A 71221-nucleotide genomic window follows, 5' to 3' on the forward strand; every position below is an offset into this window, starting at 1 on the left:
CCCAATAGGCACAGGTGTAAAGCAAGGCTGCGTTCTTGCGCCAACTCTCTTTACGATCTTCTTTAGCATGATGCTTCAAAGAGCCGCAGTAGATCTAGATGATGACGATGGTGTCTACATCCGCTATCGCACCGATGGCAGCCTGTTCAACCTGAGGCGACTAAAGGCCCACTCCAAGACGATGGAAAAACTCATCCGAGAGCTACTGTTTGCTGATGATGCTGCACTCGTCTCCCACTCGGTATCAGCTCTGCAGCATATGACGTCCTGCTTTGCAGAGGCTGCCAAGCTATTCAGCCTAGAAGTTAGTCTGAAGAAGACAGAAGTTCTCCACCAGCCTGCACCCCAGGAAGATTATCACCCTCCCTGCATCACTGTGGGTGAATCAGTTCTGAAGACAGTCCAGCAGTTCAGCTACCTGGGGTGCATCATCTCCTCAGATGCCAAGATCGACAAGGAGATTGACAACAGGCTGGCAAAGGCAAACCGTGCCTTTGGCCGACTGCACAAAAGAGTGTGGAGCAACAAGCATCTGAAAAAAGGCACAAAGATCAATGTTTACAAAGCGGTTGTGATGACAACCCTAATCTACGGCTCCAAATCATGGGTTTCATACCGTCATCACCTGCGACTCCTCGAGCGCTTTCATCAGCGCTGCCTTCACACCATCCTCAACATCCACTGGAGTGACTTTGTGACCAACACTGAAGCGGGCGGAGGTTACCAGTATCGAGGCACTGCTGCTGAAGACGCAGCTGCGCTGCGCAGGGCATATTTCTAGGATGGAAAACCACCGCCTTCCCAAGATTGCCCTGTATGGCGAACTCTCCACCGGCCATCGAAATAGAGGGGCACCAAAGAAGAGGTACAAGGACTCCTTGAAGAAATCACTTGGCACCTGTCGCATCAACCATCACCAGTGGTCTGACCTAGCCTCAGATCGCAAAGCATGGAGACACACCATCCACAAGGCTGTCTCTTCCTTTGAGGACGCACGCATAGCTGGTCTTGAGGACAAAAGGAGATTGAGGAAGAATCGCACTGCTACAGCACCAACCCTAAATCAGACTTTTCCCTGCAGCCACTGTGGCCGGACCTGCCTGTCCCGCATTGGTCTTCTCAGCCACCAGCGAGCCTGCAGCAGACGTGGACTATTGCACCCTTCTTAAATCTTCGTTCGCGAAGCCAAGCCGAGAAACACAGAGCCATTGGCAGAAGACCCTTTTCTAAAACTTAGTTATGGGACTATACAACTAGATGCCATTGGCATGTGATTCAGATGACTTAGCCATTTTAGTCTGTTGCTGCAAAAAAAAAAAATAGTAGAGTCCAGTAGCACCATTACAACTAACACATTTTATTGTAGCATAAGCTGTCGACGGATTAAGAGAGCTGTGCTTCTCAAGAGCTTGAGCTACAATAAAATTTGTTCATCTTAAAGGCGCTACTGGACTCTTTACTACATTGGCATATGACAACATCCAACCCCGAATCAGTGCATGACGTCATTCAATGTTCTATCACTGATGGGGTAAGCAGCATAAATCTCAAGCTTTTGATTGGGCATCTCCAAGAAACCACCAGAACACTGTTCTTTTCACCCCACTTGTATTTCTCAATGATCCAACCAATGATTCAACCAGTGGTCTCTGTATCATACAACGCAGTCAGAAAGCATCAAACCTCATTGAGGGCTGCAGTTCATACAGTCAGAAGGCTGGCTCTATACCAAAGCCAGCCACGAAGCCAAACAGAAATGGGTTGAGAGGTGTCTTGGTGTTTTTGTGGATGTATTTATATGACTGTGCAATAAGGTGAAGATAGCTTTGGTACCAACTTGAGAAACTAATATCTGAATTTGGAGAGGGAGATCAACCTTGAGACAATAAAAAGACAACCAGAGCAAACTAAACATTGAAATGATAATAGTACTTTTGAGGTTTTGTCTATGTGATGGTTGGACTGTAATTTGTCATCTGTAGGAGTTGCTCTGATACTTAATACTATTTTTAAAAAGTTGTTTTAAAATGTCTTTACTCTTAACTGAAGGCTATTTTAAATTGCCTTCTGTCTGACATGAAGGCTATGCCGTTCTAATGTATATTTAGAATTATTCGGGATGATGAAAGGGAAATGGTGTGTTTATCCTCATACAACTCAGTAACATGAAAGTGGATGTTTATAGAGCTCGAATTGCCTTTGAAGCAGAATATATTAAAAGTGTCATTAACTGAAATGGTGTAAAAGGATTTATTCATCTTTGAAGTATGGCCACCAAATTTTAACCAGCACCCTTGGCCGTTGCTGTTGGAAGCTAAGCAGAGTCAACTCTGGCAACGACTTGGATGGGAGGCCTCCTCGGAATACCAGGAGTCAAGAGGCAGGAGCAGGCTTTATTCAGCTACCTCTTTGAAAATCCTCCACGCCCCCAGTTGAGGTCAGTCACCAGAGTCCACCAGGCTTTCCAGGTGCACATACGCACACATATTCACTTGTGCATGCACACAAACAAAAATATAACCCTCCCCCCAATGGGGGGTTACCCAGGCAAGCCAGATCTCATCAGCTCTCAGAATCTAAGCAGGGTTGATTCTGCCAAGTAGTTAGGTGGGAGACCTCCTTGGATACCAGAAGTCAAGAGCAGGACCGGATCTACATGTTTTTGAGGGGGGTGGTGGGCAGAATTAAAAAATGACCCCCCCTTATGGGCCATTCGATCTTATGGTGCCGTAGAATACAATGGACTCTACCACTCGTGGCTTTAGCACTCTGTGCCATGGGGCTCTCACTAGGCAAAACATTACATAAGGCATTTGTGGCTACCAAACCATGGCCGAGCATGAGAAAATGGGTGGGGAAAAGAATGACCAACTCAGTCATCCTTCTTTGCTCTCTTTACCAAGGGGGTATATGTGTGTTGTGGCTTGGAACCTCTCCCCCATACCCACATTTAGACAAGAAGTCCCTGAGCACACAAATTGTAGCAGAATGTAATGAAGGGTTTGTCATCATGTTTTATATTGTTGTGGGCTACTTGGGACTTCTGTCCCTCATCTAGCCAGGAACTTGCCAGAACACTTGTAATGAGGCCAAATTCATCACCTTCAGCATGCTGATGTTTTGCAGTGTGTGGTTCTGTTTTGTTGCAACCTATCTGAGCACCAAAGGGAAATACACGGTGGCAGTGGAGATCTTCTCTATCTTGACCTCTGGTGCCGGGTTACTGGGTTGCATCTTCTCCCCTAAATGCTACATTATTCTGTTGAGACCTGACCAGAAGAAGAGAGAACAGTTATTACAAAAAGTAAAGTAATAAATGAAGGATATTTGCACTCAGTCCTTGCTTTCTGTGGCTTTTCATTGCCAGGAAATAGACAATTTTAATGGCATCAAGTTCATCTTCTTCATCATGCTTAATAATAATAATAATAAATTTTATTTCTATCCCGCCCTCCCCGCCTAGGCGGCTCAGGGCGGCTAACAACATTTCAAACAATTAACATAGATAGATAAAACTTTAAATTTAACAATTAAAATTTTTAAACAGAAAAACCAGTCAATTAAATTAAAATACATAGTTCAAATTGTATTAAATGTATCTGGCAGCAATAAAATTGTTTGGCGCTGGTTCTGCCAGTTTAAGTGGTTCCATGATCGTATTATGGATGGCGGCTCTTTATTCCAAGCAACTCAGCAGTTGGTATCAGTATAAGATTGTCTGAAAAGGGCGGTCTTGCAGGCCCTGCAGGCTTAGCAGCCTTTTAGTGTCTAATTCTAATCTACCTGCCCACCAAAAACAAATACCTGGTAATCATGGAATTCTTCTATGGTTCATCTATCAGCACTAGATTCCTGGACGTTATCTTTCCACTAAATCCGATATAATTGTGCTGAGATGTCAGCAGAGGAAAGGAAAACATCAACACATGAGGAAGAACATAGGAGTGGCAGCAGCCACCTCTGTCCTTCCAGACCTGGAATGGTGTATCTGGCATGGAGCAGCACCTTGATTCTGCCTCCATCTTTTGCCGCTGCTTGGTCCAGTGTGGCTGATAAAGAAGATTTCAATGCCTCAGTCCAGATCTGGATAGCCCAGGGAAGCCCAGTTTTATCAGATCTCAGAAGCTAAGCAGGGTCAACTCTGGCAGCTACTTGGACGGGAGACCTCCGTGGAATACCAGGAATTGTGAGGCCAGGGCAGGCTTTATTCAGCCACCTCTCTGAATTTATTTATTTTATTCAATTTATATCCCGCCCTCCCCATGAATTCAGGCTCAGGGCAGTTTACACACTCATTTAAATACATGGAAATCACATGATCTAAAAACATAAAAAATCAAACCAATTCAAGTGCTATAATAATCTTTGAATTTTCCTATTCTGTTGTTCCAGCTGGGCGTTCTATAGAAATACCAATCTTAGGTTCATGTTCAAGGTGGTCCAGTTGTTTCAGAGTCTGTTGTAGCCTGTGATCTTAATTTACAAATGCCTGGCGGAAGAGCGCTGCCTTACAGGTCCTGCGGAACTGTGCGAGCTCTGGCAGGGCCCTAACTTCTTCTGGGAGCTCATTCCACCAGCTTGGGGCTGAAACAGAAAAGGGCCTGGCTCTAGTTGTCATGAGTCTGGCCTTTTTAAGGCAAGGGATTGAAAGCAGATTTTGTGACCCTGACCGAAGTGCTCGGTATACAGGTCCCCGGCCGTATAGGGCTGCATGCTCCCCTAGTGGTCAGTCAGCAGAGGTCAACAGGATTTCCAGGTGCATTCACACACTCACTCATGATAAAGAATAAAAAATTACCCCCCCCCCCAAAAAAAAAATAACCGCCCACCCTTACCTGGATAGCCTTTGTCTCGTCAGATCTCAGAAGCTATGCAGAGTTGATTCTGGCAAGTACTTGGGATACCAAGATTTGGCTTTATTTAGCTACCTTCCTCAATATCCTCCTTGTATTACATTCAGAAATTCACGTGAATACCAAGATTCCTTTAATTAACACAGTGAGATCTCTGAACTCAGAGTGGCTAGCAGCACTTCAGTAGCACCCTAGCTGCTGCAGCACAGGCATGCCAGGGAATTGCTCTCCCCAATTAGAATATTAGTGCTGGAGCACACAGTGCTATGCTGGTCTCTCAACAGTTTGTGCATTGTTTGTGCATATTTTTATCCATTGTTTATGTCCCTTGTCAAATCTTCCTGGATAAATGTTCTTTTGATATTTTAATTGAAATCCCCTTGAGCAGGTCTCAGGAGCATGCCCGGCGCTAGGGGTTCTTGCGCCCAAGGCTGAACCCCCCCCCCCGCCCGCAATTTTTCTATTTGTACATGCCTTAATGACATCACACCCCCGACTTCGCCGAGGCTCCCCGAGCCTCAAGAAGCCTTGGCAAATTCAGAAAGACAGTGGGCACGAACTCTGCAGAGCATGCTCCCTGCCACGCCCCCAGACTTCGGGCTGGCCCTGCTCAGGAGAGATGGACTAGGAATCTTCTATATAAAATTAATGGAAATAAATTTTCAGCTGGATGATACAGGGCTGGAGGAGGGGACTTTTGCTCAAGGATGATGTAGTGAGATGTATTCCTCAACTGGGGACAAAATGGATATCAATATCCGTTCGTTCGTTTGATTTTAATATGGTCAATGAAAGAATTTGCAGAAGCTAAAAAACAAAGCTAAAATACTTACAAAATATTCAAACATTGCAGTATGAACAGTAGGAAATAAGGTATCTAAAATATCAATTAAAATTTGGCTTCGGAACATAATCTAACATTGCGAATTTTACATGCAATTGCAAAAAACCTTGCACAAGGACCTGTAATCTGTGGGTTCACTCCCATAAAAAGCTTCCTAGCAATCTCCAAATTAGAAAGACTGAAATGGCCCTGAAATCTACATGCTGAGGGACTAATTAACCTTGCCCGTATCTCCTGGTAAAATTAGCATGAGAGAACATGTTCAACAGTTTCGATGGCCCCTGTTCCACAAGGACAGAACCTCTCTTTCATAGGGATCTTTCTATATCACCCCTCTAAAACTGCTGAGGTGAGCGCATGCCATCTGGCTAAAGAAAATGTTCTACGATGAATGGAGGATTCCAGGGATGAGAGATACGGTGCTGGTGCTACAATGTATCTAGAATTATCTGGTGTCAAATAATTTGGCACTTCGCCGAGATCACGTTGCCATTTGGTATCAAGCACCCTCTGTCTGGTGATGGCTTTTGCCTGGTCTAAGCCTATATTTAGGAGAGAGTGTGGGGAAAGACCTAGGCTCATCAATTTATTGTAGACTGCTGTTTACCAAGAAGATCGAAAGCCATCTGAAGGACTAATGATGGCAATCCTTGGGGGCAATAATTTAGCATAAGCCAGAAATTAATAGAGGCTAGGGTTGCCCTGGCTTCTATTTTAATCGAGCCAAATTCCAAGCGTAAACTTGCATTGGAAACACATCTGGGGAGTCGTAAAAGTGCCCTTATAAACTTTGACTGCACTAATTCTATTGGAGTAAAGCAAGAGGATGATGGGCCTAATATTGTTCCATAGAAAAGCTGAGCTAGGCTGCAGGCTGAAGCAACCTGGGAAACGTGTTCCAGGGATACCTTACGAATATTTCCTGGGAAGAAACACCCCTAAACAGATTCAGAATACACCTAATTAGGATTCCTTCTTTAGTTCAACAGGTTTGGATTGAATATAATTCTAAGCAGTGTGATGCGGTGGCTAAAAAGGCAATTTTGGGCTGTATCAACGGAAGTATATTGTCCACATCACTTAATGTGATAGTATCACTTTACTCTGCTCTGGTAAGACCTCACCTGGAGTATTGTGTTCAGTTTTGGACAACACATTTTAAGAAGGATATAGACAAGCTGGACGGGTCCAGAGGAGGGCGACGAAGAAGGTGAGGGGTCTGGAGACCAAGTCCTAGGAGGAAAGGTTGAAGGAGCTGGGGATGTTTAGCCTAGAGAGCAGGCGGCTGAGAGGTGATGTGATCACCATCTTCAAGTACTTGAAGGGCTTTCATCTAGAGGATGGTGTGGAATTGTTTTCTGTGGCCCCAGAAGGTAGGACCAGAACCACTGGGTTGAAATTAAATCAGAAGAGTTTCCGGCTCAACATTAGGAAGAACTTCCTGACTGTTAGAGCGATTCCTCAGTGGAACAGGCTTCCTTGGGAGCTGGTGGGCTCTCCTTCCTTGGAGGTTTTTAAATAGAGGCTAGATGGCCATCTGACAGTGATGAAGATCCTGTGAATTTGGGGTAGGTATTTGTGGGTTTCCTGCATTGTGCAGGGAGTTGGGCTATATGACTCTGGAGGTCCCTTCCAACTCTATGATTCTAAGCAAACAGGAATCAGAATGCCATCCACAGGAATTAACTAAGGTCTTGTGCCTGTAATCTTCAAATGAAAGGCTTTTCTTGGACAGTAAGGCTGTGGCTATTTGCTCAGTGGGGAACTCTGAAAAACAAGTTTGATCCACTGAGGAGCAGAGAAGAGCCGCATGCTCAGATGTGTGTGTGGGGGGGGGGGGTGGAGGGAGAGAAACATGTTTGCTTCCAAAGTTACTACTAGGAACATAAACTCTGTAGGCATACTTATTCCCCACTGGAATTATTCAAATTACGATAATTAAACAATCCAGCCAATGTTGCAGAGGCAGTTTACAAACTGCAAACATAATAAAGAAGCAGTCGTAATAATAATTACTGCAATACTTGTGTTCAGTTGAATGTTGGAAGAAGAGACTCAGTCGTGTTGATCTCTGGCATTTCCTCTTCGTACGAGGCAGGCTTGAAATCAGAGTGTTGGAACTTCCAACAGCATTCTGAAAACCAGCCTTACTAAGACAAAGACATTAATGGCCAGACTCAGCAATTCTGCAAGGGAGCTTGACTGAGAGAATTGATGCAGTAAACAGAGAGAGGGGAGGCTGGGTCTAGAAACAAGGGTTGTTACTAATGGATGATGAACCTACTGGTGTGCCTGCTGCTTCTGCCTTGCATTGTGTTCAGAGTTGGTATGATGCAGTGCACCAGAAGGGAGATCCCTATTCCACATGAATGGTACCATCCAGGAGACATCCTGATTGGTGGTGTTGTTTCTCTGTTCAATTACCAATTAGATGAATTAGAGTTTAAAAAATTCGTGTCTGAAGAAATCTTTGCAGCCGCAGAGTAAGGAAATTATATTTTTCTTGAGCTTATTGTGAACCCTCAATACCAAATAATATCAAATAATGATGGTTAAATAGCATGGTTAACACTGATAATGAAATAGAGTGCTGAAGTTGTGAAGTAGAGCGGAAGGAGTTGTGCAAATCGTGGCTGTGATCACACTCACGAAATAATGCACTTTCAATCCACTTTCAATGCACTTTCCAACTGGATTTTGCCTGTTCACACAAGTAAAATCCAATTAGAAAGTGCATTGAAAGTGGATTGAAAGTGCATTATTTAGTGTGAATGATCTCAGCTGACAGTCTTAAATCATTTTTTCTTGGACAATTGTTATCTGGTCTACAGATTTCTCAGGATAGCAAAACCAACGAGAAAGTGGCCCTTTAAAATCTCAGCATTATTGTAGCATGCTTTTCATGGTTTGAAATCCATTACTGTGGGGCAAGTAGTGATGAAGTAGGTTGTTTGGAGTAGTTATAGAGAAGGAGGAGAAAAGGGGGATCAACCCTGAAAGAGACAACAATAGCAAACACTAAAATTGATTTAATCTTTGTCTATGTAGACAGCAATTTGTCATCTGGAAGAGTTGCTCTGATACTTAATACTATTTTAAAGAGATGTTTGAAACTGCCTTTACTCTGATGTGAAGGCTATTAATCTAAACTGCCTTCTGTCTGACGTGAAGGCTATGCTATTCTGATGTATAACTAGAATTATTCAGGATGAAGAAGGGGAAATTGTGTGTTTATCCTTAGATATATCAGTAACATAAAAATCTATGCTTATAGAGCTCTAATTGCCTTTGAAGCAGAATATATTAAAAGTGTCATTAACTGAAATGGTGCAAAAAGCATTTATTTCTCTTTCAATTTTTTAAATATAATTGGCTATACTAGTCCTTGACTACATCATTAAGATCTTGTATTGATTACATCATTAAAATCATTAAGAGTATTTTTCCTTCCCATTTCTGTCCTTTAGGGTGGTTATTAGTCTTCTCTCCCTTTCCAAATCCTATATGCTAACCAACTTCCTGGTTTATTTGCCCATTCGAAAAAAATTTGTCTTGCGAATTTCAACTTCTTTTCCATTTCCTCTAATTAAATGAGATTTATTTGATGCTGTAGCATTTTCATTTCATTTTTCAGTTCCAACAAACTTGGTTTCTGCTCAAGGTCCTTCTCTTTTTGACTTAGTGCAGTCATCAATTCCTTAATCTTTTTTTCCCCTCTTTCCCCTGTTCTGTGTTGCATTAAATTTTATTAGCAGACCTCTAACATAAGCTTTACTATTCTAATGTGTAACTGGAATTATTTGGGTTGAAAATAGGGAAATTATGTGGTTTCCTCAGACAATAACATGAAAGTGTATACTTCTAGAGCTCTCATTACCATTGAAGCAGAATATATTTAAAAGTGTCATTAATTGAAATGGTGTAAAAGGATTTATTTCTCTTTGAAGCATGGCAACCAAATTTTACCAGCACCTCCTGGCCTTGGCCTTTGCTGTTGATGAGATCAACATGGATCCCAAGATCTTGCCTAATGTCACTCTCGGCTTCCACATCTATGACACTTACAAAGATTATAAGATGTCCTACCGCACCACTCTGGAATTGCTTTATAAAAGCCATAGATATTTCCCAAATTTTGAATGCGACATTCAGAAGAATCTAATGGCCATCATAGGGGGACTTGGATCTGATGACTCCTTCCACATGGCAGACATTCTAGGCCTCTATAAGATTCCACAGGTAGGCTGTGTGCATGGAAGAATGAGAGATCTTGTCAAGTAAATGCCTTTCTTACTGGGACATGCTCAGAAGTAGAGAAAATTGTGAATGAAAAAATTGTCTGGGGGGGGCAAAGAATTAAAATCAAATGGAAACCTTTTTGAAAGTGAGATGTGATAGTTGTAGAAATACAATACTAGTTGCTTGTATAGATTCCCCCCCCCCCCCGCCATTAGCCATTACTTAGAAATTGCCCTTTGTGCTCGTTTTAAGAACAGTCAGCAGTAACAAGGCGCAGATGCACTTGATAACGCAGTTCAAACATTTCTCTTTGTTTCCTTTTAGCTCACATATGGATCATTTCCCCCAGTTGATAGGGTCAATGCTAAGTCCCCTTCCTTTTACCGCATGGTTCCCAATGAAGCCCATCAGTACACAGGGATTGTCCAGTTACTTCAGCACTTTGGATGGACGTGGGTTGGGCTCTTTGCTGTGACTGATGATAGCGGAGAGCATTTCATCCAGGAAATGGAGCCTTTGCTTTTCCAGCATCGAATCTGTGTGGCTTTCACAGAAATGTTTGGAGGCCAAGGTGGCTGGAATTCCTTTGAGGTTGTATATTTATTTTCAGGTGTTCATCAAGCTTTGGTAAACAGCAAAGCAAATACATTAATCATCTATGGAGAAACTATGACCATTATTGCATTGACCACATTTCTACATATAGGTTATCACAAACTACTGGAAAATACTTCATTTAGAAGGGTGTGGATTATTACTGCTCAGGTTGATTTTGCATTAACAGGCATACAAAGGTCCTGGGGTTTTGAATTCTTCCAGGGTGCAATCTTCTTCTCAATTCACTCCCAAGAGCTACCAGCATTCCAGACATTTCTTCAAAATATAAAACCATATCGGATAGCAGAAAATAGTTTCCTCAAGGATTTCTGGGAACAAGCATTTGACTGTCTACTTCCCGATTCCCAAGAATCATCTCAGAGTGATGGAACCTGTACTGGGGAGGAGAAGCTGGAGAGCCTTCCTGCACCTCTTTTTGAAATGCAGATGACTGGCCATAGCTACAGCATCTATAATGCAGTCTATGCCATAGCACATGGTCTGCATGACATGCATCTATCTCGCTCCAACCACAGATCAGTGGTGGGTGGTGGCAAAAGAGATGGCCTTCATGATCTCCAGTCTTGGCAGGTAATACCTTGCCCATGAATATGTCAGTGCAGGAAACTTTGTACAATGCAAACTGATGTCGAAAATGTGTAATTTTGCACATTTTCTTGGTGGCGGTGGTGGGGATAGGGATGGTCGCTTCATGCTTATCTTCCTTTCTTATCTAATTGTGAGACCTCGGTATGAATCTTCATTCTGCAATGCAAACTTGCTAGGTGATCTTCGGCCAGTCATACTATCTCAAGGGATTGTTCTGAGGATAAAATAGGAGAGGGAACAATTATATAAACCACCATGATTCCCTGTTGGGGTGAAAGACATGGTGTACTTTGGGCCAAAGTTAGAATTTGTACGGTCGAGGTTGCCAAAGCTTTATGTCCAAATCTCAGAAAATATTTTAAAAATGTGGTTCATGGCCTGAAACCAGAAAGATTGGGGGGGGGGGCAGAAGGATGTTCAGAGTTCAAAATCTTTAAAATAAATATGGGAGTTGATAGTGCAAAAACTCAAAAATGAGAAAATGTGGGACATGCGGCAAAGAAGTCAACAAAATGGGAATATTTGATGGGTTTTGTCCCTCAAAACAATGGTCTCTCTCTCTCTCTCTCTCTCTCTCCAATATTGGGTGGTTGTGGTCCCATACTTTATGAGGGCATCTCTTCCACTCCGACCACAGATTACTGGTGGGTGGCTGCCAAGGAGATGACCTTTGTGATCTCTAGCCTTGGCTAGAGTATGAATCTATTAACTTTCCAAAGGGATGTCTTAGTAGTCTCTCTCTCTGTTTACTAAATCCAAGCCTCTTGCCAGTCTTCACCAACCAATAAAAAATCTGAGGAGAATTGAGGGTCTTCGGAATAGTGCTGGGCTTCAAATCCTTCAATGTTTTCACATTTTTTTCCCTATCCAGCTTCACCAATGTCTTCAGCATATTTCCTTTAACAACTCAGCAGAAGAAACAGTGTCTTTCAGTGGTAAGAAGGAAACAGGAGGTGGATTTGATGTCATGAACTTGGTGGTATTCCCAAACAAGTCTTATGCTAAAGTGAGAATTGGAAAAGTGGATCCTGACGCTATTGAAGGAAAGGAACTGATCATTGATGAGGACAAAATTTTGTGGCAGAGCCGCTTCAACCAGGTATGCGTTCTGGGATGTTTGTAGAGATGCCTCTGTTACCGGGTCAGGTGTCTAAGTTTGGAGGGCTGCCTTTCCTGTATCCCAGGAATCACATACCAGAGATCTCATTTATGTTTTCAATATTATATGAATTTAACAAAAGCTTGAGGCTATAAGTCAGCTGCCCAGTAGTTTAAGAACCAGCCCAGAAGTTAGCGTTGAGTATTTGCTTGCTCTTTTCCGCCCTCTATAAGCCACTTTGGGCCTTCACTGGAATAGAAACTTTATCAGCCTAGGTGGGATGAGTCATTGAGCTGAGTAGTCAATCGTATATTCAGAAATCAGACTCGAGTCTTGAAATAACATATGCTAAACAAATTAAAGATAGAAGGGGATGGAAATGGAGGACGAGGCATGGCTCACTGGAAGAGTTTCCCTTTGCACACGGAAAGTCCTACATTCAGTCCTTAACATCTCTAGTTGAAGAGCTAGAAAGGAGGTGATGGGGCAAACATCTGCCTGAGATCCTGAAGACCACCACCACTAGACAATAACCACCCTGGTAGACTAATAGTCTGATTCAGGATAAAGCAGCTTCATATGTTCTCATGGATGTGTTCAGGAGGTTCTATGAGATCTCAGACTTTCATTTTGTGGATGCCGGAGATGGGCAATGTATTCCACATCTTCCTGCCTTCGTCCAAGGAACTTAGTGATGTGTCACATTGAAAAAAATACATGGATTGAAGTTGCAAACAGAAAAATGGGGAGGGATGGTGGCTCAGTGGTAGAGCATCTGCTTGGTAGGCAGAAGGTCCCAGGTTCAATCCCTGGCATCTCCAACTAAAAAGGTTCCAGGCAAGTAGGCGTGAAAAACCTCAGCTTGAGACCGTAGAGAGCTGCTGCCAGTCTGAGTAGCCAATACTGACTTTGATGGACTGAGGGTCCGATTCAGTATAAGGCAGCTTCATATGTTCAAAATGGTGATATAACAGGAAAGTATAAAGAAACATGAAAGAAAAAATGAATTTAAATAGTTACTTATCATTCATCTCTCTTATTCCATCCCTTATACCAAAAGACCCATGATCACTAAAAGGGAAAGTTTTGCCACATTTGTTCTAAAGTCCCATTGTTCCTTTTGCATAGGTGGTGCCCATTTCACACTGCAACGAATATTGCCTTCCTGGTTCTCGGAAGCAAAAGAAAGAAGGAGAGCAATTTTGCTGTTATGACTGTGTTCCTTGCCCTGATGGAAAGATTTCAAACCAGAAAGGTAAAACACCCTACTTATTTCAGTACATGAATTCAATGCATATGTACTAACTGCTGGAAATGTGCAAACCACAATGGACAGTCTCATTCTGTCCAAAGATCTGGGATATTTCTCAACACAGTCAAAAATTTGGGAAATTCCATGTTTTCATGGGAATTCCATGGAAAATTTCATTTTTTCTTTCATGTTTCTTTATACTTTCCTGTTATATCACCATTTTGAAAATAGGAAGCTGCCTTATACTGAATCAGAGCCTCAGTCCATCTAAGTCAGTATTGTCTTCTTTTCTTCAACTGAAGGTTCATGAACAGTAAGGACTCAAGCGAAGTTCATGCATGTGTGAATCACACTTTAGCTAGCAATAGATAAGGTTGGGAAAAAAATTCACGAACTCATTCTTGATGAAGCCTCACTTCATTTTGGGCATTGCTCTGGACATTCCCAGATGTTTCCCTGATATGTAGTGCAGTTGGTGGGATGAGGTCAAATGAAGAGAAGGCCAAAACAGAATTCTGATAAGATAAAACCCAAGGTAAAATGGACTCTCTTGATGATGGAAAGAATGGAATATGACCAGGGGTCGTTTTGTAGAAAAATAGGTGGTGGAGCTCATCCAGGGATTGTTATGCAGCTATTCAATTGACAGTATAGATAGGTGGGGAGGAGGAGGGGGAGCTGTCAGAAAGGTTCAGGAGCTGTGCTCCTGTGAGCTCCTACTGAATTCAAGGCCTGAATATGAGCATCCAAATAGCCAGTTTGGTGTAGTGGTTAAGTGTGCGGACTCTTATCTGGGAGAACTGGGTTTTATTCCCCACTCCTCCACTTGCACCTGCTGGCATGGCCTTGGGTTAGCTGTAGCTCTGGCAGAGGTTGCCCTTGAAAGGGCAGCTGCTGTGAGAGCCCTCTCCAGCCCCACCCACCTCACAGGGTGTCTGTTGTGGCGGAGGAAGGTAAAGGAGATTGTGAGCCACTATGTGACTCTTTGGAGTGGAGGGCGGGATATAAATCCAATATCATCATCATCATCATCTTCTTCTTCTTCTTCTTCTTCTTCAAATTTCATAAGGTGAGCTTGGGGTTGAAAGAAGGTCATCCACACACATTTGACATTGTCCTTGGTGATCCATGTTTCTCAGATAAGATACGTATCTTAGAATGACCTGCATAACCAACAGATTCAGAAGCATTTGAGTGCAACCTGACTGTGTCATGGTTTTCCAGCCCCTTCCCGGCCACGCCGCTACTGCGGCTGAGGCCGGGGGCTGCATTTGCCTCCTCAAAGAATGGGAAGCTAACGTGTCTTCCCACCCATCCAGGGATCAGGGGTGAGTGGGATGCTGGGGCTTTATAAGCCCCAGCCTTGCCCAAGAGCACGCAGTTGGTCTTTCTTCTTGTCCACCCTCCTGCCCAGCAATAGTGCAGGATTAGCTGGTCGCTGGTTTTCAGGGCCAGGTAGGAATTTTTTCATCCCAATTAATTGACCTGGATTGTGGTGTTTTCGCCTACCTTGCACTGTTTGTTTAGGGTCAATTTGGGATCCCTGTTATAGGTTGAGTTTTAAGCTGGTCACTGGCTGGAGTTAGGTGGGGCATATACTGCTGATGCAGCAAGCACTCTGACACCTTCCTATTTTGCACATCTGGTCGGTTTGATTGGCAGCTGGGCTGTATGGCTCTCTGTCAGGATGGCTGGCCAGCGGTTGCCCTCACCTTGAAAGGCTCCTTAGTTGGAAAGGCTGGAAGAGGGGGGGCAACCCGGATCCAGCCGCCTGGTAGCAACCGCAGGGATGGCTCACGCCAGGGGCAGGTGGCTCACCCTATCCAGGACAAGGCAGGGTAGGGTCGTACCCTGGGCTCGTCTGGTCTTGTTTTTCCCCACCACTTTGATATGTTAATAAAGTGGCCCTGATTTTCACCCAACATACGTGTCTGCCTCATTATTCCGACCGGGCGAGGGGAATGCATTTATGGGGTGGGGGTCTTGTTTTTCTCCCCGTAATTTACTTATAAGTGTCATATGTAAATCTTTAACTATAAATGACTAATAAAGCACTGAGCACAACAAGTAAGTAGCATGTACACAATATGTGTCTGAGATGCCATCGGATTGCAGCTGACCTATGGAGACCTAAGCAAGACCTCAGTTTGAAGGCAAATGAGAAGCAGAGGTGGTTTGCCATGGCCTTCCACTGTAGAGTCTTCTCTGTTGATCTCCCCTTTCAAGTATGGGTCCTGCTTAGTTTTCAATAACTGACGCGATCAGGCTAGACCATGCTGCCTTGGCTCTGTATCCAATTATTATATGGGATTAGCATATACAATATATCGTATAATATACATTATAATATGTATTTGTGTTATTCATAATAACAGGAACAGCAGCAAGAATAATTCAAATGTGTATGAGAAAACAAAACATGTTGTTTTTGTGAAGACCTGCATCCTTCTCTACTATCTACGTCTATCTTTTCCTCTTTCCCACTGCCTATAGATGTAGTCGGCAGTCAGAACTGGGATTTTTTTTTTCTCAATCTGATTGTTGAAATGTCCTGTTAATGTTTTATTTGGCTGTATTTGGTTGTTGTTTCTATGGATATAGTCCATCATTCAGAGCTCTGAAGTATCGGGGATTGTTCAATTCAACAACAACAGGAAGAGCACCGCCGCAAGAATGTTATATGCAAAATATTGGCGATTAGACAAAACTCCAAATATGGAAGAATTAATAGATAAGGTTTTACAAGCTGCAGAAGCAGATATACTCACGACAATAGTTAATGGGAAATTAAAAAAAAAATTGGCAGATCAAAGATGGGAGAAATTATATGATTGGATACAAAATAGAGTTGAAGATGAGAAAAAGCAAGTAAAGGGTTAAACGTTGTAAGAAATGACTAATAGAGGATGAATATAAAAAAAAGGAATGGATGGATTGTAAGAATAGTAAGCATTGTAGGAACTTAGGAAACAACTTAGGAAATCTTTGCTCTCTGTTTTAATAATTTTGTGGATTTCGTATGTTATTGTTTTTGTTTATTTATTTGTAATTGGATTATGAAACAGGAAACAATAACAGGATGTATGGGATACATATGTAATGTAAGGTATTTGAAGAATTTATAATCAATAAAAAAAAGTAGCAGGGATTGTCCAATTCAACATCCGGAACAGCAATAATTCAATTGTTTCCAATTGTGTCTTTTTTGTCATGACCTAGAAACAACACTGAGAAATCAAAATAAAAAAGATCTCACAGAGATTCCTGAAACCACAAGAGTAACTGATCCAAATCATATGTGTTACCACTATTTTCATTCTTTCTTCCTTCTCTTTTTTAGATATGGACGATTGTATTGAATGCCCAGAAGATCAATATCCAAACAAGGACCAAGATCAATGCATTTTCAAGACAATCAGCTTCCTGTATTATGAAGAACCTTTAGGAATCAGTTTAGCTTCAGTGGCACTTTCTTTTTCCTTAATCACTGTATTCGTGTTGGGAATTTTTATTAAGCAAAGAGATACCCCCATAGTCAAAGCCAACAACCGGGATATCACCTATACTCTTCTTATCTCTCTCCTGCTCTGCTTCCTTTCTACTTTTCTCTTCCTTGGAGAACCTACCAAGGTGTCCTGTTTCCTCCGACAATCAGCTTTTGGCATCATCTTCTCAGTGGCTGTTTCTTGTGTCTTGGCCAAAACCATTACTGTGGTTGTGGCATTCATGGCCATCAAACCAGGGTCCAGCATGAGGAAGTGGGTGGGGAAAAGACTGACCAACTCTGTCATCCTTCTTTGCACTCTTATTCAAGCAGGCCTATGTGTGTTGTGGCTTGGAACCTCTCCCCCATACCCACATTTAGACAAGAAGTCCCTGAGCACACAGATTGTAGCAGAATGTAATGAAGGGTCTGCCATCATGTTTTATATTGTGTTGGGCTACTTGGGACTTCTGTCCCTCATCAGCTTGAGCATGGCTTTCCTAGCCAGGAACTTGCCAGACACGTTTAATGAGGCCAAATTCATCACCTTCAGCATGCTGATGTTTTGCAGTGTGTGGTTCTGTTTTGTTCCAACCTATCTGAGCACCAAAGGGAAATACACGGTGGCAGTGGAGATCTTCTCTATCTTGACTTCTGGTGCTGGGTTACTAGGTTGCATCTTCTCCCCTAAATGCTACATTATTCTGTTGAGGCCTGAGCTGAATAAGAGGAATCAGTTATTAGAAAGAGTAAAGTAATGAATTAAGGATATTTGCACCCTGTTCTTGCTTTCTGTGGCTTTTCATTGTCAGGAAATTGACAATTTTAAGGGCTCTGTGTTCTTCTTCATCATTTTTAGCAGTCTTTTAGTGTCTAATTCTGATCTACCTGGCCACCAAAATGAAATACCTGGTAATCATGGAGTTCTTCTGTGTTTCATCTATCAGTGCTTGGTTCCTGGACCGTATCTTTCTCATAAATCCTATATCACGTTGCTATGACCTGATCAGAGCAAGGGAGAACGTAAACACATGACGCAACCCATGAGGAGGAACGTAGGCACGACAGCACCCAGCTCTGTCCTTCCAGACCAGGCACAGTGTATCCAGCATGGAGCAGCACCTTTATTCTGCCTCTGACCTATGCTGCTGTTGGGTCCAGTGTGGCTGATCAAGAAGGTTTTAGCACCTGAGCCCTGACCTGGATTGCCCAGGAAAGCCCAAATCTCATCATATCTCAGAATCCAAGAGGTAACAAATCTGGCAACTCTAGCAAAATTAAACTTTTATCTGACATTTATGTCCCTTGTCATATTTTCATGGATTGTTTTTCTATAGATGGTTCTTTTTCCCCCTCAGTTGTAAGCCAGGTCTCAGGAGAGATGGGATAGGGATCTTCTCTATAAAATTAAATTAAAATAAATTTTCAACTGGAAGATACAGGGCTGGAAGAGGGACTTTTGCCGTCCCTCCATTCTTCCCTTCCTTCCTGACCTAAATCTTGCCCTCCCTGCTGAAGCCTTTTTTGTTTGTTTGTTTTAGCAGGAATACACAGGGACCCTTTTTGTGCAGAAATGCACAGGAATGCAGTTCTGGCTGGCTTGGTGTCAGGGGTGTGTCCTAATATGCAGATAAGTTCCTGCTGGGTTTTTAATACAAAAAAAGCCCTGTGTGAAACAATGGTGACATCGGGGGGTGGGGGGGTGGCCTAAAATGCAGATGAGTTCCTGGCAGGTTTTTCTAAAAAAAAAAAAAAAGCCCTGACAATAATTTTTCAGCTTGATCATGCTGGGCTGGAAGAGGGGACTTTTGCTCAAAGATGATGTAGTGAAACGTATTGCAGAGCTGCGGACAAGATGGATATCAATAGCAATCAAAAGGCTGGAGTCTGAAGCACCCTGCAAGCAAGTTTCAGGGCTACCCTAAGAACATTTCCTGGGAGGAAGCACCCCTAAACAGACTCACATAGGGTTCAGAATAGACCTACTTAGGATTCCTCCCTTAGTTCATAGGATTTGATTGGGTATAATTCTAAGCAAACATGATTAAGAATGCAATCCATAGAAATGAACTAGGGCTTAGTGCCTGTACTCTGTGCCAGTTTGGTGTAGTGGTTAAGTGTGTGGACTCTTATCTGGGAGAACCGGGTTTGATTCCCCACTCCTCTACTTGCACCTGCTGGCATGACCTTGGGTCAGCCATAGCTCTGGCAGAGGCTGTCCCTGAAACGGCAGCTGCTGTGAGAGCCCTCTCCAGCCCCACCCACCTCACAGGGTGTTTGTTGTGGGAGAGGAAGGGAAAGGAGATTGTGAGCCACTCTGAGACTCTTCGGAGTGGAGGGCGGTATATAAATCCAATATCTTCTTCTTCTTCTCTTCAAACAAAATACTTTTTTTCTTGGGCAGTAACTATTCCATGGTATTTGCTCAGAGGGGAACTCTGAAAGCCAGAGACAAATTTGTTCCACTGAGGAGCAGAGGACACCTGTGTGCTCAGATGTGTTGGGCCGGGGGGGGGGGGGTGCAGGGCACATCTGCTTCCAAAGTTACTACTTAGGACCTAAACTCTGTAGGCATACTTATCCCCGCTGGAATTACTCAAATTAATGTAATTAAACAATCCGGTCAATGTTGCAGTGCCACTTCAGAAAGTGCAAACATAATAATAATACTCTAATAGTTATTACTGCAATACTCATGTTCAGTTGAATGCTGGAAAAATGGGCTCAGTCTGTTGGATCTCTGACATTTTGTTTTGCTATATGGTGGACTTGAAACTAGAGCGCTGGAACTTCTATGGACATTCTGAAAATCTGCTTTACTAAGACAAATTCTTGGCTTCAGACATTCATGGCCAGACTCAGCCATTCTGAGATTTCTATCCTACCCTCTCCACGAGTGGACTCAGGGCGGCTAACAGCATTAATATTTACAATTTAAAAACCAATAAAGTACAGTTGCAATTTTAAAACCATTATGTGGTGCTGTACCACGTCAATATAAGCGACAATCTTGATGCTATAGACAGAAAGCTGAGAGGCTGGATCCAGAAACATGGTGGAACTACTAGGGTGGCTGGTGCTTCTGCCTTGCATTGCGTTCAGAGTTGGTTTGATGCCGTGCACCAGAAGGGAGATCTCTATTCCACATGAATGGTACCAGCCAGGAGATGTCCTCATTGGTGGTATAACTTCTCAGTTCACTTATCTAGTAAATGAACTCAAGTTTGAGAAATATGTGTCTGAAGAGATCTTTTCGTTTATAAAGTAAGGATATCGTATTTTTTTTTCTTGCGCTCATTGTGATCCCACAATGTCATATAATAGCAAATAAGAAAGTTAAACAAGACAGTTAACACTGATAATGAAGCAGGGTGGTGAAGTTGTGAAGGAGAGTGGACGGAGTTGTGAATAGGATCACGGTTGGTCTTGAATAATTTTCTTGGACAATTGGTATCTGCTCAAAGATCTCCAAGGACTGCAAATCAATCAACTAGAAACAGAGATAAATTCCCATTTAGACCCCATGTTGGTTGCCCTTGGAATTCAACTAGGCATGCCCACGATATGTTTCAGTTGCACAAGATGTTCCTGTCAAATGAAATGTCAATTCCTTAACTGATGGTCTAACTAACCAATCACCTTTTAAAAAATGTACTTCACTGCCTCCTTGCACACTCAATCCACACCCCTGTCCATACTTGCTTTAGCCAAGTTTATGCTGATCTGCCCAGTTTCCATTTATTCCTGCTTTCTCTCTCTCTCTCTGTATCACACATTGTTTTCTTCTCATTGTATGGTTTAGGATCAAAGTTATTTTATGTAATCTTTAAACCTATAAATGAGCATAATGAATCCAATGTATCTATTTTAAATGAAAGCTACATGTTTTTATCTTTCTGTAGTCTTGATTTTAGATATTAAAAATGTTATTGTTACCACAATAAGCAGAAAGCAATGTTTCTGGAATGTGGAGGGGGGGGGGGGACCGAGTCTGTGTTTCTAAGGATTTTATATTGTTTTATTGAAGATGATTGCTATTTATATCAATTTTACATGTTTATTTTATTTTATGTTGTGATCCACCCTGAGCCTGCTAGCGGGGAGGGCAGGATGTGCATCTGAATAAAATGAATGGATGGATGGATGGATGGATGGATGGATGGATGGATGGATGGATGGATGGATGAATGAATGAATGAATCAATGAATGAATGAATCAATGAATGAAATATGTCTCTGCCTTCTCAACATAGCAAAATCAAGAAGAAAGTAGCACCTTAAGATCTTGGCGTTGTGATGGCATCCATTTCATGATCTGAAATCCATGACTTATAGGCAAGAAGTGATGAAGTAGTCTGCTTGGGACAGTTATAGTGAATGAGGAGAAAAGTGGACTATCTTAACTGTCTTTAAGAAAATCCACTGAATTGTCACAATTCTCAATATTACACAGAGCCACTGGTAGAAGACTCATTTCAAAAGCTTAGGTATGGAACTAGTTGGTCTGTTGCTGCAAAAACAGTAGAGAGTCCAGTAACACCTTCAAGACTAACACATTTTATTGTTGCATAAGCTTATGAGAAACAAAGTTCTCTTTTGTCTTTTAAAGATACTACTGCACTCTTTGCAATATTGGCATATGGCAACATCCAAACCCTGACTCAGTGCATGATTCCATTCGCTGTTCTAACCCTGAAGTTAGCACTGATGTAAGCAAGCACAAATCTCAATCTTTTGAGTTGGTGTCTCTATGAAACCACCAAAACATCACTCCTTTAACCCAACTTGACTTTCGTAATGATTCGACCATGTCCAGTGGTCTCTGTACCATACAATGGAGTCAGAGAGTGTAAACCATCATTGAGGGTTGAAATTTACACAGCTGATTCAGAAATGCTGGCTGTGTACCAAAGCCAGTGGTTAAGAGAACTGAAATGGGTTGAGAGGTGTCTTGTGGGTGCATTTCTATGACTTTGTAATAAAATGAACACAGATTTGCTAAAAAACTAAAAAAAAAATCATATCTGAATTTGGGGAGGGATATCACCCCTGAAAAAGACAACCAGAGCAAAAACTAGCATTGAAATGACATTTAACATATTTTTAGTTTTTGTTTATGTGAAGGTTAGACTGTAGTTTGTCTTCTGTAAGAATTGCACTGATACTATTTTAAACAGAGTAAACTGTCTTTACTCTGATGTGAAGGCTATACTATTCTAATGTATAACTAGAATTATTTGAGATGAAGACATGGAAATGCTGTGGGTTTTCTTCCCCTCAGATATAAGAACATAAGAGAAGCCATGTTGGATCAGGCCAATGGCCCATCCAGTCCAACACTCTGTGTCACACAGTGACCACAAAACAAACAAAAAAAACCCCAAGTGCCATCAGGAGGTCCACAAGTGGGGCTAGAAGCCCTTCCACTGTGCCCTCCCCCCAAGAACCAAGAATACAGAGCATCACCGCCTCAGCAGAGAATTCCAACAATACACTGTGGTTAATAGTCACTGATGGACCTCTGCTCCATATGTTTATCCAATCCTCTCTTGAAGCTGGCTATGCTTGTAGCTGCCGCCACCTCCTGTGGCAGTGAATTTCATATGTTAATTACCCTTTGGGTGAAGAAGTACTTCCTTTTATCCTTTCTAATCCGACTGCTCAGCAATTTCATTGAATGCCCACAAGTTCTTGTACTGTGAGAAAAAGAGAAAAGTACTTCTTTCTCTACCTTCTCTATCCCATGCATAATCTTGTAAACCTCTATCATGTCACCCGCAGTCAACGTTTCTCCAAGCTAAAGAGCCCCAAGCATTTTAACCTTTCTTCATAGGAAAAGCGTTCCAACCCTTTAATCATTCTAGTTGTCCTTTTCTGTACTTTTCCCAATGCTATAATATCTTTTTTGAGGTGTGGTGACCAGAATTGTACACAGTATTCAAAATGAGACCACACAATCGATTTATAAAGGGGCATTATGATACTGGCTGATTTGTTTTCAATACCCTTCCTAATAATACCCAGCATGGCATTGGCCTTTTTTATTACAATGACACAATGGCTTGACATTTTCAGTGAGTTATTACCACGACCCCAAGATCTCTCTCTTGGTCAGTCTCTGCCAGTTCAGACCCCATGAACTTGTATTTATAGCTAGGATGTTTGGCCCCAATGTGCACTACTTTGCACTTGTCCACATTGAACCTCATCTGCTATGTTGATGCCCACTCACCCAGCCTCAACAGATCCCTTTGGAGTGCCTCAGAATCCTCTCTGGTTCTCACTACCCTGAACAATTTAGTGTCATCTGCAAACTTGGCCACTTCACTTCTTACTCCCAACTCCAAATCATTAATGAACAAGTTAAAGAGCATTGGACCGAGTACTGAGCCCTGCAGCACCCCACTGCTTACCATCTTCCACTGCGAAAATTGCCCATTTATACTCACTCTCCTGAGTGACTGTTAGAGCGATTCCTCAGTGGAACAGGCTTCCTTGGGAGCTGGTGGGCTCTCCTTCCTTGGAGGTTTTTAAATAGAGGCTAGATGGCCATCTGACAGTGATGAAGATCCTGTGAAATTGGGGTAGTTATTTGTGGGTTTCCTGCATTATGCAGGGAGTTGGACTATATGACTCTGGAGTTCCAACTCTATGATACTAAGCAAACAGGAATCAGAATGCGATCCACAGGAAATAACTAAGGTTTTGTGCCTGTAATCTTCAAATGAAAGGCTTTTCTTGGACAGTAAGGCTGTGGCTATTTGCTCAGTGGGGAACTCTGAAAACCAAGTTTGATCCACTGAGGAGCAGAGAAGAGCCGCGTGCTCAGATGTGTGTGGGGGGGGGGGGGCGGGGTGGAGGGAGAGAAACATGTTTGCTTCCAAACTTACTACTTGGAACATAAACTCTGTAGTCATACTTATTCCCCACTGGAATTATTCAAATTACGATAATTAAACAATCCAGCCAATGTTGCAGAGGCAGTTTACAAACTGCAAACATAATAAAGAAGCAGTCGTAATATTTATTACTGCAATACTTGTGTTCAGTTGAATGTTGGAAGAAGAGACTCAGTCGCGTTGATCTCTGGCATTTCCTTTTCGTACGAGGCAGGCTTGAAATCAGAGCGTTGGAACTTCCAACGGCATTCTGAAAACCTACCTTACTAAGACGAAGACATTGATGGCCAGACTCAGCAATTCTGCAAGGGAGCTTGACTGAGAGAACTTGATGCACTAAACAGAGAGAGGAGAGGCTGGGTCTAGAAACAAGGGTTGCTACTAATGGATGATGAACCTACTAGTGTGCCTGGTGCTTCTGCCTTGCATTGTGTTCAGAGTTGGTATGATGCAGTGCACCAGAAGGGAGATCCCTATTCCACATGAATGGTACCAGCCAGGAGACATCCTCATTGGTGGTGTTGTTTCTCTGTTCACTTACCTATTAAATGAATTAGAGTTTAATAAATACGTGTCTGAAGAAATCTTTGCAGACACAGAGTAAGGAAATCATATTTTTCTTGAGCTTATTGTGAACCCACAATACCAAATAATATCCAATAATAAGATGGTTAAATAGCATGGTTAACACTGATAATGAAATAGAGTGGTGAAGTTGTGAAGTAGAGTGGAAGGAGTTGTGCAAATCGTGGCTGTGATCACACACACTAAATAATGCACTTTCAATCCACTTTCAATGCACTTTCCAACTGGATTTTGCCAGTTCACACAAGTAAAATCCAGTTAGAAAGTGCATTGAAAGTGGATTGAAAGTGCATTATTTAGTGTGAATGATCTCAGCTGACAGTCTTAAATCATTTTTTCTTGGACAATTGTTATCTGGTCTACAGATTTCTCAGGATAGCAAAACCAACGAGAAAGTGGCCCTTTAAAATTTCAGCATTATTGTAGCATGCTTTTCATGGTTTGAAATCCATTACTGTGGGGCAAGTAGTGATGAAGTAGGTTGTTTGGAGTAATTATAGAGAAGGAGGAGAAAAGGGGGATCAACCCTGAAAGAGACAACAAGAGCAAACACTAACATTGATCTAATCTTTGTCTATGTAGACAGCAATTTGTCATCTGGAAGAGTTGCTCTGATACTTAATACTATTTTAAAGAGATGTTTGAAACGGCCTTTACTCTGATGTGAAGGCTATTAATCTAAACTGCCTTCTGTCTGACGTGAAGGCTATGCTATTCTGATGTATAACTAGAATTATTCAGGATGAAGAAAGGGAAATTGTGTGGTTATCCTTAGACATGTCAGTAATATAAAAATCTATGCTTATAGAGCTCTAATTGCCTTTGAAGCAGAATATATTAAAAGTGTCATTAACTGAAATGGAGCAAAAATCATTTATTTCTCTTTCAATTTTTTAAATATAATTGGCTATAATAGTCCTTGACTACATCATTAAGATCTTGTATTGACTACATCATTAAAATCATTAAGAGTATTTTTCCTTCCCATTTCTGTCCTTTAGGGTGGTTATTAGTCTTCTCTCCTTTTCCAAATCCTATATGCTAACCACCTTCCTGGTTTATTTGCCCATTCGAAAAAAAATTTGTCTTGCGAATTTCAACTTCTTTTCCATTTCCTCTAATTAAATGAGATTTATTTGATGCTGTAGCATTTTCATTTCATTTTTCAGTTCCAACAAACTTGGTTTCTGCTTGAGGTCCTTCTCTTTTTGACTTAATGCAGTCATCAATTCCTTAATCTTCCCCCCCCCCTTTTCCCTGTTCTGTGTTGCATTAAATTTTATTACCAGACCTCTAACATAAGCCTTACTATTCTAATGTCTAAGTAGAATTATTTGGGTTGAAAATAGGGAAATTATGTGTTTTCCTCAGACAATAACATGAAAGTGTATACTTCTAGAGCTCTAATTACCATTGAAGCAGAATATATTTAAAAGTGTCATTAATTGAAATGGTGTAAAAGGATTTATTTCTCTTTGAAGCATGGCAACCAAATTTTACCTGCACCCCTTGGCCTTGGCCTTTGCTGTTGATGAGATCAACATGGATCCCAAGATCTTGCCTAATGTCACTCTCGGTTTCCACATCTATGACACTTACAAAGATTATAAGATGTCCTACCGCACCACTCTGGAATTGCTTTATAAATGCCATAGATATTTCCCAAATTTTGAATGCGACATTCAGAAGAATCTAATGGCCATCATAGGGGGACTTGGATCTGATGTCTCCTTCCACATGGCAGACATTCTAGGCCTCTATAAGATTCCACAGGTAGGCTGTGTGCACGGAAGAATGAGAGATCTTGTCAAGTAAATGTCTTTCTTACTGGGACATGCTCAGAAGTAGAGAAAATTGTGAATGAAAAAATTGTCTGGGGGGGGGCAAAGAATTAAAAGCAAATGGAAACCTCTTTGAAAGTGAGATGTGATAGTTGTAGAAATGCAATACTAGTTGCTTGTATAGATTCTCTCCCCCCCCCCCCCCCGCAATTAGCCATTACTTAGAAATTGCCCTTTGTGCTCGTTTTAAGAACAGTCAGCAGTAACAAGGCGCAGATGCACTTGATAACGCATTTCAAACATTTCTCTTTGTTTCCTTTTAGCTCACATATGGATCATTTCCCCCAGTTGACAGGGTCAATGCTAAGTCCCCTTCCTTTTACCGCATGGTTCCCAATGAAGCCCATCAGTACACAGGGATTGTCCAGTTACTTCAGCACTTTGGATGGACGTGGGTTGGGCTCTTTGCTGTGACTGATGATAGCGGAGAGCATTTCATCCAGGAAATGGAGCTTTTGCTTTTCCAGCATCAAATCTGTGTGGCCTTCACAGAAATGTTTGGAGGGCAAGGTCATTGGGATTCCATTTTTGATGCTGCATATTTATTTTCAGGTGTTCATCAAGCTTTGATAAACAGCAAAGCCAATACATTAATCCTCTATGGAGAAACTATGACCATTATTTCATTGACCACATTTCTATACATAGGTATTAATAAATTATGGGAAAATACTTCCTTTGGAAGGGTGTGGATTGTTACTGCTCAGGTTGATTTTGCATTAACAGGCATGCAAAGGTCCTGGGGTTTTGAATTCTTCCAGGGTGCAATCTTCTTCTCAATTCACTCACAAGAGCTGCCAGCATTCCAGACATTTCTTCAAAATATAAAACCATATCGGATAGTAGAAAATAGTTTCCTCAAGGATTTCTGGGAACAAGCATTTGACTGTCTACTTCCCGATTCCCAAGAATCATATCAGAGTGATGGAACCTGTACTGGGGAGGAGAAGCTGGAGAGCCTTCCTGCACCTCTTTTTGAAATGCAGATGACTGGCCATAGCTACAGCATCTATAATGCAGTCTATGCCATAGCACATGTTCTGCATGACATGCATCTATCTCTCTCCAACCACAGATCCGTGGTGGGTGTTGACACAAGAGATGGCCTTCATGATCTCCAGTCTTGGCAGGTAATACCTTCCCCATGAATATGTCAGTGCAGGAAACTTTGTACAATGCAAACTGATGTAGAAAATGTGTAATGTTGCACATTTTCTTGGTGACGGTGGTGGGGATATGGATGGTCACTTCATGCTTATCTTCCTTTCTTATCTAATTGTGAGACCTGGGTATGAATCTTCATTCTGCAATGCAAACTTCCTAGGTGATCTTGGGCCAGTCATACTATCTCAAGGGATTGTTCTGAGGATAAAATAGGAGAGGGAACAATGATATAAACCACCATGATTCCCTGTTGGGGTGAAAGACATGGTGTACTTTGGGCCAAAGATAGAATTTGTATGGTCAAGGTTTCCAAAGGTTTATGTCCAAATCTCAGAAAATATTTTAAAAATGTGGCTCATGGCCTGAAACCAGAAATAAGGGGGGGGGGGCAGAAGGATGTTCAGAGTTCAAAATCTTTAAAATAAATATGGGAGTTGATAGTGCAAAAACTCAAAAATGAGAAAAAGGGACGTGCAGCAAAGAAGTCAACAAAACGGGAATATTTGATGGGTTTTGTCCCTCAAAACAATGGTCTCTCTCTCTCTCCAATTTTGGGTCTTTTTTATTTTTAAAATTTATTTATTTATCAAGCACAACAAGACAATATGTATATGTATATATATATGGATGTGAGAGCCATCTGGCTGCAACATCAGTCACCCCATTTATGTTCATAGTTGATTTGGCTGATCTGGCTGGCTAAGCAGGGGTCCCCTACCTCCCTCGCTGCTCCATCTCCATCCCTCCCAGAGCTGCACACTTGGTGGAAAAGTACAACAATCCTAGATAGAAGAAATGTCCCATTCTTCGGTCAAGGGTATGCAATAGCTGATCTCCCCTGCTAGAACCTCCAAACAAGCTCAAGATCCAGTCAAGACTTTCTTAGCTAATTTTCATATTGGGAGACTTCGGTTTGAATGTCCATTTGTGCCATGGAAACTTTCTGAGCCTAGCCTACCTCTCCTTGATTTCCTTTACATCCCCGGTGACCAGAACAGAGTTATCTGGAAGGCTGGAAGGCTGTCAACAGACTGCGTTTTTTCTAGGGTTGCCAAGTCCAATTCAAGAAATATCTGGGGACGTTGGGGGTGAAGCCAGGAGACTTTTGGGGTGGAGCCCCCAAATATCAATTCAAGAAATATCTGGAGCCAGGAGCAAGGTTGTGACAAGCATCATTGAACTCCAAAGGGAGTTCTGGCCATCACATTTAAAGGGGCCGCACAACTTTTAAATGCCTTCCTTTCATTGGAAATAATGAAGGATAGGGGCACCTACTTTTGGGGATCATAGAATTGGACCTTCGGTCCAATCCTTTTGAAACTTGAGGGCATTTTAAGGAGAGGCATTGAATACTATGCTGCAAATTTTGTGCTTCTACTTCAAAAACAAACTGCTCCTTCAGAGCCCCAGAGACACGCAGATCAGTTCTCCATTATTTCAATAATTTGGGGAGAAAACCTAGTGCTTGAATGATTTTGTTTATTGAGGTCACAACCTATATCAAAATATACCTAAAATTTGAATCAGATTTAAATTGCCAGTCATTTGTTTTATAAGCTTTCTGCCAAGCTATTATATTATTCAGAATATATCATTGAATAAGAGCTATATATATAGAGATATAGAAAATATATAGATCTTGATTTTGGGAGGGTGGTCTCCTGAATTTTGGTTATATATTTTCCTTTTGTGTTATTCTTGTAATAGGCTGTGAGTAGCGTTCTGTACGCTATGATTATTTATTGAATACGAATTTGTCTCCTCTGGGCTGGCTATCAACAAACAGTTCCTTGTGAAACACTGTTGATCAGTCCAGAATGTTCTGTATATCTAAAACCTCTTGGGTTCATATAAGTGCATTAAGTCAAGTTTTGGGTTTTATGAAATTGTGATATTCTGAATATTGGAATGTTATGTTTTATGTCTTCGAAATATATAATTCATGAAATGGCATAAATTAGTCTAGTCTTAGTAGTCTCTCTCTCTCTGTTTACTAAATCCAAGCCTCTTGCCAGTCTTCACCAACCAATAAAAAATCTGAAGAGAGTTGAGGGTCTTAGGAATAGTGCTGGGCTTCAAACCCTTCAACGTTTTCACATTTTTTTCCCCTATCCAGCTTCACCAATGTCTTCAGCATATTTCCTTTAACAACTCAGCAGAAGAAACAGTGTCTTTCAGTGGTAAGAAGGAAATAGAAGGTGGTTTTGATGTCATGAACTTGGTCGTATTCCCAAACAAGTCTTATGCTAAAGTGAGAATTGGAAAAGTGGATCCCGATGCTATTGAAGGAAAGGAACTAATCATTGATGAGGACAAAATTCTGTGGCAGAGTCGCTTCAACCAGGTTTGCATTCTGGGATGTTTGTAGAGATGCCTCTGTTACTGGGTCAGGTGCTCTAAATTTGGAGGGCTGCCTTTCCTAATGTCAGAACTGGGAACTTCAAAGGAAATCCATCACTTTGTTTCAAAATTAATCCGTTTATTTGAGAACTCTTGTCCATGGAAAAAGCAAGTTGACTCTGATGGCTTCCAAGGCCATCAGTGCATTCTTATACATTGGCAACATAAAACAATAAAATCCTTTCTCACATTTAGAGAGACAGTTGTCTGTTCCCAGTCGCCTTATCTCCAATCAAGGAGGAAGAAACCCCGCTGTCTTTCTCTGGCATGCCAGTTTCAAAGGGTACATGCAGATGCTTGCCAGTAGTTATCAGTCACCTTTCAGTGGTCAGTATTTGTTTGAAATGCAAAGTTACAGGGTTAGTAGACATTCACAATATGGAGTCAGTGAAGCTAATGGGATATAACTCCTGCTAGGCACATAGGTAAAGTTACAAGTTCTGACATACTGCCCCCCCTAAGCTTCCGCCCTGGGCTTGTGTGGGTACAGTAGGTGGAATTTCTTAAGCAGATGAGGCGCACACCCATCAATAGCCTTGACCCACTCATCACAGCTATTGGGGAAGTACTTCCATCTGATGAGATAATACAGTACCCCCCTCTGGACCCTGGAATACAGGATTTCCTGCGCCTCATGGTGGCTCTGGCCCTTCACGTGAATAGGTGGTGGTTCTGGAGGGCGAGGGTGCCAGGATGTAGCTCCAGGGTCCTTGCGAAGAAGGCTGCAATGAAAAACAGGGTGGATCTTACTAAACATTTTGGGTAACTCCAACTCTACTGTAACCTCGTTGATTACCCTTTTGATATTGAATGGGCCCAGGTACTTGTAGGCTATTTTCCGGCATGCCTGGGGAAGGGGAAGGTTCTTTGTTGACAGGAATACGCTCTCCCCTTCCTTAAAAGTCCATTGGGGCGAGTGCTTTCGATCGAAATGTTTTTTGTAGTCCTCTTTAGCACTCTCCAGGTTTTCTTGTATCACCTTCCACCCTTCCTTGATCCCCTCCCACCATTGCTGACATGAGGTTGGAGTGAGCCCTTCCCCCCCCCCCCCCGGCAGTAGGGGGAAGGGTTTCCCTTCATAGCCATTCACAATTTGGAAGGGGGAAGCTTTGGTGGAGCTATGCATGCTGTTGTTGTATCCATACTCTGCAAAGGGTAGCATGCAGATGCTTGCCAGTGTTCTGACACCTGTATCCCAGGAATCACATGCCATAGATTTCATTTGTGTTTTCAATATTATGTGACTCTAACAAAAGCTGGAGGCTATAAGTCAGCTGCCCAGTGGTTTAAGAACCAGCCCAGATGTTAGTGTTGTGTATTTGCTTGCACTTTCCCCCCCTCTATAAGCCACTTTGGGCCTTCACTGGAATTGAAACTTTATCAGCCTAGGTGGGATGAGCCATTGAGCTGAGTAGTCAATCGTATATTCAGAAATCAGACTCTGGAAATAACATGTGCTAAACAAATTAAAGATAGAAGGGGATGGAAATGTGGGATGAGGCATGGCTCACTGGAAGAGTTTCCCTTTGCACACGGAAAGTCCTACATTCAGTCCTTAACATCTCTAGTTGAAGAGCTAGAAAGGAGGTGATGGGGCAAACATCTGCCTGAGATCCTGAAGACCACCACCACTAGAAGAAGAAGAAGAAGAAGAAGAAGAAGAAGAAGAAGAAGAAGAAGAAGAAGAAGAAGAAGAAGATATTGGATTTATATCCTGGCCTCCACTCCGAAGAGTCTCAGAGCGGCTCACAATCTCCTTTACCTTCCTCCCCCACAACAGACACCCTGTGAGGTGGGTGGGGCTGGAGAGGGCTCTCACAGCAGCTGCCCTTTCAAGGACAACCTCTGCCAGAGCTATGGCTGACCCAAGGCCATTCCAGCAGGTGCAAGTGGAGGAGTGGGGAATCAAACCCTGTTCTCCCAGATAAGAGTCCGCACACTTAACCACTACACCAAACTGGCTAGACAATAACACTAGACACTAGACAATAACCACCCTGGTAGACTAATAGTCTGATTCAGGATAAAGCAGCTTCATATGTTCTCATGGATGTGTTCAGGAGGTTCTATGAGATCTCAGACTTTCATTTTGTGGATGCCGGAGATGGGCAATGTATTCCACATCTTCCTGCCTTCCTGCCAAGGAACTTAGTGATGTGTCACATTGAAAAAAAATACATGGATTGAAGTTGCAAACAGAAAAATGGGGAGGGACGGTGGCTCAGTGGTAGAGCATCTGCTTGGTAGGCAGAAGGTCCCAGGTTCAATCCCTGGCATCTCCAACTAAAAAGGGTCCAGGCAAGTAGGCGTGAAAAACCTCAGCTTGAGACCGTAGAGAGCTGCTGCCAGTCTGAGTAGCCAATACTGACTTTGATGGACTGAGGGTCCAATTCAGTATAAGGCAGCTTCATATGTTCAGAATGGTGATATAACAGGAAAGTATAAAGAAACATGAAAGAAAAAAATGAATTTAAATAGTTACTTATCATTGATCTCTCTTATTCCATCCCGATTACCACAAGACCCATGATCAGTAAAAGGGAAGGTCTTGCCACATTTGTTCTAAAGTCCCATTGTTCTTTTTGCATAGGTGGTGCCCATTTCACAGTGCAACGAATGTTGCCTTCCTGGTTCTCGGAAGCAAAAGAAAGAAGGAGAGCAATTTTGCTGTTATGACTGTGTTCCTTGCCCTGATGGAAAGATTTCAAACCAGAAAGGTAAACCACCCTACTTATTTCAGGATATGACTTCAATGCATATGTACTAACTGGTGGAAATGTCAGAAATCTGGGAAATTCCATGTTTTCAATAGTGGTCAGTTCTTTTCTTCAGTGTGCAATGGAAATGTGCAAACCACAATGGACAGTCTCATTCTGTCCAAAGATCTGGGATATTTCTCAACATAGTCAGAAATTTGGGAAATTCCATGTTTTCATGGGAATTCCATGGGAAATTTCATTTTTTCTTTCATGTTTCTTTATACTTTCCTGTTATATCACCCTTTTGAAAACAGGAAGCTGCCTTATACTGAATCAGAGCCTCAGTCCATCTAAGTCAGTATTGTCTTATTTTCTTCAACTGAAGGTTCATGAACAGTAAGGACTCAAGCGAAGTTCATGCATGTGTGAATCACACTTTAGCTAGCAATAGAAAGGTTCAGGAGCTGTGCTCCTGTGAGCTCCTACTGAATTCAAGGCCTGAATATGAGCATCCAAATAGCCAGTTTGGTATAGTGGTTAAGTGTGCGGACTCTTATCTGGGAGAACTGGCTGCTGGCGCTTAAAATCAAAAAGTGGCACAGCAGTTTTTAAACTAAATCTTGGGGGAAAGCCGACAGGAGATGAAATGTCTCTGGTTCGGGAGGACTCATCTCAAAGAGATGAAGGGTTAGCTGCTATTTTTCTACCGGGTAATGGACCAGAGTTGTCCACTGTGAAGGTGACAAACAATATGGACTGTCTGCCAGAGTCTCGAGGCGGCAGGAGGAAGGTGGCGGGCCTAGCTCGCCTGGGAAATTATAGATGTTTGTATGCAAATGCTAGAAGTGTTCGAAGTAAAATTGGTGAATTGGAATGTTTAGTGTTGGGAGAAAACATAGACATTGTGGGCATTTCAGAAACTTGGTGGAATGAGGAGAATCAGTGGGACACGGTGATTCCTGGATATAAGCTATATCGGAAGGATAGGGAGGGAAGGGTTGGAGGTGGGGTGGCTCTGTATGTCAGAGAGGATATACGGTCCAGTAAGACTGAGGACAGAGAATTAGATTCACTTTTAGAAATGCTTTGGGTTGAAATAGAGGGCCCAAAAGGAAATTTAACTATGGGAGTTTGTTATCGCCCACCAAATCAAAAGAGAGAGGACGATTATAATATGATGGAAGGATGAAAGATAGCAGCTAAACGTAAAAACTGTGTCGTAATAGGTGATTTTAACTACCCGCAGATTGATTGGGTCAATATGTGTTCTGGTCGAGAGAAAGAGATTGAGTTTCTTGATGCTCTCAATGACTGTGCTATGGAGCAGATGGTCTCAGAACCTACCGGGGGTGGGGCGATCCTGGATTTGGTCCTAAGTAATGCCCAAGACTTGGTGAGAGATGTAAAAGTGATTGCGCCACTTGGGAGCAGTGACCATAATGTTATTGATTTCGCCGTTTGTATAAATAGGGAGTTGTCCAAAAAGACCGCCACAACCACGTTTAACTTTAAAAGGGGTAAATACACTGAGATGAGGAGGCATGTGAGGAGGAAACTGAAAGGAAAGGTAGATACGGTCAAAACCCTTGGGGAAGCTTGGACGCTATTTAAAACTATAATCCTAGAAGCTCAGATAAAATACATACCACAAGTTAGGAAAGGCACAAACAGGCATAAGAAAAGGCCTGCATGGTTAACAAACAAAGTAATGGAAGCTGTAAAAGGTAAGAAGGACTCCTTTAAGCGGTGGAAAACCAGTCCAAGTGGGATTAGTAAAAGGGAACACAGGCTGTGGCAAATCAAATGCAAGACTGTGATCAGGCAGGCAAAAAGGGACTATGAGGAGCATATTGCAAAAAAAAAAAAGACCAACAATAAAACTTTCTTCAAATATATTAGAAGTAGGAAACCAGCCAGGGAGGCAGTGGGGCCCTTGGATGACCATGTGGTAAAAGGATTACTGAAGGAGGATAGGGAAATGGCTGAGAAGCTAAATGAATTTTTTGCCTCCGTCTTCACTGTGGAAGACGGGAACTTTTTGCCCGCCCCAGAACCACTAGTTTTGGAAGGGGTGTTGAAAGACCTGAGTCAGATTGAGGTGACAAAAGAGGAGGTCCTACAACTGATAGACAAAGTAAAAACTAATAAGTCACCGGGTCCGGATGGCATACATCCGAGAGTTCTGAAAGAACTCAAAGTTGAACTTGTGGATCTTCTAACAAAAATCTGTAATCTTTCATTGAAATCTGCCTCCTTTCCTGAGGACTGGAAGGTAGCAAATGTCACCCCCATCTTTAAAAAAGGTTCCAGAGGAGATCTGGAAAATTACAGGCCAGTCAGTCTGACTTCAATATCGGGAAAGGTGGTAGAAACCATTATCAAGGACAGAATGAGTAGGCACATTGATGAACACGGGTTATTGAGGAAGACTCAGCATGGGTTCTGCATGGGAAGATCTTGCCTCACTAACCTGTTACATTTCTTTGAGGGGGTGAACAAACATGTGGACAAAGGAGACCCAATAGATGTTGTTTACCTTGACTTCCAGAAAGCTTTTGATAAAGTTCCTCATCAAAGGCTCCTTAGAAAGCTGGAGAGTCATGGAGTAAAAGGACAGGTCCTCTTGTGGATCAAAAACTGGCTGAGTAATAAGAAGCAGAGAGTGAGTATAAATGGGCAGTCTTCGCAGTGGAGGACGGTAAGCAGTGGGGTGCCGCAGGGCTCGGTACTGGGTCCCATGCTCTTTAACTTGTTCATAAATGATTTAGAGTTGGGAGTGAGCAGTGAAGTGGCCAAGTTTGCGGATGACACTAAATTGTTCAGGTTGGTGAGAACCAGAGAGGATTGTGAGGAACTCCAAAGGGATCTATTGAGGCTGGGTGAGTGGGCGTCAACGTGGCAGATGCGGTTCAATGTGGCCAAGTGCAAAGTAATGCACATTGGGGCCAAGAATCCCAGCTACAAATACAAGTTGATGGGGTGTGAACTGGCAGAGACTGACCAAGAGAGAGATCTTGGGGTCGTGGTAGATAACTCACTGAAAATGTCAAGACAGTGTGCGTTTGCAATAAAAAAGGCCAACGCCATGCTGGGAATTATTAGGAAGGGAATTGAAAACAAATCAGCCAGTATCATAATGCCCCTGTATAAATCGATGGTGCGGTCTCATTTGGAGTACTGTGTGCAGTTCTGGTCGCCGCACCTCAAAAAGGATATTATAGCATTGGAGAAAGACCAGAGAAGGGCAACTAGAATGATTAAAGAGCTGGAGCACTTTCCCTATGAAGAAAGGTTGAAACGCTTGGGACTCTTTAGCTTGGAGAAACGTCGACTGTGGGGTGACATGATAGAGGTTTACAAGATAATGCATGGGATGGAGAAAGTAGAGAAAGAAGTACTTTTTTCCCTTTCTCACAATACAAGAACTCGTGGGCATTCGATGAAATTGCTGAGCAGACAGGTTAAAACGGATAAAAGGAAGTACTTCTTCACCCAAAGGGTGATTAACATGTGCTATTCATTGCCACAGGAGGTGGTGGCGGCCACAAGTATAGCCACCTTCAAGAGGGGTTTAGATAAAAATATGGAGCACAGGTCCATCAGTGGCTATTAGCCACAGTGTATGTGTGTATATAAAATTTTTTGCCGCTGTGTGACACAGAGTGTTGGACTTGATGGGCCGTTGGCCTGATCCAACATGGCTTCTCTTATGTTCTTATAACTGGGTTCTATTCCCCACTCCTCCACTTGCACCTGCTGGCATGGCCTTGGGTTAGCTGTAGCTCTGGCAGAGGTTGTCCTTGAAAGGGCAGCTGCTGTGAGAGCCCTCTCCAGCCCCACCCACCTCACAGGGTGTCTGTTGTGGGGGAGGAAGGTAAAGGAGATTGTGAGCCGCTCTGAGACTCTTTGGAGTGGAGGGCGGGATATAAATCCAATATCTTCTTCTTCTTCTTCAAATTTCATAAGGTGAGCTTGGGGTTGAAAGAAGGTCATCCACACACATTTGACATTGTCCTTGGTGATCCATGTTTCTCAGATAAGATACATATCTTAGAATGACCTGCATAACCAACAGATTCAAAAGCATTTGAGTGCAACGTGACCGTGTCGTAGTTTTCCAGCCCCTTCCCGGCCACGCCGCTACTGCGGCTGAGGCCGGGGGCTGCATTTGCCTCCTCAAAGAATGGGAAGCTAACGTGTCTTCCCACCCATCCAGGGATCAGGGGTGAATGGGATGCTGGGGCTTTATAAGCCCCAGCCTTGCCCAAGAGAACGCAGTTGCTCTTTCTTCTTGGCCCACCCTCCTGCCCAGCAATAGTGCAGGATTAGCTGGTCGCTGGTTTTCAGGGCCAGGTAGGAATTTTTTCATCCCAATTAATTGACCTGGATTGTGGTGTTTTCGCCTACCTTGCACTGTTAGTTTAGGGTCAATTTGGGATCCCTGTTATAGGTTGAGTTTTAAGCTGGTCACTGGCTGGAGTTAGGTGAGGCCTATACTGCTGATGCAGCAAGCACTCTGACACCTTCCTATTTTGGACATCTGGTCAGCTTGATTGGCAGCTGGGCTGTATGGCTCTCTGTCAGGATGGTTGGCCAGCGGTTGCCCTCACCTTGAAAGGCTCCTTAGTTGGGGAGGCTGGAAGAGGGGGGGCAACCCGGATCCAGCCGCCTGGTAGTAGCCGCAGGGATGGCTCATGCCAGGGGCAGGGTGGCTCACCCTATCCAGGACAAGGCAGGGTAGGGTCGTACCCTGGGCTCGTCTGGTCTTGTTTTTCCTCACCAGTTTAATATGTTAATAAAGTGGCCCTGATTTTCACCCAACATACGTTTCTGCCTCATTATTCCGACTGGGTGGGGGGAATGCATTTATGGGGTGGGGGTCTTGTTTTTCTCCCCGTAATTTACTTATAAGTGTCATATGTAAATCTTTAACTATAAGTGACTAATAAAGCACTGAGCACAACAAGAAAGTAGCATGTAAACAATATGTGTCTAAGATGCCATCGGATTGCAGCTGACCTATGGAGACCTAAGCAAGACCTCAGTTTGAAGGCAAATGAGAAGCAGAGGTGGTTTGCCATGGCCTTCCACTGTAGAGTCTTCTGTGTTGATCTCCCCTTTCAAGTATGGGTCCTGCTTAGTTTTCAATAACTGACGCGATCAGGCTAGACCATGCTGCCTTGGCTCTGTATACAATTATTATATGGGATTAGCATATACAATATATCATATAATATACATTATAATATGTATTTGTGTTATTCATAATAACAGGAACAGCAGCAAGAATAATTCAAATGTGTATAAGAAAACAAAACATGTAGTTTTTGTGAAGACCTGAAGACCTAGCATCCTTCTCTACTAGTTACGTCTATCTTGTCCTCTTTCCCACTGCCTATAGATGGAGTCGGCAGTCAGAACTGGGATTTTTTTTTTCTCTCAATCTGATTGTTGAAATGTTCTGTAAATGTTTTATTTGGCTGTATTTGGTTGTTGTTTCTATGGATAGAGTACATCATTCAGAGCCCTGAAGTAGCGGGGATTGTGCAATTCAACAACAACAGGAACAGGAAGAGCACCGCCGCGAGAATGTTATACGCAAAATATTGGAGATTAGACAAAACTCCAAATATGGAAGAATTAATAGATCAGGTTTTACAAGCTGCAGAAGCAGATATACTCACGACAATAGTTAATGGGAAATAAAAAAAAAATTGGCAGATCAAAGATGGGAGAAATTACATGATTGGATACAAAATAGAGTCGAAGATGAGAAAAGCAAGTAAAGGGTTAAAAGTTGTAAGAAATGACTAATAGAGGATGCATATAAGAAAAGGAATGGATGGATTGTAAGAATATTAAGCATTGTAGGAACTTAGGAAACAACTTAGGAAACCTTTGCTCTCTGTTTTAATAATTTTGTGGATTTCGTATTTTATTATTTTTCTTTATTAGTTTTTGTAGAATTAGGGTTTGTTTTTATTTGTTTATTTGTAATTGGATTATGAAACAGGAAACAATAACAGGATGTATGGAATACATATGTAATGTAAGGTATTTGAGGAATTTATAATCAATAAAAAAAGTAGCGGGGATTGTGCAATTCAACAACAGGAACAGTAACCACAATAATTCAATTGTGCACAATTGTGTCTTTTTTGTCATGATCCAGAAACAACACTGAGAAATCAAAATAAAAAAAGATCTCACAGAGATTACTGAAACCACAAGAGTAACTGATCCAAATCATATGTGTTACCACTATTTTCATTCTTTCTTCCTTCTCTTTTTTAGATATGGACGATTGTATTGAATGCCCAGAAGATCAATATCCAAACAAGGACCAAGATCAATGCATTTTTAAGACAATCAGCTTCCTGTATTATGAAGAACCTTTAGGAATCAGTTTAGCTTCAGTGGCACTTTCTTTTTCCCTAATCACTTTATTCGTGTTGGGAATTTTTATTAAGCAAAGAGATACCCCCATAGTCAAAGCTAACAACCGGGATATCACCTATACTCTTCTTATCTCTCTCCTGCTCTGCTTCCTTTCTACTTTTCTCTTCCTTGGAGAACCTACCAAGGTGTCCTGTTTCCTCCGACAATCAGCTTTTGGCATCATCTTCTCAGTGGCTGTTTCTTGTGTCTTGGCCAAAACCATTACTGTGGTTGTGGCATTCATGGCCATCAAACCAGGGTCCAGCATGAGGAAGTGGGTGGGGAAAAGACTGACCAACTCTGTCATTCTTCTTTGCACTCTTATTCAAGCAGGCCTATGTGTGTTGTGGCTTGGAACCTCTCCCCCATACCCACATTTAGACAAGAAGTCCCTGACTACACAGATTGTAGCAGAATGTAATGAAGGGTCCGCCATCATGTTTTATATTGTGTTGGGCTACTTGGGACTTCTGTCCCTCATCAGCTTGAGCCTGGCTTTCCTAGCCAGGAACTTGCCAGACACTTTTAATGAGGCCAAATTCATCACCTTCAGCATGCTGATGTTTTGCAGTGTGTGGTTCTGTTTTGTTCCAACCTATCTGAGCACCAAAGGGAAATACACGGTGGCAGTGGAGATCTTCTCTATCTTGACTTCTGGTGCTGGGTTACTAGGTTGCATCTTCTCCCCTAAATGCTACATTATTCTGTTGAGGCCTGAGCTGAATAAGAGGAATCAGTTATTACAAAGAGTAAAGTAATGAATTAAGGATATTTGCACCCTGTTCTTGCTTTCTGTGGCTTTTCATTGTCAGGAAATTGACAATTTTAAGGGCTCTGTGTTCTTCTTCATCATTTTTAGCAGTCTTTTAGTGTCTAATTCTGATCTACCTGGCCACCAAAATGAAATACCTGGTAATCATGGAGTTCTTCTGTGTTTCATCTATCAGTGCTTGGTTCCTGGACTGTATCTTTCTCATAAATCCTATATCACGGTGCTATGACCTGATCAGAGCAAGGGAGAACATAAACACATGACGCAACCCATGAGGAGGAACGTAGGCACGACAGCACCCAGCTCTGTCCTTCCAGACCAGGCACAGTGTATCCAGCATGGAGCAGCACCTTTTTTCTGCCTCTGACTTGTGCTGCTGTTGGGTCCAGTGTGGCTGATCAAGAAGGTTTCAGCACCTGAGCCCTGACCTGGATTGCCCAGGAAAGCCCAAATCTCATCATATCTCAGAATCCAAGAGGTAACAAATCTGGCAACTCTGGCAAAATTAAACTTTTATCTGACATTTATGTCCCTTGTCATATTTTCATGGATTGTTTTTCTATGGATTGTCAAGTCGGCTGATTCAATAACGAGACCTTTGATAAAAAGTTTCTTGTTTATTGATATCATTGTTCTCGACTACTCAGAGAGATTGGAAGACTGAGGACTATACAGTAAAGTGTAATCATATAAGGTATACTTCAAAGGGATTCTTTAGGGAGGGGTACTATGCAGGGCACATTCACACATTGATGTTACAAATTGGTTCTCAGGCCCATTGTGGCCTTGGGGCGGATACTCCCCCGGTACTCAGCCTGAGAAGGCACCATAATCTCTTTCACATATTCCCATTTCAAAGCAGAACTACATAACAAAGGAAGGGAGGGGGGAACAGGGAGTGAGAGCTAGCAGCATTGGTATACAGTGTAGCTTTTACCCAGAATGCTTCCCCCGAACCAAAGATGGAACACAGACCGGTCCAGAGTTGAAGCAGACTTGACATAGATGGTTCTTTTTTTTTCTCAATTGTAAGCCAGGTCTCAGGAGAGATGGGATAGAGATCTTCTCTATAAAATTAAATTAAAATAAATTTTCAACTGGAAGATACAGGGCTGAAAGAGGGACGTTTGCCCTCCCTCCGTTCTTCCCTTCCTTCCTGATCTAAATCTTGCCCTCCCTGCTGAAGCCTTTTTTGTTTGTTTGTTTTAGCAGGAATACACAGGGACCCTTTTTTTGTGCAGAAATGCACAGGAATGCAGTTCTGGCTGGCTTGGTGTCAGGGGAGTGGCCTAATATGCAGATAAGTTCCCGCTGGGTTTTTAATACAAAAAAAGCCCTGTGTGCAACAATGGTGACATCGGGGGGGGGGGGTGGCCTAAAATGCAGATGAGTTCCTGGCAGGTTTTTCTTTAAAAAAAAAAAGCCCTGAAAATAATTTTTCAGCTTGATGATGCAGGGCTGGAAGAGGGGACTTTTGCTCAAAGATGATGTAGTGAAACGTATTGCAGAGCTGCGGACAAGATGGATATCAATAGCAATCAAAAGGCTGGAGTCTGAAGCACCCTGCAAGCAAGTTTCAGGGCTACCCTAAGAACATTTCCGGGGAGGAAGCACTCCTAAACCGACTCACATAGGGTTCAGAATAGACCTACTTAGGATTCCTTCCTTAGTTCCATAGGATTTGATTGGGTATAATTCTAAGCAAACATGATTAAGAATGCAATCCATAGAAATGAACTAGGGCTTTGTGCCTGTACTCTTCAAACAAAATACTTTTTTTCTTGGGCAGTAACTATTCCGTGGTATTTGCTCAGAGGGGAACTCTAAAAGTCAGAGACTGTTCCACTGAGGAGCAGAGGACACCTGTGTGCTCAGATGTGTTGGGCCGGGGGGGGGGCACATCTGCTTCCAAAGTTACTACTTAGGACCTAAACTCTGTAGGCATACTTATTCCCCACTGGAATTACTCAAATGACTGTAATTAAACAATCTGGTCAATGTTGCAGTTCCAGTTCAGAAAATGCAAACATAATAATAATAATATAATAGTTATTACTGCAATACTCATGTTCAGTTGAATGCTGGAAGAAAGGGCTCAGTCTGTTGGATCTCTGACATTTTGTTTTGCTATATGGTGGACTTGAAACTAGAGTGCTGGAACTTCCATGGACATTCTGAAAATCTGCATTACTAAGACAAATTCTTGGCTTCAGACATTCATGGCCAGACTCAGCCATTCTGAGATTTCTATCCCACCCTCTCCACGAGTGGACTCAGGGCGGCTAACAGCATTAATATTTACAATTTAAAAACCAATAAAATACAGATACAATTTAAAAAACCATTATGTGGTGCTGTACCACGTCAATATAAGCGACAATCTTGATGCTATAGACAGAAAGCTGAGAGGCTGGATCCAGAAACATGGTGGAACTACTAGGGTGGCTGGTGCTTCTGCCTTGCATTGCGTTCAGAGTCGGTATGATGCCGTGCACCAGAAGGGAGATCTCTATTCCACATGAATGGTACCAGCCAGGAGATGTCCTCATTGGTGGTATAACTTCTCAGTTCACTTATCTAGTAAATGAACTCAAGTTTGAGAAATATGTGTCTGAAGAGATCTTTTCGTTTATAAAGTAAGGATATCGTATTTTTTTCTTGTGCTCATTGTGATCCCACAATGTCATATAATAGCAAATAAGAAAGTTAAACAAGACGGTTAACGCTGATAATGAAGTAGGGTGGTAAAGTTGTGAAGGAGAGTGGAAGGAGTTGTGAATAGGATCATGGTTGGTCTTGAATAATTTTCTTGGACAATTGGTATCTGCTCAAGGATTTCCAAGGACTGCAAATCAATCAACTAGAAACAGAGATAAATTCACATTTAGACCCCATGTTGGTTGCCCTTGGAATTCAACTATGCATGCCCACGATATGTTTCAGTTGCACAAGATGTTCCCGTCGAATGAAATGTCAATTCCTTAACTGATGGTCTAACTAACCAATCACCTTTTAAAAAATGTACTTCTCCACTGCCTCCTTGCACACTCAATCCACACCCCTGTCCATACTTGCTTTAGCCAAGTTTATGCTGATCTGCCCAGTTTCCATTTATTCCTGCTTTCTCTCTCTCTCTCTGTATCACACATTGTTTTCTTCTCATTGTATGGTTTAGGATCAAAGTTATTTTATGTAATCTTTAAACCTATAAATGAGCATAATGAATCCAATGTATCTATTTTAAATGAAAGCTACATGTTTTTATCTTTCTGTAGTCTTGATTTTAGATATTAAAAATGTTATTGTTACCACAATAAGCAGAAAGCAATGTTTCTGGAATGTGGAGGGGGGGGGGGAACCGAGTCTGTGTTTCTAAGGATTTTATATTGTTTTATTGAAGATGATTGCTATTTATATCAATTTTACATGTTTATTTTATTTTATGTTGTGATCCACCCTGAGCCTGCTAGCGGGGAGGGCAGGATGTACATCTGAATAAAATGAATGGATGGATGGATGGATGGATGAATGAATCAATGAATGAATGAATCAATGAATGAAATATGTCTCTGCCTTCTCAACATAGCAAAATCAAGAAGAAAGTAGCACCTTAAGATCTTGGCGTTGTGATGGCATCCATTTCATGATCTGAAATCCATGACTTATAGGCAAGAAGTGATGAAGTAGTCTGCTTGGGACAGTTATAGTGAATGAGGAGAAAAGTGGACTATCTTAACTGTCTTTAAGAAAATCCACTGAATTGTCACAATTCTCAATATTACACAGAGCCACTGGTAGAAGACTCATTTCAAAAGCTTAGGTATGGAACTAGTTGGTCTGTTGCTGCAAAAACAGTAGAGAGTCCAGTAACACCTTCAAGACTAACACATTTTATTGTTGCATAAGCTTACGAGAAACAAAGTTCTCTTTTGTCTTTTAAAGATACTACTGCACTCTTTGCAATATTGGCATATGGCAACATCCAAACCCTGACTCAGTGCATGATTCCATTCGCTGTTCTAACCCTGAAGTTAGCACTGATGTAAGCAAGCACAAATCTCAATCTTTTGAGTTGGTGTCTCTATGAAACCACCAAAACATCACTCCTTTAACCCAACTTGACTTTCGTAATGATTCGACCATGTCCAGTGGTCTCTGTACCATACAATGGAGTCAGAGAGTGTAAACCATCATTGAGGGTTGAAATTTACACAGCTGATTCAGAAATGCTGGCTGTGTACCAAAGCCAGTGGTTAAGAGAACTGAAATGGGTTGAGAGGTGTCTTGTGGGTGCATTTCTATGACTTTGTAATAAAATGAACACAGATTTGCTAAAAAACTAAAAAAAAAATCATATCTGAATTTGGGGAGGGATATCACCCCTGAAAAAGACAACCAGAGCAAAAACTAGCATTGAAATGACATTTAACATATTTTTAGTTTTTGTTTATGTGAAGGTTAGACTGTAGTTTGTCTTCTGTAAGAATTGCACTGATACTATTTTAAACAGAGTAAACTGTCTTTACTCTGATGTGAAGGCTATACTATTCTAATGTATAACTAGAATTATTTGAGATGAAAACATGGAAATGCTGTGGGTTTTCTTCCCCTCAGATATAAGAACATAAGAGAAGCCATGTTGGATCAGGCCAATGGCCCATCCAGTCCAACACTCTGTGTCACACAGTGACCACAAAACAAACAAAAAAAAAACCCAAGTGCCATCAGGAGGTCCACAAGTGGGGCTAGAAGCCCTTCCACTGTGCCCTCCCCCCAAGAACCAAGAATACAGAGCATCACCGCCTCAGCAGAGAATTCCAACAATACACTGTGGTTAATAGTCACTGATGGACCTCTGCTCCATATGTTTATCCAATCCTCTCTTGAAGCTGGCTATGCTTGTAGCTGCCGCCACCTCCTGTGGCAGTGAATTTCATATGTTAATTACCCTTTGGGTGAAGAAGTACTTCCTTTTATCCTTTCTAATCTGACTGCTCAGCAATTTCATTGAATGCCCACAAGTTCTTGTACTGTTTGAAAAAGAGAAAAGTACTTCTTTCTCTACCTTCTCTATCCCATGCATAATCTTGTAAACCTCTATCATGTCACCCGCAGTCAACGTTTCTCCAAGCTAAAGAGCCCCAAGCATTTTAACCTTTCTTCATAGGAAAAGCGTTCCAACCCTTTAATCATTCTAGTTGTCCTTTTCTGTACTTTTCCCAATGCTATAATATCTTTTTTGAGGTGTGGTGACCAGAATTGTACACAGTATTCAAAATGAGACCACACAATCGATTTAAAAAGGGACATTATGATACTGGCTGATTTGTTTTCAATACCCTTCCTAATAATACCCAGCATGGCATTGGCCTTTTTTATTACAATGACACAATGGCTTGACATTTTCAATGAGTTATCTACCACGACCCCAAGATCTCTCTCTTGGTCAGTCTCTGCCAGTTCAGACTCCATGAACTTGTATTTATAGCTAGGATGTTTGGCCCCAATGTGCATTACTTTGCACTTGTCCACATTGAACCTCATCTGCTATGTTGATGCCCACTCACCCAGCCTCAACAGATCCCTTTGGAGTGCCTCAGAATCCTCTCTGGTTCTCACTACCCTGAACAATTTAGTGTCATCTGCAAACTTGGCCACTTCACTTCTTACTCCCAACTCCAAATCATTAATGAACAAGTTAAAGAGCATTGGACCGAGTACTGAGCCCTGCAGCACCCCACTGCTTACCATCTTCCACTGCAAAAATTGCCCATTTATACTCACTCTCTGTTTCCTATTAATTAACCAGTTTTTGATCCACAAGAGGACTTGTCCTTTTACTCCATGACTCTTGAGCTTACTAAGGAGTCTTTGATGAGGAACTTTGATGAGGAACTTTGTTTTATTGTTTTATTTTTAAATTACAACTGTATTTATTATTATTATTATTATTATCAAAAGCTTTCTGGAAGTCAAGGTAAACAACAACTCAGTAAAATGGAAGTGTGTGCTTATAGAGCTCTAATTGCCTTTTTTTTGGGGGGGGGGGGAAACATATTAAAGTGTCATTACATGAAATGTTGCAAAAAGCACTTATTTCTTTTTGAAGCATGGCAACCAAATTTTACAGGCACCCATTGGCCTTGGCCTTTGCTGTAGATGAGATCAACATGGATCCCAAGATCTTGCCTAATGTCACCCTCGGCTTCCACATCTATGACGCTTACAAAGATCACAAGATGACCTACCGCAGCACTCTGGATCTGCTCTATAAATGCCATAGATATTTCCCAAATTATGCCTGTGACCATCAAAAAAATCTAATGGCCAACATAGGGGGACTTGGATCTGATGCCTCCTTCCAGATGGCGGACATTCTAGCCCTCTATAAGATCCCACAGGTGGGTTGGTACATAGATTAATGAGCAATTTTGTCGTAAATGCTTTTTTTACTAGGAGTGGCTCAGAAGTACAGAAGGATATCACTGGGAAAAATTGTCTGGGGGACAAAGAAATGAAATCAAATGGAAACCTCTTTGAGAGTAGGATATATGGAAAGGAAAGAAAAGATCCCCTGTGCAAGCACCAGTCGTTTCCGACTCTGGGGTGACGTTGAAATGCAATACAAGATGATTGAGTAGATTCCCCCCTTACTGCCCCCAATAGCCATTACTCAGAAATTGCACTCTTGCTTTCAGAGCATTCATCAGTAACGAGGAACAGATGAGCCTGATAATACATTTCCAAAATTTCTCTTTGTTTCCTTTTAGCTCACATACGGATCATTTCCCCCAGCGGACAGGGAGAACGCTAAGTCCCCTTCCTTTTTCCGCATGGTTCCCAATGAAGCCCATCAGTACACAGGGATTGTCCAGTTACTTCAGCACTTTGGATGGACATGGGTCGGGCTCTTTGCCATGACCGATGATAGCGGAGAACATTTCATCCGGGAAATGGAGCCTTTGCTTTTCCAGCATCAAATTTGTGTGGCCTTCACAGAAATGTTTGGAGGCCAAGGCCGCTGGGATTCCCTTGTTGATGCTACATATTTATTTTCAGGTGTTCATCAAGCTTTGGTAAACAGCAAAGCCAATACATTAATCCTCTATGGAGAAACTATGACCATTATTGCATTGACCTCATTTCTACACATAGGTTATCACGAACTACTGGAAAATACTTCATTTAGAAGGGTGTGGATTATGACAGCTCAGGTTGATTTTGCAATAGCGGGCGTACAAAGGTTCTGGGGTTTTGAATTCTTCCAGGGTACAATCTTCTTCTCAATTCACTCACAAGTGCTACCAGCATTCCAGACATTTCTTCAAAATATAAAACCATATCGGATAGCAGAAAATAGTTTTCTCAAGGATTTCTGGGAACAAGCATTTGACTGTCTACTTCCCGATTCCCAAGAATCATCTCAGAGTGATGGAACCTGTACTGGGGAGGAGAAGCTGGAGAGTCTTCCTGCACCTCTTTTTGAAATGCAGATGAGTGGCCACAGCTACAGCATCTATAACGCAGTCTATGCCATAGCACATGGTCTGCATGACATGCATTTATCCTGCTCCAACCACAAAGTAACGAAGGGCGGTTGCCAAGGAGATGGCCTTCATGATCTCCAGCCTTGGCAGGTAATACCTTCCCAGTGCAACGTCTGTATTGTAATTAACATGTCAGTGCATGAGGCTTTCTACAACACAAATTGATGTAGAAATTTAGTAACTGTGCACCTTAACTTTCTTGGAGGGGATGGATGTGAGTTGGGCTCTTACCCGTGGTGGATGAGAGTGTAGGATATTTCACCCAGAAAATTGATTTAATTTTGTGTGACCTTCACAGAAATGTTTGGAAACCAAGGCCCTGTTATTCTCATCATCCATTCAAGCTTTTTAAAGCTAATTTTCATAACTGGGAGACCTGGGTTTGAATCTTCATTTGTGCCGTGGAAGCTTGCTGGGTGAATTTAAGCCAGCCACACCCTCAGATCCTAATCTACCTCACAGGATTGTTGTGAGGATAAGATGGAGGAGGGGGCAATAATATAGACCAGAGTGGAGGGCAGGATATAAATCCAATATCACCACCACCACCACCATAACCTTTATTTCCTATTGGGGTGAAAGACATGGTATAAATGAACTAAATAAATGAATCTGTAGAGACTTTACATCCATGGTGACCAAAACTGAGTTATCTGGAAGACAGCCCACAGATAGTATTTTTCCCAGGATATCTGTGATTTTGCATATTTAACAGGGAACACTGTTAGGGAAATCGCTGTGGATCTCCTCTTTAGATGGGGGGATTAGCAGGAGACCCTGGCAGAGCATAGGAGAGATTTTTTACCTATTTACGGAGGTGCAGTTTTCATGAAGAAGACTCCAGACTAAATATATTTTAAAATAAAAATGTTTACATAGAAAATATATAAAAAGCACAGATACAGTCACACATGAACAATCAAACACACACATACAAGAGCCGGGAAAAATAGAGATGAAACATATAGAGACATTTATGAACATTGCAAAGGTGGGAGGGGGTGATACGACCTGGTCCATGGAGCCTTGAAGCAGAAGGCATGAAGGTGGAGAGTGGCCCAAACAGAGTTTGGGTGTGCAAGTCCGTGGTAGGGTAAGACAAGACATACTGAACTGCCACGTGCTGGCCTTGATAGAACCTGATTTCTGCCCTCAGGTAATGAGGTCATGTGGTGTGTGACAAGTAGGTCAGGTGACCTATGACACTGCAGTGACATGTGACTCCTATGTCACCAAAAAGGGTGGACAGGGGGAGGCTCCCAGGGGCTTGACAGGATTAGTGGGCCTTGATGGGCTCAACTATTGAAAAGCTACCTGAAACAAAGAAAAGAAATTGGTCAATTTAGAGCCACATTGTTAATCTACTGTAACACCAGAGCAAACACAATGAAGTTGTTCTGCATGATGGGCTTAACAGTCACTTTCTTGGACTTCTCCTTTGTGCCCTGCGGTCTTCTCAATGGCTGATAAGAACAAACCTTTGTCGTGTGTAGGTGTCATAATAAAAGCCTTTTGTTCAGCTGTGGGCTACTCCATCTGCACCTGCATTGACCCACCTTGGGAATGTGACTCTCCTGCTTTACCTTCATGGCTGCTGAGCAAGAAGATGGATTCAGAATCCCTTCCATCATGGCTTCTGCGGAAAGCTGCTCTTAGATGCTATCTTCCTTGGGCAGAAGTGTAGTTGCATGGCTTGGCAGCTCCTTGGGGAAGCCTGATCTGGAATCCTTCTATACAGGGGGATGCCCAGTCACAGCAATGGCATGAATAAATAAGCTAAGCTGGGGTGCTTGCTGCTTGACCCCACAGAGTGAAATGTTCTTATGGAAGCTGGCCCAAATGCCAGATGCTTAAGATCGCACAGGATCCACTGCCTATAGACAGTAGGCAAGCGGATATTTGTTATTAATGTCCATATTGAGTCAGTTCTTATACCCAATGTTTTCTGCTTATCACTGAATGTCCACAGAAGCAGTTTGCCTGTGTACACACAATATAAGTTCATAACAATAAGAGTTCTGCATCTTTGACACTAGGCCAGAGTTAACTCAGTCCATAAATGATGACAAAAAAGGGGGTCCAGGGTAGGGTTGCCAAGTCCCATTTTAAAAATATCTGGGGACTTTGGGGGTGGAGCCAGGAGACTTTGGGGGTGGAGCCAGGAGACACTGGGGTGGAGCTAGGGGGAGGGGGGGAAACGGCGCCGGGGAGCGTGGTGAGCCGCCCGGTCTCGGAGCGGGCGACGTTGCTGCGCTGCCGTGGCTTCTCCTCCGAGATGGGCTCAGGCTGGGCCCATCTTGGAGGAGCAGCTGCCAGGGGGGGCAGCGTGGCGGCGTCACGCGCTCCGCTCGCCTCTGGGTTGGAATGGGGGGGTGGAGGCGGGCAAGGAGCATGGCGAGCCGCGAGTCCGGGTCCTAGAAGGGCCTGGATTCGTGGCTTGCCATGCTCCTGGCCTGCCTCCGCCCTCCCCTTCTCTGGTTTGGCTGCTCCTCCGAGATGGGCTCAGCCTGGAGGAGCAGCTGCGGGGAGGGGGATGATGCAGTCTGAGAATGGAGTTTTTGTATTCAGAGATGGTTCTCTCCCCCCTGTGGACTGCAGCCGGGGTGGAATTCTAGCAGGAAGTCCTTTGCATATTAGTCCACTTTGATGTAGTCATTCCTCCAAGTGCTAACAAAACAGAGCCTTGTAAGCTCTTGGAGGAGCGGCCACAAAAGGGTGTGTGTGGCCTAATATGCAAAGGAGCTCCTGCAAGAATTCCTCCCCTGACTGCAGCCCAACGCTTGGGAGGGCTGAACAGAGAAAGGAGAAGTGGAAAACTGAGGAATGGCTTCACTTGGTGCCTACAATGTTTTAAAATTGATTTATGTGCTTAAACACAATAAGACAAGGCTCCTATAAAGTATTTTCAGCAATTGATATTTTGACAGCTAGAAAAGAATGTTAGTTTGCTCCAGGGCCATTTTTCCTGAGCTGAAACAAAAATGTGTGAGCTGGAGGCTAAAACATTGTGAGCTAGCTCACACTAACTTAGCTTAGAGGGAACATTGTCTGCAGTATTGCAGTTTTAACACTCTGTGCCACGGGGCTCTTATGACAGCTCTTCAAATACTTCAAAAAACCAATCATGTCCCTCTTCCACCCCGTCTTCTTCAGACTCCTCTTCCACCTCTTCTTCTTCAGAACATTTCCAAGCCCCTCAGCTTTTTCTCAAAAAGCTAGGACTCCAGGCCCCAGATCATCCCTGTCACTCCTAGTCCAATCTGTTCACATCGTATTTGAAGTGAGGCCTCCACACATAATACTCCATGTATGGCTTGACCAATACAGTATCCAGAAGCACCATGAAAACTGGAGATTTAGAGGTTGTCTCTTTGTTGATACATCCCAAGATGTCATTAGCCTCTTCTGTTGCTGCATCACACCATCTGCTCATATTTAACTTATGGTCCACCCCACCCCAAGATCTTGTTCACACACACTGCTTCCCAGAAGCATATTCCCCATCCAGAATGTGTGCTCCTCATTTTTGTTAGAACTCAGAACTTATCCTTGTCCAGTAGTTTGAGAACATCCTTTCTTATCTATGGGATGAGTGCAGAGTAAAATTATACTAAAGATTTGCTTCTGCTAAAAATTCCTTACATCAGTCATGTTGACTGAAACTATGGGTCCAGGGAGTATCAATTGTCAATGATTTGTTTCCTCTCAGCTAGCTCTTTGTGAGATATTGCTGACCAGTCCAGAATTTTCTGTCTTTCTGAACCTCTTGGGTTTGTATAAATGCATTAATCAAGTATTTTTTTAAAAAAAATGAAATTGTGATATGCTGAAAATTGAAATGTTACGCTTTCTGTCTTCACGATTTATAATTGATAAAATGCTCTCTGTCCTAAAAACTTATAATGGAATAAACTAATTTTGTTTTAGTGCAATTGTCTCTCTCTTTCCTAAATTTGAGCCCCTTGTCAGTCTCCACCCAACCAATAAAAGAACTCAAGAGAATTGAGGGTCCTAGGCAATGTTCCATCTAAGCCGCGGAATCTGGTGAGCAAAAATTCTACTTTATGAGCTACTGGCATTTAAGTTGTGAGCTCCCGCATAAATTAGTGTGCTCTGAGGTCATCCTTCCTGAGCTAAGACAAAAATGTGTGAGCTGGAGGCTAAAAATCTGTGAGCTAGTTCATGCTAACTCAGCTTAGAGGGAACGCTGGTCCTAGGAATACTCCTGGGCTTCAAAATCCCACAAGATTCCCCCCCCCCATTTTTTCCTATTCAGCTGCATCAATTTCTTCAGCATGTATGTTTTAACAACTCAGCAGAAGAAACAGTGTCTTTTAGTAATGATAAGGAAACAGGAGGTGAATTTGATGTCATGAACTTGGTTGTATTCCCAAACAAGTCTTATGCTAAAGTGAAAATTGGAAAAGTGGATCCCGGCGCTTTTGAAGGAAAGGAACTGGTCATTGATGAGGACAAAATTCTGTGGCAGAGCTGCTTCAACCAGGTGAGCATTCTATGATGTTCAGAGAGATGCCTTAGTTACTTGTTCAGGTGCTCCAAGTTTGGGGAGGAAGGGGTTCCTTTCCTTCCGCATACCACAAATCTCATACCAGGAATCACATTTTTTTTTTTTTAAATGCTATGAATTCAACAAAAGCTTGATGCTATGTCAGCTGTCCAGGAGTTCAAGAACTACCCCTGGAGTTTGTGTGGTGTACTTGTTTTCTCATCTCTTCCCCCCACCGGACCCTCCTAAGCCATTTTGGGCCTCCATTGCCATAAAAACATCTTTTATAAGTCTAGGTATATAAATGCCTTTTTTTTCCTGTGCGATGAACCATTGAGCTAAGTAATCAATTTCATTTTCAGAACTCAGACTCCAGAAATCACATGTGCCGGGATCAGCAAATTTGAAAACAAGAAGGGAAGGAAGGGAGGTTTGGGGGAGGGGGTGTGGCTCCATGGAACAGTTTCTCTGTCATGGGTGCTGGGGACCCTGCAGAAGAAGCCGAGCCTGCAGAAGGAACTGTGCCCCTGCCACCTGCACCAGTGCCCCTGCCTCCTGCTGAAGAAGATCCAAGCCCCCCTGCCTCGCCCTCTCGGGTGGCGCGTGTGCGTGACCGCCTTCGTCGGGACCTCAGGGATTGGAGGAGGGCGGCACGCTCACAAGCAAGACGCTCCCTGAGCCCTGAGTGTTGAAAGGATTCTGGCCCTTCTAAGTGTGAGGATGCTTAAGTTTCGGCAGGATCCTGGCTGCTGCTCTGAGACAGCAATTAGCCCAAATGAGCAACAGGCAGCAGAGGGCTATATAGCTGTGGGCTTTGGGAGGAGGCTTTGTGGAAGCAACTAGTCACATACCTGACATCCTAGCATCCACTCTGGCGCTTGACTTTGGCTTTTGGATTCCTGATTTTGGCTTGGACCTCTGGACCCCCTGACTTCGGCTTCGGAACCTCTGATCTGTGATACCTGGATTACGATTCTGTTTTGGCGCCTTGGACCCACCTTGCTCACCAGTTGCAGACCCTGGACCGCCCCTGGACTTTGCCTGACTCAGCCCCAGCTCGTGACATTCTCTTTGCATGCAAAAGATCCTAAATTCAGTCCCTGACATCTCCAATTGAGGAGCCAGGAAGGAGGTGATGGGGAAACATCAGCCCAGGGCTGGCCCTAGGGTGTGGACACCCCAGGAAGGAGGTGAGGGGAAAACATCAGCCCAGGGCTGGCCCTAGGGTGTGGACACCCCAGGCAGACTCACTGCACCCCCTGCTGCCCCCCTCTGCAGCACCACACAGCACCACCCGCACAGTGAGGTAAGGTAGGGAGAGCACCCAGGAAGGACGTTGGAGTGAAGCCAGCAGTTGCACCTCCTTCAGGAGATGTAGCAAAGCCAGCCATCTGGTGCACAACTGCTGGCTTTGCTCCACTTCCCTTCCAATCAGAAGGGAGATGAAGCAAAGCCAGCCAGTCAGTGTGTAACTGCTGGCTTTGTCTGCTTCCTTTCTGATTGGAAGGGAGGCGGAGCAAAGTCAGCAGTTGTGCAGTGGCTGGCTGGCTTTGCTTCAACTCCCTTCCAGCCGACCGGTGTGCAACTGCTGGCTTGGCTCCGCCTCCCTTCCAATCAGAAAGGAAGCAGAACGAAGTCAACGGTTGAGCAGTGGCCATCTGAGTTTACTTCATCTCCTTTCCATTCAGAATAGAGGTGAAGTGAAGCTAGCCAGCTGCTACTCAACCAAAAAGGGCATTTGCCTAGGGAACCAGGGAGGTGTGCCCAATTCAGTGCCCCCCCCCAGCCAGGTGCCCTAGGCAAATGCCTAATTGGCCTAGTGGATGGACCGGCCATGCATCTTCCTGAGATCCTGGAGACTACCAACACTAGGCAATAACCACCTTGGTGGACTAGTAATCTGATTCAGAATGAAGCAGCTTCATCTACTCCTGTTCATGAAGTTTTACAAGATCTCAGATATTCATTCTGTGGATACCAGAGCCAGGCGATGCTTTTGAATCTTCCTACCTTCCTGCCTGAGCACCCAGTGATGTGTCACATTAAAAACAAAAACCATGCTACGATTGAAGTTGCAAACAGGTTTATGGAGGTATAACAGAAAAGTATAAAGAGAAATGAAAGAGAAATTTAATGGAGATTCTTATGTATTATTCATGTCTCTTACTCCATCCCTGTTACCACACTATGCATGATCAGTAAAAAAGAAGGTCTTATGTCTTTTGTTCTAAAGTCCTATTGTCCTTTTGGATAGGTGGTGCCCATTTCACTGTGCAATGAATATTGCCTTCCTGGTTCTCAGAAGCAAAAGAAAGAAGGGGAGAAATTTTGCTGTTATGATTGTGTTCCTTGCCCTGATGGAAAGATTTCAAACCAGAAAGGTAGGTACTGTGATACACCCTGTTTATTCCACCTCATGATATTAATGCATATATGCTAAATTATGAAAATGTGCCCTATGTCTGTTGTCCTGTGAGGTTTTGCCAGCTTCAACAGTGTTTCACGTTTTGCTGTATCTACATGAAACCACTAAAAAGGAGACTTCAGCTGCTATGTTTTCAATACAGGGGTGATACTGAGCTCTAACTTTCTTTTCCACTTAGTTTCAAGGATGCTGATGTGCTTGGAGTCAACAATGGGTTGGTTAAGGTGAAAGAGTTGAAAGTTACTTCTGATAAAATGGAATTGCTCTGGTTAGTAAAAAGTCAGAGAAGGGACTTGAGAGCTTCCCTGCCTTGGATAGGGTTACACTCGCCTTGACAATCAGGTTGACATCAATATGAAAAGCGCAGCACCAGTAGAAGCAAGGTGAAAGGTTAACACCACTGCAGGTAGAACTGAAGACTGTACTAGGGTCAGTTGCATAGAACTGGGAGGGGGGAAATGCTATTCAGATGGAACGCAATTTTTATGTGAGTATAAGTGGCACAGAGTGGTAAAGCTGCAGTACTACAGTCGGAGCCCTCTGCTCACGACCAGAGTTTGATCCCAGCGGAAGCTGATTCAGGTAGCTGGCTCAAGGTTGACTCAGCCTTCCATCCTTCCGAGGCCGGTACAATGAGTCCCCAGCTTGCTGGGGGGAAAGTGTAGATGACTGGGGAAGGCAATGGCAAACCACCCCATAAAAAGTCTGCTGTGAAAACCTTGTGAAGGCAATGTCACCCCAGAGTCAGAAACGACTGGTGCTTGCACAGGAGACTACCTTTACCTTTTAAGTTTCAGTAGGAGCCCCATGGCACAGAGTGGTAAGCTGCAGTACTGCAGTCCAAGCTCTGCTCACAATCTGAGTTCGATCCCAGCAGAAGCTGGGTTCAAGTAGCTGGCTCAAAGTTGACTCAGCCTTCCATTCTTCTGAGGTCAATAAAATGAGTACCCGAGCTTGCTGGGGGGTAAAGTGTAGGTGACTGGGGAAAACAATGGCAAACCACCCCGTAAAAGTCTGCCCAGAAAACGTCCTGATGTGATGTCACCCCATGGGCCGGTAATGACATGATGCTTGCACAGGGGACTACCTTTCCTTATAAGGTTCAGTAAATGGGGAGGGGAGCATAAAAAGAAACCAATGGGAACACCACCAGTAAAACAAGTGCAATAACAAGGCTTGGTGGGATGCAGTTAAAAGAGAGAGAGAGAAGGTCAAACCCAGGGTTGAAACAAGACTCACTCAGGAATAGAATATGACCATTCAAATTTACAAAGTGAACTTTGAGGTAGAAACAAGGTCATCAATACATATTTGACATTTTCCTTGTTGATCTAAGAATGGCATGCATAACCAACAAATTCAGAATCATATGAGCGCAACCTGACTGTGTCTTTGTTTCATGATTTGCCAGGGGAAAATCTAGTATTCTTTCCCATAATTTAATATAAGTGGCATACGTAAATGTTGAAATATAAATGACTAATAATGCTTTGACCACAACAAGTCAGTAGCATGCACATAAGACCACAAAAGTAACTGATCCGAAACAGATATGTGTTGTTACTACTAAAACTCTTTTCATTGGTTTTTTTCCTTTTCTTTTTCAGATATGGAGAATTGTATAAAATGCCCAGAAGATCAATATCCAAACAAGGACAAAGATCAATGCTTTCCCAAGACAATCAGTTTTCTGTCTTATAATGAGCCTTTAGGAATCAGTTTAGCTTCAGCGGCACTTTCTTTTTCCCTAATCACTGTATTGGTGTTGGGAATTTTTATTAAGCAAAGAGATACTCCCATAGTCAAAGCCAACAACCAGAATATCACCTATACCCTTCTTATTGCCCTCCTGTTCTGCTTCCTTTCTTCTTTTCTGTTCCTTGGAGAACCTACCAAGGTGTCCTGTCTCCTCCGACAACCTGCTTTTGGCATCATCTTCTCAGTGGCTATTTCTTGTGTCTTGGCCAAAACCATCACTGTGGTTGTCGCATTCATGGCCACCAAACCAGGGTCCAGCATGAGGAAATTGGTGGGGAAAAGACTGACCAACTCAGTCATCCTTCTTTGCTCCCTTATTCAAGTGGGCATTTGTGTGTTGTGGCTCGGAACCTCTCCCCCATACCCACATTTAGACAAGAAGTCCTTGAATAGAGAGATTGTAGCAGAATGTAATGAAGGGTCTGCCATCATGTTTTATAGCGTTTTGGGCTACTTGGGTCTTCTTTCTTTCATCAGCTTGACTGTGGCTTTCCAAGCCAGGAACTTGCCAGACAGTTTCAATGAAGCCAAGTTTATCACCTTTAGCATGCTGATGTTTTGCAGTGTTTGGTTATGTTTTGTTCCAACATATCTGAGTGTCAAAGGGAAATACATGGTAGCAGTGGAGATTTTCTCTATCTTGGCCTCCAGTGTTGGCTTATTGTGTTGCATCTTTTCTCCTAAATGCTACACTATTGTTTTGAGGCCCGAGTTGAACAAAAGAAAACAGTTAATGTGGAAAATCAATTAATACCTTTGTTTTGTCTTCTGCTTTTTCAATATTCAAACTATCTCTGATAACTACAAATGCAGAAATCCTTATTTTCCCTCCACTTAACTGTCTTTCCCACGTCCTAAGGGTTAGACTTGGGAAAACAGTAGAGAAACAGGGAAAAACTGCAAAGAGATTAGTTAGGTAGGTAGTCTTTGCCTGGTGAAGGAATTCAGACATCTGTCAAATAACAACATCAAGGATTAGAGGGCAACGAAGAGGCAAGAATAATGCGGCCCTTTCCTGCCCACACCGCTTTACGGCTGCTTAGGGCAGGGGCCGTTTTTGCTGCCCCGGAAGGAGGCGAGGCAAACAAGACTCCCTCATCCGGGGACATGTGGGGGCATGGTGCGGGATTATATGCCCGGCCACGCCTCCGTTGGTGCACTTGTGTCCGGGCTTTTGTGGGACAAGAAGCGTTGTTCGGGCTTCAGCGTTCGTCGGCCGGATCGGGTGCTGTTCGCTTCTCTCCCTCCCTCCCATTCTCCTTTCTCGGCTCCGCTGGTCTGCGTACCTGCGGGGACGCGTCGTGGCTGCAAAAATTTTTCCTCTTGAGCCGGTTGGGGGGAAAGGGGGGATTAGCTGGAAGCGGCTCCTTGGCAGGGCGTCCTGCAGAGGGCCCCGGGGGTGGGGAATAGTTATTTCCCGGGGCCCCGTTGGTTTCGTTTCTGCTCGGCCGCCTCTCCCCTCCCATGGCCTCAGCTTTCTGAAAAAAACCATCCGACCTATACAGGTCAGCTTTCTCGACCCGTATGGCCGGGTGGGGAAGAAATATGTCTAACCCCCCTTTCCATGGCCTTTTGCAAGGCCCAGTTGGCCTTAAGTCTGGCACATTCAATCCCCCCAGGATACAGGGCAGACCGCTAGACCCTATTGGCACAAAATACCAGCCAAACCAAGATGACTTTTGGCTATCTTTGCATAATGGCACACAGATCCACCTGTGCCTGCAAAGAGAAGGGGGGGGGAGCCTTCCCCTTCATACAACCCAGGTCATTACCCCCCAGATGGATGACCAGGATGTTTGGAGGAGGCACCCTCCTCCCATGAAACAATAGAGACATGATCCCCGGCCAGCGTATGCCACGGCGACCCAGCCACTCAACCGTCGCCCACTCGCTGGGACCCATCTGGGTGCCCGCTGGCGATCTCCTGGCCCAGTGGACTGCCCAAAACCATGCTGTGCCCACAGATGAGAATTCGGCATCTCCCACTACGAGCCCCAGCACCTGAAAAACAGAAAAAAAAACAGTCAAAACCAGAAAAAATCATGCCCGTGGGCCGCCCATTGCGCACGTGCCCCCAACGCACTCAATGAAAGACCAACGTGCAAACATAACCTATAGGCTGCTGACTGCCACCGTCTAGTTCAACGTATGGCGGGGGGTGTGTGTACCCCTTGGTGCCGCCGGAGATGCGGCTCTAATTCAAAACGAATGTGTTCCAATTTTTTCACCCCTCCACTCCCAGCTCTGCCAGTGCCTTACCTGACACTGCCCAAAATTGATATTTCATAAGGGGGGGGGGCATCGCTGTAACGACACAACGGGCCAACATCCTCCCACCTGAGCAGTAAATACTACTCCAAGCCTTGATTGGGCACAGCTCCGCCACTACACATTAACCAGTCATAATGGCCGAGCCCCTCTGCTGCTATACTGATTTTGACCTCTGTACAGTCGGCCTCACCTATCACCCCACAAACTTAACCTCCCTGACATACAACACCCAGTCAGAACTGTCTGTCTTTGACTGCACTACCTACTCGCTGATCTGAAGTGCGCCTAAAACACAAGGCAACCAAAGAGGCTGCATGAAAAGAATGGCCACAAAGGAAGATGAGCGTCCCTCGGGCCAGATCCTATGAGCCCTTAAGCACTAAGGGGGGAGGGGAGGGGGGTATTGGCTGATGGGCAACCTCCCTCGGCCCCGCTCTCTTGCCCAGCCCTACAACCTTTTCCTACCTCTAAAATCGCTGGGGCCCTCCGAAAGGCCCAACGCTTTATTAATAAAAGCCAGTGCGGCCAATTGGCCTTTAATTGACTTAATACCTAACCCCCTGTCCTTCTGATAGATGCAAAATTGGATAATGTATACCACTGAGGCAAGCCAGGTGTCCATGAGCCCTGCAGCCCTCCTAACAACCTGGAACTGCAACTCTGCCCCTTAATATGCTTTTTGGTACTTGTTGCCCATGTTAGTCAGATTGCCGTACTGGCTTCCGCCTCCCAAGCTGCCAAAGTTCTGGTGGCATTCAGGTCCGCTGGCTGCAGGTCCGCTACCAGAGCAAGCTGGCCGGATGCTCAATCTTTTGACGAGATGGAGCGTCCGCCGCCCCACTGCTCACCCCCGGAACATGCCTTGCCAGAAACAAATGGAGGCATCGCAAAATAAATGACTACACCAAGTTCGTCACCTCTGGTAACCTGGATTACCAGGAATTGATAACATGCACCACTGGCATGTTATAACCCCAGAAATGGACTGTATGGATGGCCGATTGCTCACCCAAAAGCCAAACAGCTACAACAATAGGAGAAAAATTCAAAAAAGGTAAGATCACGGCACACCCCACTGTCAAACCAAGCTGAGCTATTGCTCCACACATAATGTCCCCTAAAATATACTCCGCTGCTTTCAAAGATTTCTGGAGCTCAGCTTCCAACTTAAGTAATTCCTCCAAGAGAAGATTCCTTTGAAGGATTCCACAAATTCCACCCATACCTCTAGATCCATCCGCATGCCTGCGGTCATTCGTACTCTAGGCGAGGGAACCGCAGGAGCCCCATGGCATCACATGAGCGCTGCAAGAAGGCCCTCCCAGGAACCACAACTTTGTATGCACTCTGTCTTTTCGTGGGCCCATGGAACCCAAAGCTCCCACACCAGGTCCTCAAATGAACGCAACAACTGGCACATTGCCCTGAACAGGCAGGGCCAATGAAAGGTAGGCATCCAGGTAGTGAACAGCAACTCTTAACCCAGACTGATCCGAAGTGCCCACTCCATGAAGGAACTAACCGCTCACAAGCGGCACAGGACACTAAGCATCCCCTGGATGGGGCCCTATTCATGTAATACTTCCTTCGAAGGCAAGACCCGGAAGATCAAAATCTTCTGGGTGCGCGGGCAAAAGGTGAAACACTGACTTAAAGTTGCATTTTGCCATTGCATCCCACACACCACAACCCAGAACCACTTTGACCAATTGGTCAACGAGGTGCACCTGACCGAACAGAGACCTCCAAAATGGAATCATCCACTGCTCCGCCCCTGGGGTAAGCCAAATGGCATATCAGGCGCCATTCCCCTGGCGCTTTATTGTGCCCGCCCCCAAGGGGGAATACCCATAAAGTGGGTACTGGCGGAGGACCCTGACCTCCGCACACTCCTTAGTTATTTTAGCCCTAACCACGTGCTCAATCCTGAACAAAGGTTAATAGACATACAAGGGACCCAAAGCACCAGATACGGGATCCTAGACCCATGGGTAAAACCATCATCAAATAGCCCCTATCCACCATCAGGGGGTAATTGCACAACAACCGCCTAATTACCCTCAGCCATATTAGGCTGGTTCCCCTTTTTTCCAGCGGCTACGGGTTACTTTCACCCCCGAGGTGTCCTGACCCAGCCCTTGTTTTGGATTTTCTGCAAGATGAGGGATGTGTGACACCCCCATAGCGGAAGCTCATATTTAAATTTTTATGCCTTCCAGGAACACACGCCCTTAATCGTAAATTCCCGCATAGCAGCTGGGCTGACCCACCTGGCCCACTGCACTGCGGGCACCCACGCAAATCTGTAGTTTATGCACTATGTGCCCGCTATCGGGCCTATCACCTGAATTGGGCTTTGCCGGGGACATCGACTACCAAAGCTGATGCTTAATTGGGTCCCAAGGGAGCCCTGGGTTGACCGCAGCCCCGATCCTAAAGGCCCCATCGTATTGCAACCACATCGCTCCGGTGAAGTCCAAATATACGCGGTGCACTATGTTGCTGCATCAAACAGGGCTGCGGGTTGTAAAGGCTGTACCCTAGCTATTACACCAACATAGAGCAGGAAACCAGGCAGCCAATTGGACCAAGTCCTATCACCTTTCCCCGTTTCAGCTTCTCATTCTCCTTGTCAACTAGGTCCACCTTTGACCTTCTTTTCCCACCTCTCCAAAGAGGGGCTGAACACGTCACGTATTTGCCCCACAAAATATTATCCCAGGTAGCCACTGCAAAGTGGTCCCCCAAGGCCACACCGGATCGCCATATGGGAAACCATGGAAGGGGACGGCCCCATAAAGACTCAAAAGGTAATTCCATGCACCCCACCGATAACACCACTAGTGTTGCCCCCACAATGGCAGCTGTCCTGGCGCTGCTTGAGAAGCAGAGGCGCCGTGCTACGATGCCTAAATCACTGTCAGAGGAGGGAACTGCATGGCGGACCAACAGCTCTGGCCTTGAGGCGATACACAAGCACAACCCCGGCCCATGAAGGTCCCCCTTTATCACCATTCTTGCCACATGTCTGCATCCCCGGCTCCGCCCTGCAACGCAGGAAGACGAGCCGGAACCTCCCTTTCAAAAGTTAGCTGGGATGACCGGCGCCCTTCCCATGTGGGAGCACCTGCTGCGCCCCTCTGCCTCTCCTAATCATCCCTCCAGCCCCTAATGGTCTGCCGAAGCTGGGCTTCCATGCCCAAGCCACCTGGGAAACCGGTTTGCTGGGCCCGCCTCTTGTCAGGCAGTTACCATCTGAACCACACTTGAAACTAGTGGCACCTTTAAGACCAACAGGGTTTTGTGTTCAAGGTATCAAGTTGTGTGTGCACACACAATGCTACCGATATGAAAATTATAAGTCCTCCTTACCTATAGGTAAAGGGGGGGGGGAGCAGTAAAGTAGCATATGACCCTATGAAGCTGCCATATACTGAATCAGACCCTGGGTCCATCAAAGTCAGTATTGTCTACACAGACTGGCAGCAGCTCTCCAGGGACTCAAGCTGAGGTTTTCTATGCCTATTTGCCTGGACCCTTTTTAACTGGAGATGCCGGGGATTGAACCTGGGATCTTCTGCTTACCAAGCAGATGCCCTGTAACCAAGCCACTGCCCCTTTCCGAGACTGCAAGTGGAGGGGGGGCGCCTACCCACAACTCCAAATGATGGCAAAAAGGGGGGGCACCTGCACTCCTCAGACCACCCCTCTAGCTCAGCCACCAGGGGGGGAAGGGAAAAGGGGGGAGGCAGGGGGGGCCCTCTGGCCTCACCACGTGCCGTACACCCCCCTGACTCAGGTTCCTTTTGCCCCCACGATACCACTCCGCATCCACTGCCACTCTGAAACACCAAACTAGTGCCGCCCTGCCGCAGCCGCCACTCGCACATTAGTCCCAAGCTGTCCCGAGCCGCCCCGAGCCATCCTGAGCCACCCCGCTGCTCCTCGCAGCCCCGACCAGCCGCTGCATTGAAAAGGTGGCCTGCAAAAGCCTTGGCCCGGACGACCCGCCAGAAGATGTGGCTCTCCCTGCCGAGAGCCACAAGAGAACTGCGCTGCACGGGCAGGAGCCAGGGCTTTATAACCATGACACCACGCCCTCTCCTCCAACTCCTGGATGGCCAGGAAGCCGGGTGTCAGCCTCCCTCCTTCTGGGAGGGCAAAGCATGACCCCCAGCCTATAACTGACGTTGCCAGTGTGGCTGGGAAGGGGCCAATTTGCCTTTCCCAGTCTTTTACACTCCCCCCCCCCCAGCAAGCTGGGTACTCATTTACCGACCTCAGAAGGATGGAAGGCTGAGTCAACCATGGGCCAACTATCTGAATCCAGCTTCCGCTGGAATCGAACTCAGGTCATGAGTAGAGAGTTCAGACCACAGTACTGCAGTACTGCTGCTTTTCAACTCTGCTCCATGGGGCAGTATAAGGCAGCTTCATATCTTCATATGTTCATGTTTCAGCCACTTAGGAGCTGAGAGCAAACTTGTCAGATTAGATGTGGAGGGATTTTTTTTTTGTTACAAATGTTGCTACCAAGAGCTTGATCTCCGTAGATACAATTATTTCCCTCTGGAATTCACAGAATGACTGTAATTTATCAATGTGCCCAAAGTAGTGGTGGTGTTTCAAAAAGTGCAAAAATAATAAACATGTTTAATAGGTGATCATTACAACCCCTTTTTGCATTGATTGCTGCGCAAAGGGTCCTTGAAGAAGGATCCAAACAGGTAAAGCCCAGACCTGAAATCAGAAAGAGAGAGATCTGTCACGGACATTCTGAAACTCTGCAAAGTGGAGATGGAAACATACACTCCCCTTTCAATGACATAAGTGGACTCAGCCACTCTCCCTGGGAGCTTGATGAAGACAGTATCGTGCTAGAGACAGACATGGGGAGTCTGGATCCTAAAGCAGGAGTTTCTGTACAAATGCCAGAACTACTGGTGTTCCTGCTGCTTCTGCATTACAGTCAATGCAAAGTAGATATGATGGAGTGCGCCAGAGAGGAGATCGCTATTCCACACAAGTGGTACCAACCGGGGGACTTCCTCATTGGTGGGATCATGTCACAATTCAGTTACCAAGTCCACGAACTAGACTTCAAGAAATTAATTCCTCGAGAGATGTTTGAATTCACAGAGTAAAGGCACTATATTTTTTCCTTCAATCTTATTGTGCTTCTAAGCCCTAAGAATTGAGATATTTATCAAACAGCAGAGAGGACTGATCCACGCCAGTACACCCTTCCCCCCCCCCCCCCCGTTCCTTTCTGAGTCTTATTAATTTCTACATGCAGCTCATATGGGTTTCCTTCTCATGTGTGTGTGTGTGAGTGTGAGTGTGTGTGTGTAAAATGCTATCGGGTCTCAGTGACTTACAGTAACCCCCACAAGGGGCTTTCAAAGTGAATGAGAAGCAGAGGTGATTTTCCATTGCCTTGAGAGCCAGTTTGGTGTAGTGGCTAAGTGTGCGGACTCTTGTCTGGGAGAACCAGGTTTGATTCCTCCACTTGCAGCTGCTGGAATGGCCTTGGGTCAGCCATAGCTTTTGTAGGAGTTGTCCTTGAAAGGGCAGCAGCTGTAAGTGCTCTCTTAGCTCCGCCTACCTCACAGGGTATCTGTTGTGGGGGAGGAAGGGAAAGGAGATTGTGACTGCTCTGAGATGCAGAGTATAGGGCATGATATAAATCCAATATCTTCTTCTTCCTCCTCTTCAGATGGTGATCCCTTCCAAGCAACGACCCTATTTAGCTTTTGAGATGTGACAAGACTAGTCTATAGCATGCTGCCTTTCCTCCCTTCTTCCCCCATACTGATAACTTGACATAATGTGGTGAACAAGGAGCAAGTAGCGAGTTAGAATTTCGTTTGCTTATTTGCTTGCTTTAAATTGACTAGATTTCCATGCAGTGAGATAAGAATATGCTCAATTTAGAAAACTGGAAGGGAGACTGGAAAAAAAAAATACTCTTTAGTCTTTCAATAGATATGACATTGGAAAATAATTGTGAAAATCACAAATAAATTGAAGTTTTATATCCAGTCTCTGATTTGTTGGGGCTCAGTTTCAATTTGTTTTATGAAAGTCACTCATCTGTGGCATTCAAATACTGGCCATTGACAGAGAAAGCCATTTCTGGGGTTTGGTTAGGGAAATATATTTATTTATTTATTTATTTATTTATTTATTTATTTGGGGTTTATATCCCGCCCTTCCCACAAATGGCTCAGGGCGGCTTCCAACAGTTAATCAACATAAAATTTAAACAATTTCAAATATAAAACAATTAAATATTTAAACAGATTAAAACATTAAAAACAGAGTAAATCAGTTTCCTGTAAACAGATGGCTGGCCAGTTAGGTATAGGCTAGCCGGAAGAGGGTCGTCTTACAGGCCCTGCGGAACTGCGCCAAGTCCCGCAGGGCCCTCACCTCTTCCGGCAGCTGATTCCACCATACGGGGGCCATAACGGAGAAAGCCCTTTCCCTGGTGGCTTTCAGACGGGCTTCTTTTGGCCCGGGGATAGTTAGGAGATTTTGTGTTCCTGACTTAGTGTCAGTTGATGACCTCATTTGATGTTCTAATGCATACTGAAAATTATTCAGGCTGAAGAAGGGGGATTTTTTTTTTTTCCTTTTCAGACAACTCAGTAACACAAAAGAGTGTCCTTACATAATTTATTTTGAAGCAGAATAGATTTTAAAATGTTGTTACATGATTTGGTGCACAAAAAAAACCCCATTTATTTCTCTTTGAAGTATGGCAACAAAGTTTTACCAGCACCCCTTGGCCTTGGCCTTTGCTGTAGATGAGATCAACATGGATCCCAGGATCTTGCCTAATGTCACTCTTGGCTTCCACATCTATGACACTTACAATGATGATAAGATGGCTTACCGCACCACTCTAGATCTGCTCTATAAATTCCATAGATATTTTCCAAATTATGGATGCGACTCTAACAAAAACCTAATGGCTGTTGTGGGAGGACTTGGATCTGATGTCTCCTTCCACGTGGCAGACATTCTAGGCCTTTATAAAATTCCACAGGTAGGCCATTTGCATGGAAGGATGAGACATTTTGTCATGTAAACACCTTTCTTATTGGGAGTAGCTCAGAAGCAGAGAAAGAGAGAGGGAGATCTGGGGGGGGGGATGTCTTCAACACGAAGAAATACTGTCAAATAGAATCTTGTTCTGAAGTGGGAGATAGAGTTGTGGTGGAAATATAATGCAAAATGCTTTTTGTAGACATTTTATAGAATCATAGCATTGGAAGGGACCACCAGGATCATCTAGTTCAACCCTCCCCCCATGCAAGAAATTCAACTACCACCACCCCCCCCACCAATGCAAGAAATTAAAAAAAAAAATCCCTATAACTATTACTGAGAAATTGCCTCATATTCCCATTTTCAAAACATTCAGTGGTAAACAGGCACAGAAGCAACTGAAAATGTATTTCAAATTTCTCCCTTTGTTTCCTTAGCTCACTTATGGGTCATTTTCTCCAATACAGAGAGGCAAATCAAAGTCCCCTTCCTTCTATCGGATGGTTCCCAATGAAGCCCATCAGTATGTAGGGCTTGTTCGATTACTTCAGCACTTTGGATGGACGTGGGTTGGGCTCTTTGCTGTGACTGATGATAGTGGAGAGCATTTTATCCAGGAAATGGAGCCTTTGCTTTGGCAACATGGAATTTGTTTGGCCTTCACAGAAAGGATTATAAACCAAGGCCGCTGGAATACTGTTGGGAATGCTATAGATTTATTTTCAAATGTTTATCTAGCTTTGATAGACAGCAAAGCAAATACATTTGTCCTCTATGGAGAAACTATGACCATTATTTCATTGACCACATTTCTATATCTAGGTAATCATGAATTACTGGAAAATACTTCATACAGAAGGGTGTGGATTATGACAGCTCAGGTTGATTTTGCATTAGCAGGCCTTCAAAGGGCCTGGGGTCTTGAATTCTTCCAGGGTTCAATTTTTTTCTCAATTCATTCACAAGAGCTTGTAGGGTTCCAGAAATTTCTTCAAAACATAAGACCTTATTGGAGGCAAGGAGATGGATTTCTCAAGGATTTCTGGGAACAAGCATTCAACTGTCCACTTCTAAATTCCCAAGAACCATCTCAGATTGATAAAACGTGTACTGGGAAGGAGAAGCTGGAGAGTCTTCCTGGGTTTGTTTTTGAGATGCAGATGACTGGCCACAGCTACAGCATCTATAATGCAGTCTATGCTATAGCACATGGTCTGCATGCCATGCACCTCTCTTGCTTCAACCACAAATCAGTGTTGGGTGTCTGCAAAATCAATGGCCTTCAACATCTCCAGCCTTGGCAGGTAACGTTTTCCCATTGTAATGTCTTATTTCCATAAACATATAACCAGGGCTCACTTTGTAGCAGCAGCTCCTTTACATATTAGGCCACCCCCCCAAAGCAGCCAGTCCTCCAAGAGCTTACAGTAGGCCCTGTACTGAGAGCCCTCTAAGCTCTTGGAGGATTGGCTACATAATGGGAGGGTATGGCCTAATATGCAAAGAAGCTCCTGCTGCAAAGTGAACCCTGCATATAACTACCATGTGAGTATTCCTCCACCTTTCTCCAACATGTCTAGTTGTTGAAATAGTTATGTTGTACACATTATTCTGTGGATTGCCACTTCATATTTATCATCAATTATGAGAAGTGGCACCCTTGATCACTTAAGTTTGGTCTTGGTGAAAGAGAGTAGGGCTTTAAAATTTAAAATAACAACAAAAGATATCTGAGGAGGGACAACTGAGGAGGGGCATAATAGAGATTCATGACATTATTCATGTCACAGAGTGGACAGAGTGAACTTCTGATTCTCCCCAAAATACTACAGCTTGGGGTACCAAAGAAGTATGATGGGCAGTTGAGTCAACATGTACACAAGGAAACACTTCTTTACTCAATTAGAAATTAAGATGTGGATTTAATTTCCAAAGGATGTTGTGATGGCCAAAAGCACTGATGTCTTCATCTGTAGAATGACTGCTCTGAAGTGACCATACAAACTGATTAAAAAAGCTTTATTCAGGAACTAACATATTAGGACAGTAAAGCAAAGAGACACACAGAGAGAGGAAGCTACTAGCTGAGAGAGAGAGAGAGAGAGAGAGAGTTCTGTTCTTTAGAACTTTTGATAAGAAGGAAGTAGAAACTGGAGAGGAGTAAGGAATGAAACTCTTCAGGGAAGGATGTGCTGCTGACCCCATTTGCTGACCCTCTAGTTTGGTGTAGTGGTTAAGTGTGCGGACTCTTATCTCGGAGAACCGGGTTTAATTCCCCACTCCTCCACTTGCAGCTGCTGGAATGGCCTTGGGTCAACCATAGCTCTTGCAGAGGTTGTGCTTGAAAGGGCAGCTGCTGTGAGAGCCCTTTCAGCCCCACCCACCTCACAGGGTGTGGGGGAGGAAGATAAAGGAGATTGTGAGCCACTCTGAGACTCTGAGATTCAGAGTGGAGGGTGGGATATAAATCCAATATCTTCTTAACTTCTTCTACAGGATCTTCTTCTGTTCTTTTGTATGGCAGGCACTGCTTATTCCAATAGGAACTAATACGGTACTACATAAATTTACAGAGGATAAGTGTATTAGAGTTCAAGAATCTCCTGATTCAAAAGCAGAAAACCTCTGAAAGCTAGTACTCGGAGGCAAAAAGAAGGGGGGGGGGGTGAGGTCTTGGCTTTTACGTCCCAATCTTGGCCTTCAAGAGTGAGACAGGTTGCTGAAATAGATGGACCACTGGTCTGAGCCAGCAAGGCTCGAATGTTCTGTACCTGTAGCACTGTTCAAAAATAATTCTGTGGTGCTTTTTTTCTGCTATGGAAAAAAATTCTGCTTTGTCAATGTCGAGCTATGTCTAAATGAAATTGTTTTAACACAAAAAACCCCCCTATTTGCAAATCTCTGAATAAATCTCAAGCATGATATTTTAAAAAATCTTTTCTGTCTAGCTCCACCAATTTCTTCAGCAGATTTCATTTAACAACTCAGCAGGAGAAACTGTGTCTTTTAATGATAACAAGGAAATAGGAGGTGGCTTCGATGTCATGAACTTAGTTATATTCCCAAACAAGTCTTATGATAAAGTGAGAATTGGAAAGGTGGATCCAGATGCTTTTGAAGGAAAAGAATTGATCATTGATGTGGACAGAATTGTGTGGCAAAGCTACATCAACCAGGTGTGTACTCTGGGAAATTCACAGAGGTGCCTCTGTTATTGCATTAGCTGCTCCAAGATGGGAGGATTTCCTTTCCTGTAAAAAAAGAAGTATGTGTTCTATATACGTAGAAGAAGACTGCAGATTTATACCCTGGCCTTTTCTCTGAATCAGAGTCTCAGAGCAGCTTACGATCACCTTTACCTTCTTCCCCCACAACAGATACCCTGTGAGGTAGGTGAGGCTGAGAGAGCTCTCTCAGAAGCTGCCCTTTCAGAATGGCTCTGCCAGAGCTGTGGCTGATTCCAGCAGCTGCAAGTAGAGGAGTGGGGAATCAAAACTAGTTCCAGATAAGTCTCCCAGATAAGAGTCTGCGCACTTAACCACTACACCCAACTGGTTCTATACAGTATGGCTTACATACTGTTAATTATATTTTTGTATATTTGTTGAAATTTTGTAGGTTTATGCAATAACCATATTTCAGAATATCTCTGCCAGTGGTAAAACATTCACACTAAGCTTCTATTTCCCTTCCAGTTTGCAGCTTGTCTAAAAGTGCTAGCCAAAAGCAAGAACCTACAAGCCCATGATTCTTACTATGAGTCTGTAAGTTAGTTGTCTAGTGGTTCTAGGAGTAGTCCAGAAGTTTGGGTTGCTCTTCTCCTCCTCCTCCTCCTCATCTTCTATAAGCCATTTTAGATCTCCATTGGAGGTGGAATCTATATGCCTAGATATATAAATGTCTCAGTTTGTTCTATGGGATGAGCCACTAGGCCCAGTAATCCGTTGGGTGCATGTACTGGATATTTTGCAAAGTTCCACCTGCCCAACACAGCTAATGTTACTGCTATATGCTTGTCTACATCCTCTCCTTCTTTCAGCTAGGTGGAAAAAAGCTATTTGAATAATAAAACTTGTATCATCCTGACCATAAAAATTCTGAAAAGCTAACTTTTTTTTGTCTTTGGCATTTTAATATGTACAGTCTGGTCACTAGATTTGCAATGAACAATCGCATAGAAGTGTTTTGTTATCGTTACCTCAGAAATAATTAGACTTTGTCTTCTACTGATAATTGTGTTCTGCAAATTAGTAACATATTTTTCCAATATCTGTGTAAGTATGTTATATGTTTATTTTATTGATGCTTGATTCTTTTTTTAATGGTTTTAATGGAAATCAGTTCTGTCTCATACATTCTGGAATGATAATTTGCTTTGCAGCCATGTTTTTCAACTCTTGCTGCACATGGGGATGGGAAAAACTGTGAGGCTAGTTCCTTTGTCTCTTTGCTGGTTAAGTTGTTAAGTTTTGCTCTTCAGGCAAAAAAAAAAAAAAGCAAACAAGAAAATTACTTTACAATTTTAGCTTTTACATTCACTCTGGGCCCATAACCCTTTGGGGTATATGCATTCATTACTTTAGCACTCTTTAGCATTACTTTAAACACTCTTTAATCCAGTATATTTCAACAAATAAATAGTTTAGTTATAATGTATCTTATTTCTAATTATGTGCCATTTGAAGAAGAAAAGAAAAAATAGAAAAGAAAAGCAAATTCTGAGGAAGTTCTACCAAATCTCAGAATTTCATTCTGCACCTGCTCAGAACCAGGCTGTCTTCCAAACTTCCCTACCCTCCCGTTAGAACACTCTGTGATATATAACAGGAGCCTTAAGATGCAGCATACAAAGAAAAATCAAGGAGAAAATAATAGGAATTCTTCTTGTAAAACTAATTAGAGGAATCAATAGCTTTGTTTTTTTTAAAAAAGTGGATTATGAAGGGGAGGAGGGAGAAAAGAAATCCCCCTCCCCTTAACAACACTAGCTATGATCATTAGCAACAACAACAACAACAATCCCATCCTAAATTCCTTCCATTGTGTTAAATAGGTGGTGCCCATTTCATTGTGCAATGACTATTGTCGTCCTGGTTCTCAGAAGCAAAAGAAGGAAGGGAAGAAATTTTGCTGCTACAATTGTGTTCCATGCCCAGAAGGGAAGATATCCAACCAAAAAGGTGGGTGATGTTAGTGGTAAACTAATGAAAGTGTGCAAAAGCCAATGGGTTGTATCCAGGGATTATTTTGTAAAAAAAGAGATGGCGGAGCTCATAAGCATAACTCATTTGCATAACATTTGCATATGCCGCACACCCTGACATCACTGGAAAGCAGACTCAATTATATCAGCTGAGCATCTACCTTAAAACGCTTCTTCAATTATAATTGTCCTAATAAAACCTTACTCGCATCATACTTTTAAAAATTACTTTATCCTGTGTAGCCACACTGGCATGATGAAGATTGCAATCTGTCTGATTTATATGTTTTGGTTCTTTTCCCATTTTTTGTGGGGGAAAATATTAGAAAGTGTGTCAAATCATAGATTTCAGCAAAATTCTTACGGTGGGGGGGGGTGACTAATGGAGCCCAGAAGCTAGTATTTTAAGAGGGGGGGATTGTAAGAAAGTCGGCCCCCTCCCAGCCGAGTGACATCGCTGCTTCAGGCTGGGGGCCAGGTTTTGCCCTTCCGGAAGGAGGGAGGGATGACTCAGCTCCCCGACATATGGGGAGCTGACGGGGCGTGATGTCGGGGCTATAAAGGCCAGCTGAAAAAGAGCAGTCTTGCAGGCCCTGCGGAACTAAGCAAGGTTGATCCCCGCCCCAACCAACGCAGTTCTTTTTGGCTCTCGGCCTATGCAGTACAGGTTTTACCGGTCGCC

At 43.4% G+C, this 71221-nt stretch overlaps 4 protein-coding genes across 4 annotated transcripts in view; all 4 read left to right on the top strand.

The window, feature by feature from the left end:
• The first annotated feature begins 9645 nt into the window (after positions 1–9645).
• Positions 9646–17735, top strand: LOC132584676 (vomeronasal type-2 receptor 26-like). Its single transcript, XM_060256576.1, has 5 exons — positions 9646–9936; positions 10261–10563; positions 12014–12241; positions 13370–13496; positions 16834–17735. The coding sequence occupies exons 1-5, from the start codon at positions 9646–9648 to the stop codon at positions 17733–17735; spliced, it is 1851 nt and encodes a 616-aa protein (XP_060112559.1).
• Positions 17736–25943: 8208 nt separating this feature from the next.
• Positions 25944–39761, top strand: LOC132584677 (vomeronasal type-2 receptor 26-like). Its single transcript, XM_060256577.1, has 6 exons — positions 25944–26234; positions 26566–26807; positions 27378–27432; positions 29583–29810; positions 32457–32583; positions 38860–39761. Exons 1-6 carry the CDS (start codon positions 25944–25946, stop codon positions 39759–39761), a joined length of 1845 nt encoding a protein of 614 aa, XP_060112560.1.
• Positions 39762–45885: 6124 nt separating this feature from the next.
• LOC132584679 (vomeronasal type-2 receptor 26-like) lies at positions 45886–56763 on the top strand. Its single transcript, XM_060256579.1, has 5 exons — positions 45886–46176; positions 46546–47412; positions 51599–51826; positions 54084–54210; positions 55862–56763. Exons 1-5 carry the CDS (start codon positions 45886–45888, stop codon positions 56761–56763), a joined length of 2415 nt encoding a protein of 804 aa, XP_060112562.1.
• A 6409-nt stretch (positions 56764–63172) lies between these two features.
• LOC132584680 (vomeronasal type-2 receptor 26-like) overlaps positions 63173–71221 on the top strand; it is a 12449-nt gene continuing 4400 nt past the window's right edge. The window contains exons 1-4 of the mRNA XM_060256580.1: positions 63173–63423; positions 65043–65334; positions 68285–68512; positions 70390–70516. Coding sequence (XP_060112563.1) covers positions 63173–63423; positions 65043–65334; positions 68285–68512; positions 70390–70516 — 898 coding nt within the window. The remainder of the gene's footprint in view (positions 63424–65042; positions 65335–68284; positions 68513–70389; positions 70517–71221) is intronic.

Source organism: Heteronotia binoei, chromosome 15, assembly GCF_032191835.1.
Source record: "Heteronotia binoei isolate CCM8104 ecotype False Entrance Well chromosome 15, APGP_CSIRO_Hbin_v1, whole genome shotgun sequence".
NCBI lineage: Eukaryota > Metazoa > Chordata > Lepidosauria > Squamata > Gekkonidae > Heteronotia > Heteronotia binoei.

What these genes read in the sequence shown, in the direction of transcription:
- LOC132584676 (XM_060256576.1), top strand. Translation starts at nt 9,646, where the DNA reads ATGGCAACCAAATTTTACCAGCACCTCCTGGCCTTGGCCTTTGCTGTT. An exon ending in GCCTCTATAAGATTCCACAG is followed by an intron (nt 9,937 to 10,260) that starts GTAGGCTGTGTG and finishes GTTTCCTTTTAG; the next exon opens with CTCACATATGGATCATTTCC. An exon ending in AAAGATTTCAAACCAGAAAG is followed by an intron (nt 13,497 to 16,833) that starts GTAAAACACCCT and finishes TCTCTTTTTTAG; the next exon opens with ATATGGACGATTGTATTGAA.
- LOC132584677 (XM_060256577.1), top strand. Translation starts at nt 25,944, where the DNA reads ATGGCAACCAAATTTTACCTGCACCCCTTGGCCTTGGCCTTTGCTGTT. An exon ending in GCCTCTATAAGATTCCACAG is followed by an intron (nt 26,235 to 26,565) that starts GTAGGCTGTGTG and finishes GTTTCCTTTTAG; the next exon opens with CTCACATATGGATCATTTCC. An exon ending in GGCAGAGTCGCTTCAACCAG is followed by an intron (nt 29,811 to 32,456) that starts GTTTGCATTCTG and finishes CTTTTTGCATAG; the next exon opens with GTGGTGCCCATTTCACAGTG.
- LOC132584679 (XM_060256579.1), top strand. Translation starts at nt 45,886, where the DNA reads ATGGCAACCAAATTTTACAGGCACCCATTGGCCTTGGCCTTTGCTGTA. An exon ending in CCCTCTATAAGATCCCACAG is followed by an intron (nt 46,177 to 46,545) that starts GTGGGTTGGTAC and finishes GTTTCCTTTTAG; the next exon opens with CTCACATACGGATCATTTCC. An exon ending in GGCAGAGCTGCTTCAACCAG is followed by an intron (nt 51,827 to 54,083) that starts GTGAGCATTCTA and finishes CCTTTTGGATAG; the next exon opens with GTGGTGCCCATTTCACTGTG.